At 46.6% G+C, this 72,089-nt stretch overlaps 1 protein-coding gene across 1 annotated transcript; it reads left to right on the forward strand.

Annotated features, from left to right (window-relative positions):
• Nucleotides 1–27,648: 27,648 nt before the first annotated feature.
• On the forward strand, nt 27,649–29,738 carry LOC109775311 (uncharacterized). Its single transcript, XM_020334060.3, has 3 exons — nt 27,649–27,807; nt 27,898–28,741; nt 28,823–29,738. The coding sequence occupies exons 2-3, from the start codon at nt 27,923–27,925 to the stop codon at nt 29,549–29,551; spliced, it is 1,548 nt and encodes a 515-aa protein (XP_020189649.1). The 5' UTR covers nt 27,649–27,807; nt 27,898–27,922; the 3' UTR covers nt 29,552–29,738.
• The last annotated feature ends 42,351 nt before the right edge of the window (nt 29,739–72,089 follow it).

A 72,089-nucleotide genomic window follows, 5' to 3' on the forward strand; every position in this document is an offset into this window, starting at 1 on the left:
GGGAGCTTAGCTAGGCATGCCCCTCACCGACAAAAAAGCAAGAGAGCCTGAGCGCCTTTCACGATCCCTGGCTCCACGTACGCCCAAAGTTTTCTAGATTTTATGGAGCAAATTGGTTGACGAGTTGAGAGGATAATTTGTTGGTGCTAATTTGCTGTTGTTGGTTTTAAGAGGATGTTGGCAAATTACAACCATCGAGCATTGCAAATATTAACAGGTGGTAGAACTTTGCTAGCCATTGGCAACAAAGCAAATCAGATAGGACAACATGCTTTCTACTTCTCATTAGATAAAATATCACAAATTGATTATTTCTTCAGTTTAGGAACTTCCTTTTTTTTAATGGGTGTCCTTCACCTATATCCACGAAAAAGAAGAGCATGTTGATTGCTTGCTATGTATGATTCCCAACCAGCCTCAGGTGCATAAGTTGGAAATAAATCTTCCTTACGAATATATGCTAGTTTTGTCTCTTCTTCATTTTGGCTTTCATCTCAACTCCTTTGATAGATCTTTTTAAACATGAAAAAGGGAAATTTAGACTATATGTTAGAAAAACATATTATGTTTTTTACAGAAACCTTTGCAATGATCTCAAATATTCATTGAGATGCACGAGTTGTGTAAGCTTGACGTGACAATGAAGGCACAAAGCTGGTTGTGGTGAAGGTCAGCTTGGTTGCAGTACGGATCTGATCTCAACACGGTTGTGGTTGCTGGGGTACTGTGGTTTGGCTGGCGTAAGAAGGTGGTTGCGGAGCGGGAGGAGGATGTAGGAGAGGAAGAAGACATGCATGGAAGTTGGTTGGCAAAAAAATTATTCTGGCGATCGATTCCATAGTATTCACTAAACAAATTGATAAAGGGCTAAGGGGGCATACGTTAGACATGCCCTTACATGACCTGATTAATTCATTTACCGTACCAATGCACGTTCAGTATCATTAGTACCAACATGTTTCTAAATTATTTTTCTTACTCAGTCCATGATATTAGATTCAGCACGAGATTAGCTGACATGGGATAGACAACATCTCATCGTACAATATGGCAAGGTATTTTGTCCTTTGATGTCATGGTTTATTGTTTCTAATAGCTACCACTCGTAGATTTATCTTTCATATGCATTCATAGGCCGCACACCGGGTATATATTTTGGACCCTATCCGAGGCATTTACTGAAATTGCAAATATGTGCGACGGAATTCAATGACGCACTTGAAATAAACCAACTCGACTGAAATTCCGATATATCTAGATGGCAATGTTTTTAGAAGTTTTCTCCAATTTCTCATTGACCATTCAATTGTTTTTCATGCATGAAACGGATAATATCTTGGTAAAGTGTGCTAGAATAGGTTAATTGCAATTAGCACACAACAGGGTGTGGGTGGCCGCGCAACCACCCGATAACCTCTCCTCCACTCCCCATTCTTCAATCTTTTAGGATTCATGCAATTTTGAGTGTCTGCATCTGCATGCTATTTTGGGTTCTCGGGTTTTTTTAATCTCAGTCTTTGGATAGGACTGCAAGTTCTTAAGTCTGGGAGCTGGGAAAAAAAGGAGAAGAGCATGCCTAATCCCTCCAAATGAAAATAAATATATCACATGATGCTTTGGAGACACATGACCAATGAAACAATTTACAAACTTACATGCTTAGGCAGATTCATAGGTTGATAGCAAGGATCATATGTGCTGTTTGGTTTAATTTGATACAAAAAACTATCTCTACAATTAGTTGATATTAAGGAATAATAACTAAAAACTTCTAGAGGTTTACATCTGTGAACTTGTCTAGAAAATGGACTTTAAAATGTTTTTTATGTGGAGGCATAAAGATTAATTCACTATTTTGTTTTCGTAAAACGGCTGTTTACTCGCTAATTTGTATAGTTAAATCCATCTATTAAGGATACATCATTGAAAAGTATTATTTTTTTACTTCCATTCACTTCCTTAGTCGGGTGTTGAAATGTTGGGAGATTACAAAGTTCCTGCTCTATTCACACATGGTGGAGGCAACCCAACAATTTGTTACCAGAGCCAACAGAGGAAGGAGTTGAGGAACCTGCATCATGGGAGAGTCATCGAGGGGCATCCAAATAAAGTGAGACACTGCATTGTATATATATGGTCAAAATATAGAACCATGTTGTACATACAATGCACAGTGAGCATTCTTTGTTGCACATTCTTAAATCTTTCACGTGAAAGCTCGTGCAGGTTGGTTATGAGCTGAAAATGAAATTTTTATTGTACTTGTTGAAGTACCGTGCGAACGAAGTTAAAGACAACATTCCTGACGTTGTACGGGAATATCTCAAGCGTATTAAGTATAATTTAGTTTGTAACAGATAATTATTTGGATCATTGCCTGTTTTGTATGTACATCGTCAAATTACATTGCAAGTGAAATTGATTTCAATTATTTTTCAATTGTTGTAGATTATCTTTCCTATACATGTAAATTTTGATATGCATTATATATTTATTATTTTGGCGGGGAACTACGACATATTTACTACTCCCGGCTGAACTATATATATATATATATATATATATATATATATATATATATATATATATATATATATATATATATATAATCAAAAAACAAAGGTCCGTGGCAACGCACGGGCTTTCTACTAGTATATAAAATAAGAAACAGGCTATTGCTTCTTACACCGTAATTTCGTCCGCCGTCATACTTCAAATTTCGTCCGTTGCACGTCCACCTAAGCCATCGAGACTATATTGGGCCTCCCCTAGCAGGCTAGCACCGCTGCATGGCCTGCCTCCCTGTGACGCCCCCGATTTGACCGTACACTAATCATGCACGCAAATGTGTACGATCAAGATCAGGGACTCACGGGAAGATATCACAACACAACTCTAAAACATAAATAAGTCATACAAGCATCATAATACAAGCCAGGGGCCTCGAGGGCTCGAATACAAGTGCTCGATCATAGACGAGTCAGCGGAAGCAACAATATCTGAGTACAGACATAAGTTATTATTATTATTATTATTATTATTATTATTATTATTATTATTATTATTATTATTTTAATTCGTTCTGTGGGCTGGGCCCCACATGTCATTGGCCCTATGGGCCTTAACGGGCACGGGCATTCGGGTGCGGGCGAAAGGAGCCCCAAGGGCGGCCGAACCCGGGCGTCGCCGCGGGGCAGCGGCTGGACGGTGGGGAGCGGCAGGGGCGAGCGCGCGCATGGCCGGCGAGGGCGGCGGCGGGGAGCGGCTAGGAGAGCGGCCACGGGATGGGCGCGGCCTGGCGCCGGAGCGGTCGGCGGAGGCGGAGGGGCGCGGGCGAGCGCGGCAGGGGCGAAGGCGAGGTGGTGTGGAGCGGGGGGGCACGGCGAGCATGGCCCAGTCGGGTGGCCGCGGACGCGCAGCGATGGGCATGGCGAGGACGGCGACGGTGGCGGACGGGCGCGGGCACGGCGCGGTGAGCGCGCATCGGACGCGGCCGGAGCGCGTCAACCGCGGGCGAGATCGGCGGGGACCGCGGCGACGAGCGCGAGCGCACGAGGGAGAGGGAGGGAGCGAGGCGGGGCTCACTGGGGCCGTAGGGGGATTGGCAGCGGGGCGCGAGGCGGTTGACGGCGACGAGGAGGCAGGCCGTTGAGGTGGGGGAAGCAGGCCGGCGGGGGAGGAGGAAGTAGGCCGGTGGGGAGGAGGAAGCAGGCCGGCGGAGGAGCTCCGGCGTGGCGGCGTGGTCTCCTGCGACGACGGGCGACGGCGAGGCACGGTGGTCTCCTCGATCCCGATCCAAATCGGGGGAGAGGGGGGGATATTTTCGTGGGGGGAGTGGGGAAGTGTCAGTGGGTACTGGGGGAGTGGGGGATAAGGGAGTGGGGGCGCGGGGTGGGCCGGCCCGAGGGTTGAGGCAGGGGTGGGCCGGTCGGGCGGCCTGGTGGCCAGCTGGGCTAGTCGGCCCAGTGGGGGAGGGTTTTCTCTTCTTTTTTTTCTTTTTTTTCTTTATTTTTCTTCTTTTTTTATTTGTAGTTTCTTTTATTTTTGTTTTACAAAAATTACCACTAGTGCCTAAATTTGTATTTATCAACAAACTACTGTGAGATTAATCCTTAACCCATAATAAAATAGTTTTAGCATTTTATAAATTCAATAGGCATTTGTTTAATTGTTTTCACTATTGTTTTAATTGTTTTAGAGCCTTTAAACATTTTGTCAAAGCTTGGTTTCTCCACCATAATTACTTACGATTTATTTGACACAACCCGAACATTTTAGTTTTAATATTCGAAAATATTTTATTGTTTGCTTGATTTTGAATTTTAATTTGAATCGTTTTTGAACTAACTCGAGTTTATCAACAGTAACCGAGGTGACGTGGCACCATTAGCAGAGGTTTACTATAGCTTGATTATCCGGGCGTCACAATTCTCCTCCACTACAAGAAATCTCGTCCCGAGATTTAGGAGGTAGAAGGAAAAAGTGTGGGGTATTCTTCGCGCAGACGATCCTCTCGTTCCCAAGTGGCTTCATCTTCAGAATGGTGCGACCACTGGACTTTGAGAAACTTGATCGCCTTCTGACGTGTGCGGCGTTCAGCTTGGTCGAGAATGCGGACCGGATGCTCCTTATAGGAGAGGTCCTGCTGCAATTCGAGTACTTCATGATCCACTGCTCGGATTGGGTCCTTGAAGCAACGGCGGAGCTGTGACACATGGAACACATCGTGAACCTGAGAAAGGTTCGGCGGAAGCTCCAGTTGGTATGCCACTTTTCCACGCCTTTCGAGAATAGTGAATGGGCCAATATAGCGAGGAGCTAGTTTGCCCTTGATTCCAAAGCGGTGAGCACCCTTCATTGGTGTGACTCGAAGATAAGCCTTTTCGCTAGGTTGATAGACCATGTCTTTATGATGACGGTCATACTGAATCTTCTGACGTGACTGAGCAGTCTTGAGATTCTCACGAATAATGCGGACTTGTTCTTCGGCATGTTGGATAATATCCGGACCGAAGAGTGGACGTTCCCCAGTTTTCGACCAGTTCAGAGGGGTTCGACACTTTCGTCCATATAACACTTCGAAGGGGGCCATCTTCAGACTAGCTTGATAGCTATTATTATAAGAGAACTCAGCATACGGGAGAGATTCCTCCCATTTCTTGCCGAAGGAAATAACACAAGCTCAAAGCATGTCTTCGAGAACTTGGTTGACGCGTTCAACCTGCCCTTGCGACTGAGGATGAAATGCAGTACTGAATGACAGATGAGTTCCCATAGCTTCTTGGAAACTTGCCCAGAATCTTGAAGTGAATAAGCTACCACGGTCTGAGCTGATAACCAATGGAATACCGTGGAGTGAAACAATCCTGGACATATAGAGCGTTGCCAACTGACTAGCAGTGATCGTTTCTTTGACCGCCAGAAAATGTGCAACTTTGGAAAGCCGGTCAATGACGACAAGAATAGCATCATTACCTTTCTGTGATTTGGGAAATCCAGTGACGAAGTCCATCTCAACATGGTCCCATTTCCATTCAGGAATAGAGATAGGTTGCAGAGTTCCAGCAGGCCTTTGATGTTCTGCTTTGATACGACGGCAAACGTCACACTCAGCGACATAACGAGCAATGTCTCGCTTCATATTAGACCACCAGAATCTCTGACGGATGTCTTGGTACATCTTTGTACTACCAGGGTGGATACATAGAGGCGTATCATGAGCTTCTTTCATAACCTCCTGTGTCATATCCAGGTTTTTCTCTGCACATGGCACCACTAGGCGGCCCTTGAAGTATAAGGTGCCATCTTCAGCAGTAGTGAAGAATGAGGGATTTCCTTCTGCGAGGTAGCGCTTAATCTTGTGGGCTTCAGAGTCATACTTCTGTAGCCTTTTGATGCTGTCCACGAGATCTGGTTTAGCAACTAGGGTATTGAGGGAACCCTAGTAACAACGTGGAGGTTCACCTTGCCAAACTCCTTAGGAGGGGGAGCGAGTGCACCCGGAGGAACAATATGGAGGTTCAGCTTCCTGAATTCTTCAACAAGCGAGGGCTGAACTTTGTGAACCTGGAGGTGGTTGCAGTAAGACTTGCGGCTCAAGGCATCAGCCATTACATTAGCCTTGCCTGGCGTATAGGAAATACCCAAGTCAAAGTCTGCAACAAGCTCCATCCATCTCTGCTGACGGAGGTTCAGGTCTGGCTGAGTAAACAGATACTTCAGACTTTGGTGGTCAGTGAAGATCTCGCAGCAATTACCGAGAAGGTAATGTCGCCACTGCTTCAGCGCATGAATGACAGCAGCAAGTTCGAGGTCGTGAACTGGGTAGTTCTCTTCGTGAGGGCGCAATTGCCGAGAGGCATAAGCAATCACTTTGCAGTCTTGCATTAGGACACAGCCTAATCCTTGACGGGAAACGTCGCAGTAAATGACGAAGTCCTTCTTAGTATCAGGTGGAGCTAGAACTGGGGCAGAAGTCAACTTGCCTTTGAGTGCCTGGAAACTTTCCTAACATTTTTCTGTCCATTGGAACTTGACGCCCTTATGCAACAGGTTAGTCAGAGGCCTGGCGATCTTGGAGAAGTTCTCGACGAATCGACGGCAATAGCTGGCGAGACCGAGAAAACTTCTGACTTGCTTAACGTTCTTGGGAGGAGTCCAATCAAGGATAGCCTAGACTCATTCAGGGTTGACGGCAATACCATCCTTAGAGATGACATGCCCAAGATAGGTTACTTCGGGTAGCCAGAATTCACATTTGGAGAACTTGGCATATAGTTGATGCTCTCGTAGCTTTTCCAGCACAAGTCGAAGATGTTCAGCATGTTCTTCTTCGTTCTTGGAAAATACCAGGATATCATCCAGATAAACCACGACGAACTTGTCAAGGTAATCCATGAATATATAGTTCATCAGACGAGAGAAGGTGGCTGGAGCATTGGTTAAACCGAAAGACATGACGGTGTACTCGTATGAACCATAGCGAGTCACGAAGGCGGTCTTTGGGATATCCTCTTCGCGAACACGGATCTGGTGGTAACCCAGCCTCAAGTCGAGCTTAGAGAACACTGATGAACCAGCCAGTTGATCATACAAATCATTGATCCGAGGAAGAGGATACTTATTCTGAATGGTAGCTTGGTTTATAGGACGGTAGTCTTGAACTAATCGGTTTGTCCCATCCTTCTTCTTGACAAAGAGAGAAGGTGCTCCCCAAGGAGAGCAACTTGGGCGAATGAATCCTTTGCGAAGAGAATTGTCGATTTCCTCCTTAAGCTCAAGGAGTTCATGCGGCGGCATCTTGTAGGGTCGCTTGGCTATAGGAGTGGTGCCTGGTTTCAAGTCGATGATGAATTCGACAGCTCTAGCAGGGGGAATCCCTGGAAGTTCTTCAGGAAAGACGTCGAGGAATTCACGCACGACGGGAATGTTTTCAATGCCCTCGAGTGGTGCAGCGTTCAATGCATTCAATGCATAGAGCCTGGCCTCGGCATTTTGCACCAGATGAGCTTGGTAAGCAACTATTTCATCGGAAGGGTGAAGTAGATGGACGGTCTTAGTGGCGCAAACTATAGAAGCAGTATGCGCTTTCAACCAATCCATACCCAAAATGAGGTCGATGTTAGACGACTTCAGGATAATGGGAGAGGCATAGAATTCCAGCCCTTCGATTTCCACGGGGACATCGATGCCAACCAGGGAGGTTTGACACTGTCCCACGGGGGTTTTGACCAATACCGAGGTGTTCATCTCCTCACATTTAACGTCGTGCTTGTATGCAAAATCTTCTGACATGAATGAATGCGATGCACCTGTATCAAATAAAACGGATGCTGGTACTGAATTTACGAGGAGTGTACCCATCACAGTAGCAGGCTGGTCTTGAGCTTCATTGAGATCAATGTGGTTGGCATGAGCACGACCATAAGACTTAGCATTGTTGTTGCGGGGCTGGTTGTTACCACGGCCAGTTGCTGGAAGGGCTAGTTGATTCTGGTTCTGGTTGCATTCTCTAGCACGGTGCCCTGGTTGACCACACCTGAAGCACAAGCCATTATTGGGAGTGGGAACAGGAGCTTGGGACGATGGAGCTGGAAGTCTTGACTGCCTAGATGGTGGTGGAGGCAGACGAGGTGCAGCATAGGTTTGCCTTGGGGCAGATGCATTTGGACGGTACATGCTGTTCGGGATCCATATCTTACGCTTCTGTGAGGGCGGGCCCGAAGAGGAGCCCGTGTCACGGTTGCGCCTGTGAGAGCTCTGGTATTCCTGCAGGCCAGTTTCGACATTGATGGCCTTGTTCACCAAGGTGGCGAAATCAGCAAAGTCATGCACTAGAAGTGCGAGCTTGATGTCAGCTTGAAGGCCATCACGAAACTTCTCCTGTATGCGTGCATCAGTTGCAATGTCCTCTTCAGCATAGCGAGACAAGTCCAGAAACTCCCGCTGATAAGCTTCAACAGTTTTGTTGCCTTGGGTGAGGTTGCGGAACTCACGCTTCTTCCGGTCCGTGATTCCCTGAGGAATGAAGCGGGCACGGAAAGCAGCTTGGAAGTCTGGCCAGGTGATGATTGTTCCAGCTGGCAGAGTACGCCTGTGGCTGTCCCACCATTGAGCTGCGGGTCCCTTCAGAAAGAAGGAAGCAAAGTTGACATAGCTGGCAGGGGCTACATTGGCAGACTCCATCTCATAGGTGATGTCACGGAGCCAGTCATCAGCATCCAGAGGCTGAGTTGAGCTGCGGTACACAGTTGGGTTCAGGCGCATGAAATCCTGCAGAGTTACTGGGGTTGGTTGCTGGTCCATATTGGGGCGAGGAAACTGAGCCATCATATTTTGCATGAATTGGTGGTTCACTTCAAACTGTTGGATCATACCAGCCATGTACTCAGGTGGTGGTGGGGCATTGCCACCACGACCACGACCACCTGGTCTAACCATCCTGCTAATATATAACAGGGGTAGTTCAGCATTGAGAAAATTTGCAAAGACAAGAATCATTCATGATGAAACATGCATAATGAAAGGAGCACGATAGCTACTACATAGTAGTCGGCATAACTTACAAAAGGGGTCATGCATAGAGTTCAGTACACAGACTAAGACAACATAGGCGGCACACAGGCTCGCGGCGAATGCATCTAACACTACAAGCAAGCCTACATCAGTCCCAAGAGGTACTGTGGAGGTAATCGTAGCCCGACAGCTGGTAGTGAGGCAACGGATAGCCCTCCACGTCAGCAGACTGGGGGCCGCGGATACTCAGGTGTAGAGCCCGACGTTCAGGTGGCAGAAGAGGACCAAGTGCGGGAGAGTAGCCTCCCACCTCTGGCCAACCAACACCGTGGGGCATCACGGTCCTGGCTGGGTAGATCGCAGTACGCGGTAGCTGTCCAGATCGGACAAAGGGGTGCAGCAGCGTCAGAGCACGGTAAAGGTGCTGACGGGTGGTGTACATCTCGTGGCGAAGAGCTCGGTTAGCTCGATCCAGCCCATCAGCATGCAGAACCAGGTTCTGATGGTAGAAGGGCTCTCGGGTGACAGTGGAGTAGGCAGCAGTATAGTATCCCTCCGCACCAACATCAGATGCGATAGCAATGTGCCTGAAAGGGGAGGTGTCCAACTCCTGATACTCTCCACGAAGACGTGTCAGAGCAGCATAGGCAGCATCGTGGACAGCCATATCGATGGTCACACCAACACCATGTGCGGTGTGCAGCACAGTAGTGGAGTCATACTCCCGCGAGTAGAGGTGGACGATGGCACGGTACTGCTCCTGGTTAAAGTCCTGGTACTCCTCGTAGACGGTGTACTCAGGGTGCCAGCGATAACCCAGATAGGTCATCATCTCAGCTAGCACAGCCGGTGATCCCGAGGCACCAATGGCCGTCGTGTGGTGCACGACCTGCCTCGTGGGTTCCATCTGAAAGCAAAGACGTTTCAAAGGAGTCAAATGACAGTGTGTGAATTGTTCAAAATACTATTCTAAGAAACAACTATGGCTTATCCAACTTTGGGGTGAATGCGGTCACGGGATCCTAGTGTTAGAGTTAGTAAATTCGTTTAACCTGAGTAGAAGAGAGTTCAGAGCCCCAGAGTAAAGGTCGAGGAGTAAAAGATCCTAGTACCACCCAATGGCGACGTGGGCCCGTAAGACACACAGCCATGTTAGTAAAAAGTTTTGTAATGTCTAGACTCGACTTCGGCCAAGGAGTGTGGAAAGGGGGATTCCTACAGGCAGTCGGCTCTGATACCAACTTGTGACGCCCCCGGTTTGACCGTACACTAATCATGCACGCAAATGTGTACGATCAAGATCAGGGACTCACGGGAAGATATCACAACACAACTCTAAAACATAAATAAGTTATACAAGCATCATAATACAAGCCAGGGACCTCGAGGGCTCGAATACAAGTGCTCGATCATAGACGAGTCAGCGGAAGCAACAATATCTGAGTACAGACATAAGTTAAACAAGTTTGCCTTAAGAAGGCTAGCACAAACTGGGATACAAATCGAAAGAGGCGCAGGCCACCTGCCTGGGATCCTCCTAACTACTCCTGGTCGTCGTCAGCGGGCTGCACGTAGTAGTAGGCACCTCCAGTGTCATAGGTGTCGTCGTCGACGGTGGCGCCTGGCTCCTGGACTCCAGCATCTGGTTGCGACAACCAGATAGAAAGGAAAAGGGGAAAAGAGGGAGAGAAGCAACCGTGAGTACTCATCCAAAGTACTCGCAAGCAAGGAGCTACACTACATATGCATGGGTATATGTGTAAAGGGGCATATCAGTGGACTGAACTGCAGAATGCCAGAATAAAAGGGGAATAGCTAGTCCTGTCGAAGACTACGCTTCTGGCCATCTCCATCTTGCAGCATGTAGAAGAGAGTAGATTGAAGTCCTCCAAGTAGCATCGCATAGCATAATCCTACCCGGCGATCCCCTCCTCGTCGCCCTGTTAGAGAGCGATCACCGGGTTGTATCTGGCACTTGGAAGGGTGTATTTTATTCAGTATCCGGTTCTAGTTGTCATAAGCTCAAGGTACAACTCCGGGTCGTCCTTTTACCGAGGGACACGGCTATTCGAATAGATAAACTTCCCTGCAGGGGTGCACCACATAACCCAACACGCTCGATCCCATTTGGCCGGACACACTTTTCTGGGTCATGCCCGGCCTCGAAAGATCAACACGTCGCAGCCCCACCTAAGCACAACAGAGAGGTCAGCACGCCGGTCTAACCCTATGCGCGCAGGGGTCTGGGCCCATCGCCCTATGCACACCTGCACGTTGCGTACGCGGCCGGAAGCAGACCTAGCCTAGTGGCGTTCCAGTCCAATCCGGCACGCGCCACTCAGTCACTGACGTCACGAAGGCTTCGGCTGATACCACGACGCCGGGATACCCATAACTACTCCCGCGTAGATGGTTAGTGCGTATAGACCAAATGGCCAGACTCAGATCAAATACCAAGAACTCGTTATGCGTGTTATGTCGAAGTAACCGCGGACGCCGTCCAGGGCCAGGCCCACCTCTCGCCTAGGTGGTCTCAACCTGCCCTGTCGCTCCGCCACAAAGATCCACTTGCGGGTACTCCTACGAGCCGACCCGACTGTAGTCATCACATGTGTCATGTATATAGTATATAAGTATATACCCGTGATCACCGCCCAGGTGATCACGGCCCGATAGTATAGCACAGCAGACGGACAAGAATGTAGGGCCACTGATGGAAAACTAGCATCCTATACTAAGCATGTAGGATTGCAGGTAAAGGTAACAACAGTAGTAGCAAGGATAGGCTATGCATCAGTATAGGATTAACGGAAAGCAGTAACATGCTACACTACTCTAATGCAAGCAGTATATAGGAGAATAGGCGATATCTAGTGATCAAGGGGGGGGCTTGCCTGGTTGCTCTGGCAAGTAGGAGGGGTCGTCAACTCCGTAGTCGAACTGGGCAGCAGCAGTGTCGGTCTCGTAGTCTACCGGAGAGAAGAGGGGGGAAGAAATAGTAAATACAATGCAAAGATAAGCATGACAATGCGTGACATGACAATGAGCGGTACTAGGTGTGTCCTAACGCGACAGTAGGTGGTACCGGCGAAGGGGGAAACATCCGGGAAAGTATCCCCGGTGTTTCGCGTTTTCGGACAGATGAACCGGAGGAGAAAAGTTTTAGGTTCGATAGGTTAGGGATGTGTGGTGGACGAACGGGCTACGTATCCGGATTCGTCTCGTCGTTCTGAGCAACTTTCATGTACAAAGTATTTCCATCCGAGTTACGGATTAAAAGATATGATTTTCTAAAGATTTTAATAATTTCTGGAATTTAATTAATTATTTAATTTAATTCGAAATTTGGATTTATGACATCAGCATGATGTCATGCTGACGTCAGCAGTCAACGTTGACCGTTGACCTGGTCAACCTGACAGGTGGGTCCCACCTGTCAGGGCTGTTAGCTAATTAACTACTGTTTAATTAAATTAACTAACTAATTAGATTAATTTAAACAGGATTAATTAACTTAATTAATTTAGTTAATTAATTAAATTTATTTTTATTTGTATTTTATTTATTTATTTTTATTAATTAATTTATTATTATTATTATTTTAATTCATTCTGTGGGCTGGGCCCCACATGTCATTGGCCCTATAGGCCTTAACGGGCACGGGCATTCGGGTGCGGGCGAAAGGAGCCCCGGGGGCGGCCGAACCCGGGCGTCGCCGCGGGGTAGCGCCTGGACGGCGGGGAGCGGCAGGGGCGAGCGCGCGCATGGCCGGCGAGGGCGGCGGCGGGGAGCGGCTAGGAGAGCGGCCACAGGGTGGGCGCGGCCTGGCGCCGGAGCGGTCGGCGAAGGCGGAGGAGCGCGGGCGAGCACGGCAAGGGCGAAGGCGAGGTGGTGTGGAGCGGGGGGGCACGGCGAGCGTGGCCCAGTCGGGTGGCCGCGGACGCGCAGCGATGGGCATGGCGAGGACGGCGACGGTGGCGGACGGGCGTGGTGCGGGCGCGGGCACGGCGCGGTGAGCGCGCATCGGACGCGGCCGGAGCGCGTCAACCGCAGGCGAGATCGGCGGGGACCGTGGCGACGAGCGCGAGCGCACGAGGGAGAAGGAGGGAGCGAGGCGGGGCTCACTGGGGCCGTAGGGGGATTGGCAGCGGGGCGCGAGGCGGTTGACGGCGACGACCGGGCGACGAGGAGGCAGGCCGTTGAGGTGGGGGAAGCAGGCCGGCGGGGGAGGAGGAAGTAGGCCGGTGGGGAGGAGGAAGCAGGCCGGCGGAGGAGCTACGGCGTGGCGGCGTGGTCTCCTGCGACGACGGGCGACGGCGAGGCACGGTGGTCTCCTCGATCCCGATCCAAATCGGGGGAGAGGGGGGGATATTTTCGTGGGGGGAGTGGGGAAGTGTCGGTGGGTACTGGGGGAGTGGGGGGATAAGGGAGTGGGGGCGCGGGGTGGGCCGGCCCGAGGGTTGAGGCAGGGGTGGGCCGGTCGGGCGGCCTGGTGGCCAGCTGGGCCAGTCGGCCCAGTGGGGGGAGGGTTTTTTCTTTTTTTTTCTTTTTTTTCTTTTTTTTCTTTTTTTTGTAGTTTCTTTTTTTTTGTTTTACAAAAATTACCACTAGTGCCTAAATTTGTATTTATCAACAAACTACCGTGAGATTAATCCTTAACCCATAATAAAATAGTTTTAGCATTTTATAAATTCAATAGGCATTTGTTTAATTGTTTTCACTATTGTTTTAATTGTTTTAGAGCCTTTAAAATTTTTGTCAAAACTTGATTTCTCCACCATAATTACTTACAATTTATTTGACACTACTCGAACATTTTAGTTTTAATATTCGAAAATATTTTATTGTTTGCTTGATTTTAAATTTTAATTTGAATCGTTTTTGAACTAACTCGAGTTTATCAACAGTAACCGAGGTGACGTGGCACCATTAGCAGAGGTTTACTGTAGCTTGATTATCCAGGCGTCACACTCCGAGTGCACCACTAGCCCAAAGAAAAAATAGTTGCTGGTGTGGGGGTTCGAACCAACGGACTCACCTCCCGCCACGAAGAGTGCAGCCACCTCAACCAGGTTTTAGTTGTGATAAAAAAATAGGTTTATTGCTTAATGAAATAGTCTCACCTTGCTTTTTACAATAACATCCACCAATTTATATACTTCCGCGAGTTGCCTAGAAATCAGCAAGCAACAAACAACAGAAATGGATGAAGCATGGGTCTCAATAAAAGAGGAAGTAGGGAATTTATCCTGGAGGAAGGAAGAAGAAATTAACTCCACAAATTATGGAGGTGGGACTATCTTGGCATGTTATGTTTGGCACAATTTTCAGTCCCCTACTAATTGTTTTAAGAAGTAGGCCTTGCTTTCTGTTTGATACTCCAGGTATGCTAACGTCTGTTGTTACTCCAGGTTCGTTAATAATGTTATTTCTTCCTATTCTACTTTTAACATTTTAAAATAAACTAACAATCTGAATTAATATTGTTCACCCACCAGATCAATTGAATCTGGATAATATATACATGGTTTTGTTCTCCGTGACGAACAACGGGTATTGCCAAAAAAAATCTCCCGTTTTGCTAGTTATTATATAGGTACAGGCTAGCAAAAGTGCTTGTGCGTTGCAATGGGAGAAAAAATTATAATCTTCAATGGCCATGACCATACTTTGCTGCATCAACAAGATACTTGATCACTCTCATTTTCATGAAAGCATGAACAATTTCTAAAATCATGAGCATTTTTTTAACTCGTGAATATATCTGAAATCATGAACATTTTTCAAATTCATGAACATTTTTACAGATTTTTGAACATTTTCCAAAATCATGAAAATTTTGAATTCATGAACATCTTATAATTTTGCAATGATTTTGTAAAAATTTAAAATCGTTAAAAAATTTAAAATATTTTTCTTGAATAGGGGAACATTTCTAGAATCGACGATAATTTTTTTCATAACAATTTTTTAAATTCACAAACATTTTTTTATCTAATGAACATTTTTGGAAATACATGATAATTTTTTGAATCCACGAACATTCTATGAAACAATAAACTGTTTTGTAAGTCATAAACAGTTTTTAAATTTTTAGGATATATTTTCATTCATGAACATTTTTTGAATTGGCAAAAAACATCATTTCATTAGCATTTTTTAATAAACAAACTTTTTAGAAAGTTAAAATTTTTTGATTTCCCGAACATTTGTTTTCGAAATTTCAAACAATGTTTAAATAAGCAAACATTGTTTTACAAAATCGCGCACATGGGAATCCCAGCATCGGCTGGCCCATGCAGTAGGAACCTTCTTCTATACTACACACTGCTGCGTTGGAAGAAGACGGAGCACGCCTGTTTGGGCCGGGCCATTTCAGTGCGGCCTGGTTTTTAATTTTTGTTTTTCCTTTTCCGTCTTCCTTTTTTCTACTTTAAATAATTTGGGATTTGAAAAAAGTTACGCCAATTAGAATGATGAGAATTTATAAATAAAATATTTAACAATTCATATATGTTTGTGGATTTATAAAATGTTCAATATTTTTACAAAAGAAATTGCGTATTCAAAAAAAATTCGCAATTTTAAAAAAAGGATTGGTAAATCAAAAAAAGTTCATTCAATCTGAAAAAATGCTCATTGAATCAAAAAAATGTTCATCGAGAAATCTTCACCGATTCGAGAAAATTGTTGAATAAAATGTGCACAATTTTATTTCATTTTGGAAATAGTATGAAATGTTCATGAATTCAAACAATGTTCTTGATTTCAGAATTTTTTTGAAAATTTCTAAAAAATGTTCAGAAATTTGAAAGATGTTCACGATTTCAAATATATCAATGAGTTTTAAAAAATGTTCATGATTTCACGAAATTGAGAGTTATATTGTATCTCAGTGATGCAACAAAATATGGTCATGGCCATTAAAGATTGTGTATTTTTTTCTCCCGTTGGAACGCACGGGCCCTTTTGCTAGTAATAATAAAGGGGCTATTGCTTCTGGCGGTATGTCAGCGAAATTGCTCCCGAAGTTGAAAAAGTTACCACGGAGGCCACCTATATGTGAAGAAAACGATCCAATTTTTTTATAAAGGTGCTATTGTTTCTGGAGGTATGTCACAAAAATTGCCCTCGAAGTTGCAAAATATTACCACCGATGCCACCTATAAGTGAAGAAAATGATTCGTTTTTTTAAGTCGCCGTGGGGTTTGATTCTTATTTGGTGGTACCCTTGCATAACTCAAGCAGAGAAGTATCGCAATGGTCAAGCCTTCGGTATTTCATGTGGGAGACCCGGGTTTGATCCCAGGTTCTACCCTTTTTCTCTTCTTTTCTCTCTTTATAGCAAGCCTCCTCCTCCTCCCGCACGCGTATGGGCCATCCCATGTACGGGCCTGACGCCCCCTGCTATTTTCATTTTTTTCCTTTTAGTTTCTTATTTCTTTTTTTCTTTTTCCTTTTTAAAATTAATTAGGGATCTCCAAAAGTTCCAAATTTCAGAAAGTTGGGAGTTGAAGTTTTTTCTGAGAAATCATAATATGTTCGTGAATTCAAAAAATGGCAGGGAAATCATAAAATTTTCAAGATTTTTAAAAGCTGTTTGCATATTATAAAAATCATGATATAAAAAGTTCTCATGATTTTTAAAAAAAGTGATCGTGAAGTCAAAACATATCTAGCAATTTGAAAATAATGTCCATGAAATTTTAGAAAATGTTCACAAAAATTCAAACAAATACGTAAATCACGAACAAGACGAATCATCGCTTACATAGAACTCTTTTAGGGGATATGTAGAGGTTATTTTATGATTTTATTTGGTCCATCGTGCATCAGTTAAAAGAGGGTTTTTGTGTTCTATACAACGGTTGACGCCAGAAAAATTGACAAAATTTCCTATGGCTTAGTATATGAAAATGACTAAATGCCTAATTTACCTCCATAGATAGCTATGTTTATTCCAGTACTATAGTTTTACTCGTCATGGAAAACACCGCGATGCTAGGTAAGGCGAGGCACATTATTCATCAGTGTAGCTCAGGCAGGGTTCATCAATGCAGCTTGCTTAGCCAAAAAATATTTCATTGTGGCGCCTTAGGAAATCAAGTTGTGATGAGACCATCACATTTTCAGTTTTTAAATGACTTCTTAAAAGTCTCTTGTCTCATCGTGACATGATTCAGACGTAGTTTATGAAATGACATTTTAATAGTCCTTACCCCATCCTGATATAATCTGCATAACTGATTGTTTTTGTCCTGTTACAACACACGCGCATATTTGCTAGTATGTATGACGATAATGCCAGCTCAGCTATCTCCGGCCGATTAGTGTTACCTACTTTTTTTGATTTAGGGGGTGTTACCCACTTTTATGTATACACTAGCAGGCGGAGGCGTGGCGGCACCTCTGCCTGTCAGAAGCCTGTCCTGATTACAAAGATTTAGTTTTAAAGTTCAATTTAGGAATCCGTTGGGCTAGCCTGGCTAATCCTTTGGGTAATTATTCTTTATAGTACAATATTGTTGTTGAATTGGAGCATGTTAAAAATATGGATTGCCAATTTTATATTTTTATTGATTGCAAAATAAACAGATATAATTAAGTCAAGAGTGGAAACTCCTAATATCTAATGCTGAAAAAGCAACAAACAAAGGTCAATATACATGAAAACTGACTATCCACAATTGTCAGGAAGAAAGAAAGTAAACATGCTACCTGGCTTGGCCCATTGGGCTGTACGAAATGTCTGATAGGCCACTTTTCTTTTTCTCTAGCATGTTGAAGAAGGGAGGGCAGAATAATCTTTTTTTATTTCGGTCCATTGGGTATAAAAAGAATGGGCCGCTTTTCCTTTCTTTTTCGTTTTGCAGTTGGTTTATGCAAAAAATTTGAGAAGATGAACCGGTAATTAATCTTTAAGTAATTGTTTCTATAGTAAGCTATCATAAAAAATCCGTCCATGGTTCTTATTCTTTTCCCTTTTTATTAACAAACGAATTTTCCATATTCAAAAATCCACTATTCCGTTAAAATAGGGGATGTATTTGTATTCCATTATTGTAGAGCAATTGATAAACAGAAAAGGAGGGCTATCGTACAGTAAAATTGTTGGACCTGGCTAGGGAGTGCCTGAGTGCCCGTTCGTACCATCAAGCGCTGTACTATTTATAGGAAGTTCAAGTGATTCATCTGCATACACTTCCAAAAAAGAAAGCAATTTTTTCCGCTGCCACCACCTTTTCCGTGCATACGTGATCCTGAAACCTCATCAGCCTAAATATTTTCTTCATGTGCATTTGTTTGGGGTTCAAAAAGTTTAAAACCCCGTAACTTTTGATTCAAGCGTCAAAATCCAGTTTAATTTTCACCGTTGGGTTTCTCGCGACGAGTTCTTCAAAACTAGATCTCATATTGGTAGGTTTTGTCGAACTTTTTTTAGGCAACTTTGGGTGCGAAGAAGACAACTTTAGTGCTATAGGGAAGCAACTTCATTTTTTCCTTAGTAGGACTGCCTATTAGTTGGTTTGTATAAAAATTATAAAATCACACAAATCATGAGGCACCTTGATCTCCCCCCTAGCAACTCAATGTCATACTGTGTGCAACTCCTACGCATCTTGCATGTAAAAAATTTAAGCAATTATACTAGCAAATCCAAGAAATTTTATTACCAAAACACAATGAAAAACTGTTTCTAGCAATACCAAACAAATGTATTACCAAACCACAATGCAAATCTGTTCTTGCAAAATTGAGCAACTATCCTACAAGACCAAGCAAATGTATTACCAAACCACAATGCAAAACTGTTCTAGCAAAACCGAGCAACTATCCTACAAAACCAAGCAATTGTACTATCCAATCCGAGTGACTACATTACTAAAAAACAACTATGAAAAAATGTCCTAGCAAAACCAAGCAACTGTACTATCCAATCTGAGCGACTACATTACTAAAAAACAACTACGAAAAAATTGTCCTAGCAAAAGCAAGCAACTGTCCCTAGCATTACTACTTAGATTGTCTACTTTAGGCAGAAAAAACGTATGAACAACTTGAATAGCCTTTGTGGAAAACTATCTGATCCTCCTCCCCATGCAACTTATTTGTTCTAGCAAAAATCCAAAACAACTCAATTACAAAAAAAACACAAAATGAAAAATTGTTCTAGCAAAAAGAATCCAAGCAACTGTCTAGCAAAACCGAGCAATTGCATTACAAAAAACACAATGCAAAAAATTGTTCAAAACAAATCCGAGCAACTGCCCTAACAAATCACGAGACCTTAAGAATGATAATTAATTGCCTAACAATGATGCCCGGTTGCATGTCAACGCTAAGTAGTTGGCTACGGTACTAGGAGAAGTTGTCTGCCGGTGTAGCTCATGTTGCCTATACTTTGAAACATAGTGTTAGCATACTCGATAGTTGGGTAGACAACTTATATGTGAATTTAGTGAACATGATAGTCATGGGAGGCAACTTATAAGGACTTCTTGTTGATTGGCAATCATAGTAGCCAAACTAAGAAGAGGTTGCCTTGCTATAACACTAAAGTTGCCTCTGCAGCACCCAAAGTTGCTCTAAAAAAAGTTCGTTGAAACATATTCATATTGGATCTCGTTTTAAAGAATTCGTTGCGAGTAATCCAACAGTGAAAACCAATCTAAATTCAGATGCTCAAATCAAAAGTTATGCCTTCTTAAATTTTATAAAACCCAAATAAATGCATGTACTTTTCCTTTTCTGGCTTGTGCAAAGGGAGCATTTGAAGGGACAAGGACCAGATAGTTTTCTATTTTTGTAGTGTAATCATGGCACGGGACGAAAACCAGCTAGTGTTTATGGCAGGTCTGCTCCGTTGCACCCCGTGCGGTGTAAATTTTTTGTCGCGTAACGCGTACGCTCGGGTAACCCGATTAGTGCAGCTGCACTAATAAGTATTTGAGAATTTTTTTTACGTTGGCACAAATTTACATTTGCTCGAGTTGAGTTGTCATTGTCGCACCAATGCCGGTCCTCCTATGTACAAAACCGCATAGCTAAACTGTCTGACACATTTCTTGATTTTGATGGTTGTAAACCAAAGCAACTGAACTTATCTTTTCATACTAACATGGCATGAAAGTCCAAACTTAACCCAAATATTCATGGCGGTAGAACTCCGTAACATGATACAACAAAAAGCAAGTAAACAAAGTTACTTCCCATGTGAGCACAGGAATACTATTACAGCTGACCTGATGACATTTTAAAATTTTACTAGCACAAACATCAGTGCGTTGCAACGGGAGACATTGTGACCCTTCTCATGTGTCCACTTATTTTCGTTTGTCCCGCCCTATTGTCCTCCTTCTCTTCCTTGGAGAGCTCCTCTAGTACCCCGGACATCAAGCTTCTTCGCATTCGTCAATGTAGTATTCCGTCCACCTCTGTTTAATTACGCACCACTTACTGAATCCAAATACGCAAATGTACAACCTCCTTTAATTATGCAGCAAGCCGTTTAAGCGTACCACTTAGTAGGACTCATTCTCTCCTTCTCATTCATCATCCGCATACTCCTCTTATTGATTACCAAGCCGACTTATTGAGTTGATCTATAACAGGTAACTCTAAGATGTATTTAAATAGGTGGTTTTGATTCTAAGGGAGTGAGGCAAGGTGGTACTGTTTAACGATAATAGGAAGAGCGACTTATTAAGTTGATGTTTTTTCCAGGCCCAGCAGAGGCCCAACACAACACGTGTTATGTAATTGCATTCGGCCTACTCGAAGCGTAGGTTACAAAGAAAATACTAATTTAATTTTGTGCATTTTTCCGTGAACAACCCAATCAAAGAAAAAGAAGATACAGAGCAGCCCCCTCCCTCCCAACCCCCCCCCCCTCAAACGCAGGCGGACGGCCCGGTGAGAGACCGATCAAAACAAACCGTCCCAGACACCTCAAACAGGCCTCAAACGCTTGGAATGACCGCCCCCCTCATATCTAGCCCAATTGTAGCCAGATATGGGAGGCCCTGACATGACCGGGCGCGTCCGCCACTTCGGACCCGACAGGCCTACCCCACCACAAATTGCGCCAAATCCATGAAACCCTTTGCCCTCCTCCCGCTTTCCTCCACCATTCCCTGCGTCTGAGCCCTCGTCATCCACCACGCTTGCTCTCCATCCTTTCCGCCAGTCCTGATCCGCCACCCTAGATGTCGTCCAGCTCATCCCTGACTGCCGCGACCGAGGTTGTGTCCTTGTAGTCCGTGTCTCGTCCTCGGTGACATCGTGCAAGCTGGAGAATACCGCCCGGAGGGACCAACGATAGAGGCAGCGGGAGAGGGAAGTGGTGGCATCATAGGGAGCGGATGCGGACCTCGACAAGCAGCTCCCCCCCGGCCATGCTCGAGACCCTGCACCCCATCCATCCAGCCGTTGACAAGGATCACGTCGCCGGACCAGGTTGGGACAGAGGAGGATTCGACGGCTGGTTGGGGCATTCTGGAAAGCTTTCCGCCAACGCAGATGCCTCTGGTGGACGTCTGTCACTCGCCACAACTCGTTTGGGTGCAGACAAGCACTGGCGACGCCCGGGCTGCCCACGACCTTTCGACGAAATGACACGACAAGACTTGGTATGTCCTTGTTGTTCCTCTCCGATCAACTTCGCATATGCCATTTTCAATATTTTGCATAGACCGCTAGTTCATTTCAAACATGATCAATGCTTAGAGACCACGATCATTTTAGGAGTTTATCATGTTGGAGATGATAAATGATAATCAAGATCCAACCCAAATGGACTACGAGTTTGGGGATTCAACTTGCCCTTATTTGGAGTTGGGACAATATCAAATCCCAATCCGAGCAAGAAGAAAAAGAATTCAAAGATGACAAAGGCAAGAGGTCGGACATTCTCAACTTTGAGGATATCTTGTTGGTTCAATCTTGGTTGGCCACAACAATGGATCTCATATGCGGCACAGAGCAACAGTGGAACAAGTATTTGGAGAAGATTTGGAAGGAATATTATGAACAAAAGCAATATGTGGAGCTGCATCCTATCGCCACGAACCGCAATGTGGCATCTGTCCAACATCGATGGGAGATCATTCAAGGGGAAGTGAACAAGTACGTTGGCTACTATTCACATGTGCTTGGCTGCCATCAAAGTGGGATGGGAGTGGCAACTCACGTAAGCTAAATTACTTCATCTTGTCATCATTTCTATATGCTTGTGTTTTATTGGATTCTCATTGACATACATATTTTGTTTGCTAGACAGTGGTGGCGGCCACTATGTATCAAGAAACGGAGAAGAAGCCATTTAGTTTTAGCCATTTGTTGGGTGATATTGAATGGCAAACCAAAGTAGACACAACTTGTGGCCGGTCTCAAGGCCAGAAAGAAGAGTAATGATGGTTTAAGCTCCCACCAACCAATTAGGTTGGACTAAGAAGAGGAAGATGTTGCAGTGGAGAATGAAAGATCCACTGTGCCAAAGAATAAGCGGCAAGTGATGGGAAACAAGTGGGAGAAGGTGAGGGCCTCCTGTGACGGCTACAAAAATGTCCTTCACATGGACGTGCATTTTTTCTGTTAGGGCGAACAAGAAAGAGGAGAGGTACAAGCTCATTATGGATGCACAAAAGGAGATGAATTAGGACCTGGAGAGGGCAAACAAGAAGTTGCAAATTCAACGGAGAAGATCGAGTTGGAGAAGAAAGAGGCGATGATCAAATGGGAGCTCGAGAAGGTCAAGACATTCGAAGAGATTGAGCTTGAGAAGGAGGGGTTGCAAATCGCACCAGACAAGAAGGATGCGAAGATAATGTTGACGGACGAAAGCCTCTTGGATGAGTATGCAAACAAGTGGCTTGTCAGGATGAACAAAGAGATCAACGAGAGTAGTATGAGGCGACTAGGATGGTTATGGCAGCAGCGGGGCATGCGGCAAGGATGCAGACGGAGCAGGGGGCAAGGAAGGAAACATGGTATAGGTGGCATGGATGGCGTCCGGCGAGTAATTCGTCTAGCCAGCGGGTGATCCGTTATGCTCGGATTTTGATTTCATTTTGACATGTCCAAAATGTCGAGCTATATTTATTTTGATTTGTCGTATTTGTTTTGAAATATGATTTGTAACGTATGATCTACGTGTATGGATTGTATTGATTTGACAATCCACATTTAAGATGTGTGGATGTAAGACAACCCAAATAAGAGGTTGTTCCGTGCTGTTTGCGGATGCACCCGGATACACCCGCGAACTTTATAGAGGGTCGGACTTGTCCAGATGTAGATGCTCTAAATATAGATATGTATTCCTTGCTAGGTGAAAGAATAATACTAGTGTGAAGATCGGCAAAGTGTTCTTTATACTACCTTGACAATTGATGAATAGAGTGAAAGTTTTTTCGTAAAAGATAAATAAATCTCCAGAGGATGTACAATGTACAGATCCAGGCTTCTACTATTTGCATAGACAAACCTTTGCGAGCTGAAGCTCCGACCCTTCTCTTGCGGCTCAAGTGGCTAAGCGCCTGAATATTGTTCAGCCCACTTTCCTCACAAGTTGCCTTTCGTTGGCATTATAAACATTTCTAATGCTACTATCCCTTGAACTATCAGAAAGGTGTTAGTTAAGTTTTTCTTATTCTCATGTGTTCTTCATTTTCAAATTTTAGGTGTTTCATATTTTTAGGGGGATCAATGATATTGCCCACAATGTAGCTCATCGGGTTCTTAGATATCATGCAGAACCTGGCATATGTTGTTTTGCTTGAGCTCACAGGAATATGACTTGCTCCGTAGCTTCTGTTCTTTTAAATTTTCAGTTCCAGGGCTTTGTAATCCACGTTGTACCCTGTTATTGAGCTGAAATGATATGTTTGTGTGGCAAATTTGACCTGTGGATGAAATCGTTTCACAAAATGAACTGCCTCTACTTTTTTTCACTCAACTGACCTTTTTGAGTGGCGCCTGACACGGAGGCGCCACGCCCTACAGTGCAGCGCCTAGCTCGCGGGCATTGCACTTCTGTCTAGCGTTGCAATGTTATGAGAATCACTTATGCAATGTCAAGTCACCAGCTCAGCCGTAATCGTGTCCATCTCGCTCGTGCACAACTTGTACATGACCGAGGGATCATCCGTCGTCTCTTAACACATCCTGCTTGTAAGCCCAAGTGGGGAACCGTAATGGGTCGTCTTTGTCGTCCCAATCCTCGTACTTCACGATCTTTGGTCGTCTAACCGGCAATCACTCACAGCTCCATACAGAAAGTGCGAGTATACAACCACCAATACCTCCGTCCTTTGAGGTCCTACAACAGGCTTCATCTAACTGCATATAAAAGAGAACATGGTTGAATTAACAGGAAGATCGCATTGATAATGTAGCAATGAAGTGAAAAAGAAACAATTGTCTACCTGTCTATATAAGTAAGCCAGTGTGGCCGAACCCCAACTCCATTTGCTATCGAATACGGTCAACACCTTCAGCCACATCCATGAAGCATTCTTGCATGTGCCATCATCAAACATAGTCCTGGATATAACGTACCACATGTAGACACGAGCATATGCCTTGACCTCATCCTTATTAGCATCCTCAGCGCAAGAACCAAAGTTCCATGCAATCCAGGTGAAAGGAGCATCGACTGCGACTCTTTCCTTCTTCTTGTCTTCTGCTTCTGGTTCCCGAGGCTCCGGAGGAACCATACCGATAAGGGCATGCATCTGCTCACGCCATCCATCAGAATCGGTGCTCATACAAAGATGATTCCCCTCGATAGGAAGATCGGCGATCATAGCAATATCCTGGAGCGTCACGGTCATCTCCCCGGTCCGAAGATGGAAACTGTGTGTCTTCGGCCTCGAACAATCAACAAGCGCGGTGATTGCTACAGCATTGAGGGGTGGCGTTGACCGGCTGACCAACTGAATGAAAGGGAGGAGTCCTGTCTTCCTTACATACGGTATGTACTGCTCATCATAGCGCATCCCCCCAAGGTTGACCCCGTGAGACCGAATCATTAGAGGTTGAAGCTCCTACGAACAAGCAAATCAGCAAATTACATATGGGGCATTTATGTTTGAAATAAACACGAAATTCATCATACCGGCCACTTTCATTATTACCGCTGCTGCACCGACATAAAGTACGCCCAGTGTTGATGGTCCCAGTGATCATCGAGAAGCCAAACCATCCTACAAATTTCGAACAAGTAACATACGTTAGCTTACTCCCTATACTTCCTAATATATGTATCCAAAACAATATAATGTTCTATAATGGTTTCATGTAAATAACATCTCAACATATGTATCCAAATCATTCTTGTCAATACAAATATCTTTTCAATAGAAATAAACTAAACTAGGCCTACTTTATGCAAGATTCAATACGAATATCTTTTCAATACAAGTAACATCTCAACATATATATATCCAAAGCATCCTAGCTATGTGCATCCTGTCAATACGAATATCTTTGGTCTTATATGACTTTGCAACTTGTCGGCGTGTTTATGCGTATGTGTGTTGGTGTCGGCTGTGTGCATCCTAGCTATGCAGAGGTCGGATGTGCGCTCATTGTGTTTGTATCTTCTTAATGCTTCATTCCGAGTCAATAAAATCCATCCTTTATCAAAAAATATCCAAAGCATATCTTTTCAATACAAATAAACTAAACTAGGGTTACAAAATAATTACATGTCATCTACAAATCTTGAAGTCCCACAAATTTATATGCATGCAACATTCTAATCTAATCAAACAAGGGTTCCACAAATCTATATACATGCAACATTTTAATCTAATCAAACAAAGGTTCCATAAATCTTCAAAATAAGATACATTATATGGTTAGATAGAAGGGGATCGAAGGAGAGTACCTTCTAAGATGGATTGGTGAAGAAATCCATGGATCAAATCGTCAGATTTGAAGGGTTTGGGAGAGAGGATTGAGAGGGGGAGAGGAGGCAGCCACAACCACCGCTGCTTCTGTAACTAAACGGATGGGGTGGGGTGGGGGAGGGCGAGCGGGCTGCATCTAAGTCACAGTGCAACACCTACGAGCACACCTGCGAGCTAGGCGCTCCACCGTTGGGTGTGTCGCCTGCATGTCAAGCGCCACTCAAACGGTCAGCTAAGTGAATTTTTTTCAAGGTAGTTCATTTTGTAAAATGATTTTGTTCACAAGTTAAAATTGTCAAATTTGCCGTTTGGCGTGCGCTTCTGTTGTTAAAAAAAGAAAGATCGGCAGAGCGTGTGAAGAAGGGGGATGTTCCTTACTCACGAAGCCAAACTAGACGAGACGAGACGATCGAGCTAGTACTACTAGCTAGCTGCGCAGGCAGTGTGTGATGACGTCCGACTGGACCGGTGTAAGATGAAGTGACGGGTCTGCTCTCGCCCTTGACCAGACCAGACCAGAGTAGCGCTCATGGTCTCACTCTCTCACCTCACACCCGAATCAACGCGTGCGCGTTCTCCACTGCAAGCATGCATTAGTGCACACGTTCCAAAGCACGCCAGCAGCACCCAGCACGTCCCTCCAAAACACTAGCCTAGCTACTCACTCGGTCTCACTCCACGAGAGCATATCGGGTGATACGGCCTATATGGTGATACGATGCACCGGTGCATTCTGGACCACTAGATGACGTTCAGTGGGACAGGATGCATGCACATGAGTTGGCCAGCAATCCCACTTTAAAATATGCAAAATACACCCCGAAGTATGTTCTTAATTAAACGTGAGGCCTTTTCCCATACTAGTCTACCAGCTGCACTTTCGTTGACCGTTCGAACAATGCATCAGTTTCAATGTGCAAACACACATTGACAGAATTTATTTTGTTGAACTTTATCGATAATTGAAAAACGGTACTTTTATAGATTATCATAATAGAAAGTAATATAAAAGGTAAAAAATACAAGAGAATTAGTATGAAAATTGGCAGCCTTAACATACCAAACTAGTCTGTTATTGTTCATGGACAGACTTTTTTATTTTTTTATTACTTTCAATTATGAAAATCTATAAAAGTACTATTTTAAATTTTTGTGGCTGGTCTTCACAAATTCCATGTTTTTAAAATGTGTTTTAAGCGTATTTTAAAATGTCATAAAATTCGGATAAAACGTTTCGCACGCACATCTCAACATTCTACGTTCTCGCAAAGTTGTTTCGCGAAAAACCGACAACTTTTGTGTCGCGTGTGAAAAAGACAAATTTAAGTGTTTTAAAAAGGCTTTTCACAAGTCATCTTTTTATATTTTTCACACAAGCAACACAAATTGCTGGTTTTCCGTGAAACTTGGCATGCCCACGTAGAATATAGAGATGTATGGGTCAAATTTTTCTTTGGAAATTTTTTTGTCACCTTTTTTTAGGAAAACTTTTTCCCATGGCAGGAGCATATATATGCTCCCATGTGCCAAAGTGGATCTCCTCATCTCACATATGCTGTTAAATATGGACAAGTCCGAGGAAATCGACATCTTTATATTCTGATTGTTTCAAGCCTCACACTCAGTTAAGAGTATATCAAGGGTGTTATTTGAATATTTCCCGATGGAGGAGCTGGGCATCACATGCATATTCATCCCGTCCTTCCGACCATGATCTAATGGTTCATGATAGACTGGAGCACCGTATCACCTGACTGGCCGTATCACTAGATACTTTCTCCTCACTCCACAGTCCACTGCTCAGAGTGAAGAAGGACCGTCTCTTCCGTAGAAACGTCGCCCCCTCTCCTCCATAGCTTGCAGCTTCCTCTTGCCAAATGTAAGTCAGTCTCTCTCTCTTTCTCTACATTTTCTCGCATGTACCATCTATGAATCGCACGTTGGATCCTCACTCCGGTCAATCGTTCAGCCGGGCGCAAACCCGCCGGAGATCTATGGCGGACCACAAGAAACCGGCAGACCAGCAGAACAAGAGGCAGCGGGTTTCCGAGAACGCCGAGAGCAGCAGCAAGAAGTTCAGCATCAAGGAGGTAGTTGGCTCGGGGGTCACGGGGACGCGGCCGTTTGCATCGCCCAGTCCAGTTGCCAAGGCAAAGCCAATCGCGGTGGTGAAGCCAACGGCCGCTATGGTGGCAGTAACCGGTCCAGTGGCCACCATGGCACCGGCATCGGCGGAGCCCAGTCCGGTTGCCAAGGCGAAGCCAACGGCCGCTACGGTGACAGTGACCGGTCCAGTGGCCACCATGGCACCGGCACCGCCCAGTCCGGTTGCCATGAAGATGCCTACGCCGGCGGCGCCCAGTCCCGTGGTCACCATGGCACCGGCAACGGCACCGCCCAGTCCAATGGCCACCATGACACCGGCGCAGGTGGCGCCCAGTCCGGTGGCTACGAAGACGCCGGCGCCGGCGGAGCCCAGTGCAGTGGCCACCATGGCACCGGCACAGGTGGTGCCCAGTCAGGTGGACACGAAGACGCCGGCGCCAGCGGAGCCCAGTGCAGTGGCCACGAAGACCCCGGCGCCGGCGGCTCCCAGCCCAGTTGCTACGGCGATGCCGGCCGCCGTGGTGAACCCGCCGGCCACGGTGAAGCATGAGCCGGAAGACGGAGGGGTGCTCGAACTCGACGAACAAGTAACAGCAGCCATGGTAGCCGTGGCACCAGCGGAAGAGGAGGCCGCCATCTTAGAGGTGAAGAAGAAGTGGCTTCACTGCGCCGCGTGCCCTGCTCCCCTCAAGCGTCCCATATTCATGGTAATACATAGTCGAACTAACCGAAATGTCCGTAAAAAAGCAAGGTTGATTCATAGACATGCATGGATTTGTGGATTGCAGTGCGGGAATGGACACGTCGTGTGCTGCGCCTGCGGCGGCGGCGGCAATGGCAATGGCGACGGCGGAGCGAACAAGCACTGTGATTTGTGCGGCCGCGCCACCGCCTACACCCACATCCCCTACATGGACGGCCTGGTCGACGCGTACCAGGTGCCGTGCCCCTACAGGAATTTCGGCTGCGCGAGGTCCATCGCCTACCACTCGGCCGCGGAGCACCTGGACAAGTGCGCGCACGCGCCCTGCTACTGCTTCGAGTGCGCGTTCCAGGGCTCGCCGGCAAGCCTCCTGCGCCACCTCACGGAGGAGTCCGGCCGGCATTGTTGGCCCATGGAGAAGATCAAGTACCAGATCTGCCGCCCGCTCGTCGTGCCGGCGTCGGAGCACCGCCTTCTGCTTGTGGCGGAGGAGGACGGCCGCGTGTTCCTCCTGGCCGTGGGCGCGGGGAGGGGCGCCGCCGGCGTCCGCCCCGTCAACGTCGTGTGCGTCAGGGGCAATGTCGACGCCGACGCGAGGCCGGTGTACACAGGCGTGCTCTGGGTGGATGGCCCTCCGGCCGCCGCAGGCCACCTCAGGAGCAGCTTCCAGCTGAAAGGCGACGTGGCGAACTGCGGAGTCCCCGGCGAGGTGGACATGGAGCACGGGCGCCTCCATGCGCATGTCAATCCGGAGATGCTGCACGGGGAGTCCAAAGAGATTCATCTGCGCATTTGCATTACCAAGTTCTGGTGAATTAGCTAGCCCCCGAGTTAAGGTGAACGAATCACTGCAGACCGTATTGTCAGTAGTACGTTAGTTGCTGCGTGCTGTTCTATTTTGGTTGGGTCCGTGTGTGCTATAGCTGTCCATTCCCAGTGGCTTTATACATGAACCATGGTTATGGGCCTTCACTAATTATCATCCGATGATTCGCCCTTGAGTGAAATGCGTTGAAGAACCCAATTTTTGAGTAAGACCTGTGAGAGAGGATTTGGGGCACACGGGTCTGGGCACGCGGATTCTTTGCCGTTGAAGTTGGTCTCTGTATTTCGTGTATTCGTCGGTGCATATCAGTACACATTCGCATCGTAAAGTTAAAGTATTAAACTTGTTTCTGTTGACTCGTTTACAAAGGTCCGTATATTTCGATAAACAGTTCCTGTAAAAATGGTACTAAAACGCTAGACTTTTGCTGAAAGAGTTCAATGTGTTCTTCTCTCCATATATGTTCTATAAGTATCCACTGCTTCTCCTCTTCTTTTTATTTTGAAAGGTCCAGCATCGTTGGCATTCCATTGATAATAGCAAGAGAGCAACTCCATTGATAATAGCAAGAGAGCAACGGAAATCGATATGATGGTGAAGGTCCTAGGAGCAAAACAACAAGGTGGTAAAAGGTCCTAAGACCAGAAGACCCGAAGGTCAAAGAAAAAGAAAAAACATCAGCCCCAATAGCTGTAGCACAACACCCCAAAGAAAACCACACAAGACAACACAGCTCCGATTCCGGTGGTGAACTGCGAAGAGAGTAGGCAAGGTTAGCGTCACATAGGATCGCCGAACGAACCACCTATCACACGTCATTGTATACCATCGGTGCCCTGCCACCGCGGCTTCGATTTCACAGCAACAAACAGTCAAGGCAACCCCACGGACAAGACGGAGAAGAAGAGCCGACTACCACGACCAATGCCACGCCTTCGACATGCTCACTACCGTCATTGTTGCCACATAAGTCACCGTGCACGTCCAGTCGTAGGAAGCACCAATGGGAACAATGTTCAAGACGACGCCGCCGCCCGACCCTGCAGCAGGATCCGGGCTTTCACCCGAAGAAATTGATCTGCGAGTAGAGGCTATGAAATTCCCTATGACGCCTCCAAGGATGATAACGACGCCCACGGGCGCCGTCGCTGCCGGCCGGCCTGCACCAGCCAGGCTTTCACCCAGGGCGGCCACTCCCAGGCAGCAGGCCGAGGTCGACCCGTGCCTCCACTGGACCGCGCACCCCCCACACAGCAAGCGCACCACCGTTGTGTAGGGCCACCAGCTAGCCTCCCGATGACGGGCCTCCAGAGACCAGATCGGGTCCTACACCCCGCATCCAACTGCGGCCGGAGCCTCCCTGCTCCAGCACCGCCCCCGTTCGCGAATCGGCCGCGGTCACCACGCGCGGCTACACCTAGATCCGCGTGTTGGGTAACGTAGTAATTTCAAAAAAATTCCTACGCACACGCAAGATCATGGTGATGCATAGCAACGAGAGGGGAGAGTGTTGTCTACGTACCCTCGTAGACCGAAAGCGGAAGCGTTTAACACAACGCGGGTGATGTAGTCGTACGTCTTCACGATGCGACCGATCAAGTGCCGAACGCACGGCACCTCCGAGTTCAGCACACGTTCAGCTCGATGACGTCCCTCGAACTCCGATCCAGCCGAGTGTTGAGGGAGAGTTTCGTCAGCACGACGGCGTGGTGACAATGTTGATGTTCTACCGACGCAGGGCTTCGCCTAAGCACCGCTACGATATTATCGAGGTATAATATGGTGGAGGGGGGCACCGCACACGGCTAAGAGATCAATGATCAATTGTGTGTCTAGAGGTGCCCCCTGCCCCCGTATATAAAGGTGCAAGGGGGGGGGGGGTTCGGCCGGCCTAAGGGAGAGGCGCGCCAGGAGGAGTCCTACTCCTACCGGGAGTAGGACTCCCCCCTTTTCCATGTTGGACTAGGAGAGAGAGGGGGAAGAGGTGGAGGGGAGGAAGGAAAGCGGGGGGGGGGGGGGGCGCCGCCCCCCCTCTCCTTGTCCTATTCGGATTGGGGGGGGGAGGGGCGTGCGGCCCTGCCCTGGCCTCCTCTCCTCTCTTCCACCTAGGCCCACTAAGGCCCATTAAGTTACCGGGGGGGTTCCGGTAACCTCCCGGTACTCCGAAAAAATCCCGATTTCACCCGGAACACTTCCGATGTCCAAACATAGGCTTCCAATATATCAATCTTTATGTCTCGACCATTTTGAGACTCCTCGTCATGTCTGTGATCACATCCGGGACTCCGAACAACCTTCGGTACATCAAAACATATAAACTCATAATATAATTGTCATCGTAACGTTAAGCGTGCGGACCCTACGGGTTCGAGAACTATGTAGACATGACCGAGACACCTCTCCGGTCAATAACCAATAGCGGAACCTGGATGCTCATATTGGTTCCTACATATTCTACAAAGATCTTTATCGGTCAGACCGCATAACAACATACGTTGTCCCCTTTGTCATCGGTATGTTACTTGCCCGAGATTCGATCGTCGGTATCTCGATACCTAGTTCAATCTCGTTACCGGCAAGTCTCTTTACTCGTTCCGTAATACATCATCCCGCAACTAACTCATTAGTCACAATGCTTGCAAGGCTTATAGTGATTTGTATTACAGAGTGGGCCCAGAGATACCTCTCCGACAATCGGAGTGACAAATCCTAATCTCGAAATACGCCAACCCAACAAGTACCTTTGGAGACACCTGTAGAGCACCTTTATAATCACCCAGTTACTTGTGACGTTTGGTAGCACACAAAGTGTTCCTCCGGTAAACGGGAGTTGCATAATCTCATAGTCATAGGAACATGTATAAGTCATGAAGAAAGCAATAGCAACATACTAAACGATCGAGTGCTAAGCTAACGGAATGGGTCAAGTCAATCACATCATTCTCCTAATGATGTGATCCCGTTAATCAAATAACAACTCATGTCTATGGCTAGGAAACATAACCATCTTTGATCAACGAGCTAGTCAAGTAGAGGCATACTAGTGACACTCTGTTTGTCTATGTATTCACACATGTATCATGTTTTCGGTTAATACAATTCTAGCATGAATAATAAACATTTATCATGATATAAGGAAATAAATAATAACTTTATTATTGCCTCTAGGGCATATTTCCTTCAGTCTCCCACTTGCACTAGAGTCAATAATCTAGATTACACAGTAACGATTCTTACACCCATGGAGTCTTTGTGCTGATCATGTTTTGCTCGTGGAAGAGGCTTAGTCAACGGGTCTGCAACATTCAGATCCGTATGTATCTTGCAAATTTCTATGTCTCCCACCTGGACTAAATCCCGGATGGAATTGAAGCGTCTTTTGATGTGCTTGGCTCTCTTGTGAAATCTGGATTCCTTTGCTAAGGCAATTGCACCAGTATTGTCACAAAAGATTTTCATTGGTCCCGATGCACTAGGTATGACACCTAGATCGGATATGAACTCCTTCATCCAGACTCCTTCATTTGCTGCTTCCGAAGCAGCTATGTACTCCGCTTCACACGTGGATCCCGCCACGACACTTTGCTTAGAAATGCACCAACTGACAGCTCCACCGTTCAATGTAAACACGTATCCGGTTTGCGATTTAGAATCGTCCGGATCAGTGTCAAAGCTTGCATCAACGTAACCATTTACGATGAGCTCTTTGTCACCTCCATAAACGAGAAACATATCCTTAGTCCTTTTCAGGTATTTCAGGATGTTCTTGACCGCTGTCCAGTGATCCACTCCTGGATTACTTTGGTACCTCCCTGCTAAACTTATAGCAAGGCACACATCAGGTCTGGTACACAGCATTGCATACATGATAGAGCCTATGGCTGAAGCATAGGGAACATCTTTCATCTTCTCTCTATCTTCTGTAGTGGTCGGTCATTGAGTCTTACTCAATCTCACACCTTGTAATACAGGCAAGAACCCTTTCTTTGCTTGATCCATTTTGAACTTCTTCAAAACTTTGTCAAGGTATGTGCTTTGTGAAAGTCCAATTAAGCGTCTTGATCTATCTCTATAGATCTTGATGCCCAATATATATGCAGCTTCACCGAGGTCTTTCATTGAAAAACTCTTATTCAAGTATCCCTTTATGCTATCCAGAAATTCTATATCATTTCCAATTAGCAATACGTCATCCACATATAATATCAGAAATGCTACTGAGCTCCCACTCACTTTCTTGTAAATACAGGCTTCTCCAAAAGTCTGTATAAAACCAAATGCTTTGATCACACTATCAAAGCGTTTATTCCAACTCCGAGAGGCTTGCACCAGTCCATAAATGGATAGCTGGAGCTTGCACACTTTGTTAGCTCCCTTTGGATCGACAAAACCTTCCGGTTGCATCATATACAACTCTTCTTCCAGAAATCCATTCAGGAATGCAGTTTTGACATCCATTTGCCAAATTTCATAATCATAAAATGCGGCAATTGCTAACATGATTCGGACAGACTTAAGCATCGCTACGGGTGAGAAGGTCTCATCGTAGTCAATCCCTTGAACTTGTCGAAAACCTTTCGCAACAAGTCAAGCTTTATAGACAGTAACATTACCGTCAGCGTCAGTCTTCTTCTTGAAGATCCATTTATTTTCAATGGCTTGCCGATCATCGGGCAAGTCAACCAAAGTCCATACTTTGTTCTCATACATGGATCCCATCTCGGATTTCATGGCCTCAAGCCATTTTGCGGAATCTGGGCTCACCATCGCTTCTTCATAGTTCGTAGGTTCATCATGGTCTAGTAACATAACCTCCAGAACAGGATTACCGTACCACTCTGGTGCGGATCTTAATCTGGTTGACCTAGAGGTTCAGTAATAACTTGATCTGAAGTTTCATGATCATTATCATTAACTTCCTCACTAATTGGTGTAGGTGTCGCAGAAACTGATTTCTGTGATGATCTACTTTCCAATAAGGGAGCAGGTACAGTTACCTCATCAAGTTCTACTTTCCTCCCACTCACTTCTTTCGAGAGAAACTCCTTCTCTAGAAAGGATCCATTCTTAGCAACGAATGTCTTGCCTTTCGGATCTGTGATAGAAGGTGTACCCAACAGTCTCCTTTGGGTATCCTATGAAGACACATTTCTCCGATTTAGGTTCGAGCTTATCAGGTTGAAGTTTCTTCACATAAGCATTGCAACCCCAAACTTTAAGATACGACAACTTTGGTTTCTTGCCAAACCATAGTTCATAAGGCGTCGTTTCAACGGATTTTGATGGTGCCCTATTTAGAGTGAATGCAGCCGTCTCTAAAGCATAACCCCAAAATGATAGCGGTAAATCAGTAAGAGACATCATAGATCACACCATATCTAGTAAAGTACGATTACGACGTTCGGACACACCATTACGTTGCGGTGTTCCGGGTGGCGTGAGTTGCGAAACTATTCCGCATTGTTTCAAATGTAGGCCAAACTCGTAACTCAAATATTCTCCTCCACGATCTGATCGTAGAAACTTTATTTTCTTGTTACGATGATTTTCAACTTCGCTCTGAAATTCTTTGAACTTTTCAAATGTTTCAGACTTATGTTTCATTAAGTAGATATACCCATATCTGCTCAAATCATCTGTGAAGGTGAGAAAATAACGATATCCGCCACGAGCCTCAATATTCATCGGACCACATACATCTGTATGTATGATTTCCAACAAATTAGTTGCTCTCTCCATAGTACCGGAGAACGGTGTTTTAGTCATCTTGCCCATGAGACACGGTTCGCAAGTACCAAGTGATTCATAATCAAGTGATTCCAAAAGTCCATCATTATGGAGTTTCTTCATGCGCTTTACACCGATATGACCTAAACGGCAGTGCCACAAATAAGTTGCACTTTCATTATCAACTCTGCATCTTTTGGCTTCGACATTATGAATATGTGTGTCACTACTACCGAGATTCATTAAAAATAGACCACTCTTCAAGGGTGCATGACCATAAAAGATATTATACTCATATAAATAGAACAACCATTATTCTCTGATTTAAATGAATAACCGTCTCGCATCAAACAAGATCCAGATATAATGTTCATGCTCAACGCTGGCACCAAATAACAATTATTTAGGTCTAATACTAATCCCGAAGGTAGATGTAGAGGTAGCGTGCCGACGCGATCACATCGACTTTGGAACCATTTCCCACGCGCATCGTCACCTCGTCCTTAACCAATCTTCGCTTAATCCGTAGCCCCTGTTTCGAGTTGCAAATATTAGCAACAGAACCAGTATCAAATACCCAGGTGCTACTGCGAGCATTAGTAAGGTACACATCAATAACATGTATATCACATATACCTTTGTTCACCTTGCCATCCTTCTTATCCGCCAAATACTTGGGGCAGTTTCGCTTCCAGTGACCAGTCTGCTTGCAGTAGAAGCACTCAGTCTCAGGCTTAGGTCCAGACTTGGGTTTCTTCTCCTGAACAGCAACTTGCTTGCTGTTCTTCTTGAAGTTCCCCTTCTTCTTCCCTTTGCCCTTTTTCTTGAAACTAGTGGTCTTATTGACCATCAACACTTGATGCTCCTTTTTGATTTCTACCTCCGCTGCCTTTAGCATTGCGAAGAGCTTGGGAATTGTCTTATTCATCCCTTGCATGTTATAGTTCATCACAAAGCTCTTGTAGCTTGGTGGCAGTGATTGAAGAATTCTGTCAATGACGCTATCATCCGGAAGATTAACTCCCAGTTGAATCAAGTGATTATTATACCCAGACATTTTGAGTATATGCTCACTGACAGAACTATTCTCTTCCATCTTGCAGCTGTAGAACTTATTGGAGACTTCATATCTCTCAGTCCGGGCATTTGCTTGAAATATTAACTTCAACTCCTGGAACATCTCATATGCTCCATGACGTTCAAAACGTCGTTGAAGACCCGGTTCTAAGCCGTAAAGCATGGCACACTGAACTATCGAGTAGTCATCAGCTTTGCTCTGCCAGACGTTCATAACTTCTGGTGTTGCTCTTGCAGCAGGCCTGGCACCCAGCAGTGCTTCCAGGACGTAATTCTTCTATGCAGCAATGAGGATAATCCTCAAGTTACGGACCCAGTCCGTGTAATTGCTACCATCATCTTTCAACTTTGCTTTCTCAAGGAACGCATTAAAATTCAACGGAACAACTGCACGGGCCATCTATCTACAATTAACATAGACAAGCAAGATACTATCAGGTACTAAGTTCATGATAAATTTAAGTTCTATTAATCATATTACTTAAGAACTCCCACTTAGATAGACATCTCTCTAATCATCTAAGTGATTACGTGATCCAAATCAACTAAACCATAACCGATCATCACGTGAAATGGAGTAGTTTTCAATGGTGAACATCACTATGTTGATCGTATCTACTATATGATTCACGCTCGACCTTTCGGTCTCAGTGTTCCGAGGCCATATCTGCATATGCTAGGCTCGTCAAGTTTAACCTGAGTATTCCGCGTGTGCAACTGTTTTGCACCCGTTGTATTTGAACGTAGAGCCTATCACACCCGATCATCACGTGGTGTCTCAGCACGAAGAACTTTCGCAACGGTGCATACTCAGGGAGAACACTTTTATCTTGAAATTTTAGTGAGAGATCATCTTATAATGCTACCGTCAATCAAAGCAAGATAAGATGCATAAAAGATAAACATCACATGCAATCAATATAAGTGATATGGCCATCATCATCTTGTGCTTGTGATCTCCATCTCCGAAGCACCGTCATGATCACCATCGTCACCGACGCAACACCTTGATCTCCATCGTAGCATCGTTGTCGTCTCGCCAACTATTGCTTTTACGACTATCGCAACCGCTTAGTGATAAAGTAAAACAATTACATGGCGATTGCATTGCATACAATAAAGCGAGAACCATATGGCTCCTGCTAGTTGCCGATAACTTGGTTACAAAACATGATCATCTCATACAATAAAATATAGCATCATGTCTTGACCATATCACATCACAACATGCCCTGCAAAAACAAGTTAGACGTCCTCTACTTTGTTGTTGCAAGTTTTACGTGGCTGCTACAGGCTTAGCAAGAACCGTTCTTACCTACGCATCAAAACCACAACGATAGTTTGTCAAGTTGGTGCTGTTTTAACCTTCGCAAGGACCGGGCGTAGCCACACTCGGTTCAACTAAAGTGAGAGAGACAGACACCCGCCAGTCACCTTTAAGCAACGAGTGCTCGCAACGGTGAAACCAGTCTCGCGTAAGCGTACACGTAATGTCGGTCCGGGCCGCTTCATCTCACAATACCGCTGAACCAAAATATGACATGCTGGTAAGCAGTATGACTTATATCGCCCACAACTCACTTGTGTTCTACTCGTGCATATAACATCAACGCATAAAACCTGGCTCGGATGCCACTGTTGGGTAACGTAGTAATTTCAAATTTTTTCCTACGCACACGCAAGATCATGGTGATGCATAGCAACGAGAGGGGAGAGTGTTGTCTACGTACCCTCGTAGACTGAAAGCGGAAGCGTTTAACACAACGCGGTTGATGTAGTCGTACGTCTTCACGATGCGACCGATCAAGTACCGAACGCACGACACCTCCGAGTTCAGCACACGTTCAGCTCGATGACGCCCCTCGAACTCCGATCCAGCCGAGTGTTGAGGGAGAGTTTCGTCAGCACGACGGCGTGGTGACAATGTTGATGTTCTACCAACGCAGGGCTTCGCCTAAGCACCGCTACGATATTATCGAGGTGTAATATGGTGGAGGGGGGCACCGCACACGGCTAAGAGATCAATGATCAATTGTGTGTCTAGAGGTGCCCCCTGCCCCCGTATATAAAGGTGCAAGGGGGGGGGGGGGTTCAGCCGGCCTAAGGGAGAGGCGCGCCAGGAGGAGTCCTACTCCTACCGGGAGTAGGACTCCCCCCTTTTCCATGTTGGACTAGGAGAGAGAGGGGGAAGAGGTGGAGGGGAGGAAGGAAAGGGGGGCGCCGCCCCCCTCTCCTTGTCCTATTCGGATTGGGGGGGGGGGGGGGAGGGGCGTGCGGCCCTGCCCTGGCCTCCTATCCTCTCTTCCACCTAGGCCCACTAAGGCCCATTAAGTTACCGGGGGGGGGGGGGGGGTGGTTCCGGTAACCTCCCGGTACTCCGGAAAAATCCCGATTTCACCCGGAACACTTCCGATGTCCAAACATAGGCTTCCAATATATCAATCTTTATGTCTCGACCATTTCGAGACTCCTAGTCATGTCTGTGATCACATCCGGGACTCCGAACAACCTTCGGTACATCAAAACATATAAACTCATAATATAATTGTCATCGTAACGTTAAGCGTGCGGACCCTACGGGTTCGAGAACTATGTAGACATGACCGAGACACCTCTGCGGTCAATAACCAATAGCGGAACCTGGATGCTCATATTGGTTCCTACATATTCTACGAAGATCTTTATCGGTCAGACCGCATAACAACATACGTTGTTCCCTTTGTCATCGGTATGTTACTGTTGGAAATATGCCCTAGAGGCAATAATAAATGGTTATTATTATATTTCTTTGTTCATGGTAATTGTCTATTATTCATGCTATAATTGTATTGTCCGGAAATCGTAATACATGTGTGAATACATAGACCACAACGTGTCCCTAGTAAGCCTCTAGTTGACTAGCTCGTTGATCAGCAAATAGTCATGGTTTCCTGACTATGGACATTGGATGTCATTGATAACGGGATCACATCATTAGGAGAATGATGTGATGGACAAGACCCAATCCTAAGCATAGCATAAAAGATCGTGTAGTTTCGTTTGCTAGAGCTTTTCCAATGTCAAGTATATTTTCCTTAGACCATGAGATCGTGCAACTCCCGGATACCGTAGGAGTGCTTTGGGTGTGCCAAACGTCACAACGTAACTGGGTGACTATAAAGGTGCACTACGGGTATCTCCGAAAGTGTCTGTTGGGTTGGCACGGATCGAGACTGGGATTTGTCACTCCGTGTGACGGAGAGGTATCTCTGGGCCCACTCGGTAATACATCATCATAATGAGCTCAATGTGACTAAGGCGTTAGTCACGGGATCATGCATTGCGGCACGAGTAAAGAGACTTGCCGGTAACGAGATTGAACAAGGTATTGGGATACCGACGATCGAATCTCGGGCAAGTAACATACCGATTGACAAAGGGAATTGTATACCGGATTGATTGAATCCTCGACACCGTGGTTCATCCGATGAGATCATCGTGGAACATGTGGGAGCCAACATGGGTATCCAGATCCCGCTGTTGGTTATTGACCGGAGAGGCATCTCGGTCATGTCTGCATGTCTCCCGAACCCGTAGGGTCTACACACTTAAGGTTCGGTGACGCTAGGGTTGTAGAGATAGATGTATGCGGAAACCCGAAAGTTGTTCGGAGTCCCGGATGAGATCCCGGACGTCACGAGAGGTTCCGGAATGGTCCGGAGGTGAAGAATTATATATAGGAAGTGAAGTTTCGGCCACCGGGAAAGTTTCGGGGGTTACCGGTATTGTACCAGGACCACCGGAAGGGTCCCGGGGGTCCACCGGGTGGGGCCACCTATCCCGGAGGGCCCCATGGGCTGAAAGTGGAAGGGAACCAGCCCCTAGTGGGCTGGGCGCCCCCCATGGGCCTCCCCCCATGCGCCTAGGGTTGGGAACCCTAGGGTGGGGGGACTTCCCCCTTGCCTTGGGGGGCAAGGCAACCCCTTGGCCGCCGCCCCCAACCCTAGATGGGTTTTGGCCGGCCCCCCTCCCATCGGGGCCTATATAAAGGGGGGGGGAAGGGAGGGCAGCAACCCCACAGCCTTGGGCGCCTCCCTCCTCCCCTGCAACACCTCTCTCTCTCTCTCGCAGAAGCTCGGCAAAGCCCTGCCGGAGACCCGCTACATCCACCACCACGCCGTCGTGCTGTTGGATCTCCATCAACCTCTCCTTCCCCCTTGCTGGATCAAGAAGGAGGAGACGTCGCTGCACCGTACGTGTGTTGAACGCGGAGGTGCCGTCCGTTCGGCACTCGGTCATCGGTGATTTGGATCACGGCGAGTACGACTCCGTCATCCACGTTCATTGGAACGCTTCCGCTCGCGATCTACAAGGGTATGTAGATGCACTCCCTTCCCCTCGTTGCTAGTATACTCCATAGATGCATCTTGGTGAACGTAGGAAAATTTTAAAATTATGCTACGATTCCCAACAGTGGCATCATGAGCCAGGCCTATGCGTAGTTACTATGCACGAGTAGAACACAAAGCAGTTGTGGGCGTTGAGTTTGCCAATTCTTCTTGCCGCTACTAGTCGTTTCTTGTTTCGGCGGCATTGTAGGATGAAGCGGCCCGGACCGACCTTACACGTACGCTTACGTGAGACAGGTTCCACCGACTGACATGCACTAGATGCATAAGGTGGCTAGCGGGTGTCTGTCTCTCCTACTTTAGTCGGAACGGATTCGATGAAAAGGGTCCTTATGAAGGGTAAATAGAAATTGGCAAATCACGTTGTGGTCATACGTAGGTAAGAAAACGTTCTTGCTAGAAACCTACAAACCACGTAAAAACTTGCAACAACAATTAGAGGACGTCTAACTTGTTTTTGCAGCAAGTGCTATGTGATGTGATATGGCCAGAAGATGTGATGAATGATATATGTGATGTATGAGATTGATCATATTCTTGTAATAGGAATCACGACTTGCATGTCGATGAGTATGACAACCGGCAGGAGCCATAGGAGTTGTCTTTATTATTTTGCATGACCTGCGTGTCATTGAATAACGCCATGTAATTTACTTTACTTTGTTGCTAAACGCGTTAGCCATAGAAGTAGAAGTAATCGTTGGCGTGACGACTTCATGAAGACACAATGATGGAGATCATGGTGTCATGCCGGTGACGAAGATGATCATGGTGCCCCGAAGATGGAGATCAAAGGAGCATGATGATATTGGCCATATCATGTCACTATTTGATTGCATGTGATGTTTATCATGTTTTTGCATCTTATTTGCTTAGAACGATGGTAGTAAGTAAGATGATCCCTTATAATAATTTCAAGAAAGTGTTCACCCTAACTGTGCACCGTTGCGAAGGTTCGTTGTTTCGAAGCACCACGTGATGATCGGGTGTGATAGATTCTAACGTTCGAATACAACGAGTGTTGACGAGCCTAGCATGTACAGACATGGCCTCGGAACACACGCAATACACTTAGGTTGACTTGACGAGCCTAGCATGTACAAACATGGCCTCGGAACACGGAGGACCGAAAGGTCGAGCATGAGTTGTATAGAAGATACGATCAACATGGAGATGTTCACCGATCTTGACTCCGTCTCACGTGATTCGGACACGGCCTAGTTAACTCGGATCATGTTTCACTTAGATGACTAGAGGGATGTCTATCTGAGTGGGAGTTGATTAAATAATTTGATTAGATGAACTTAATTATCATGAACTTAGTCTAAAATCTTTACACTATGTATTGTAGATCAAATGGCCAACGTTGTCCTCAATTTCAACGCGTTCCTAGAGAAAACCAAGCTGAAAGATGATGGCAGCAACTATACGGACTGGGTCCGGAACCTGAGACTCATCCTCATAGTAGCCAAGAAAGATTATGTCTTAGAAGCACCGCTAGGTGATGCACCAATCCCACAGAACCAAGACGTTATGAACGCTTGGCAATCACGTGCTGATGATTACTCCCTCGTTCAGTGCGGCATGCTTTACAGCTTAGAACCGGGTCTCCAAAAGCGTTTTGAGAAACATGGAGCATATGAGATGTTCGAGGAGCTGAAACTGGTTTTTCAAGCTCATGCCCGGGTCGAGAGATATGATGTCTCCGACAAGTTCTTCAGCTGTAAAATGGAGGAGAACAGTTCTGTTAGTGAGCACATACTCAGAATGTCTGGGTTGCACAACCGCTTGTCTCAGCTGGGAGTTAATCTCCCGGATGACGCGGTCATTGACAGAATCCTCCAGTCGCTTCCACCAAGCTACAAGAGCTTTGTGATGAACTACAATATGCAGGGGATGGAAAAGACCATTCCCGAGGTATATTCAATGCTGAAATCAGCGGAAGGGGAGATCAGAAAAGAACATCAAGTGTTGATGGTGAATAAAACCACTAAGTTCAAGAAGGGTAAGGGTAAGAAGAATTTCAAGAAGGACGGCAAGGGAGTTGCCGCGCCCGGTAAACCAGTTACTGGGAAGAAGTCAAAGAATGGACCCAAGCCCGAGACTGAGTGCTTTTATTGCAAGGGAAGTGGTCACTGGAAGCGGAACTGCCCCAAATACTTAGCGGACAAGAAGAAGGCCGGCAACACCAAAGGTATATATGATATACATGTAATTGATGTGTACCTTACCAGTACTCGTAGTAGCTCCTGGGTATTTGATACCAGTGCGGTTGCTCATATTTGTAACTCAAAACAGGAACTACGGAATAAACGGAGACTGGCGAAGGACGAGGTGACGATGCGCGTCGGGAATGGTTCCAAGGTTGATGTGATCGCCGTCGGCACGCTACCTCTGCATCTACCCACAGGATTAGTTTTGAACCTCAATAATTGTTATTTAGTGCCAGCTTTGAGCATGAACATTGTATTTGGATCTCGTTTAATTCGAGATGGCTACTCATTTAAATCCGAGAATAATGGTTGTTCTATTTATTTGAGAGATATGTTTTATGGTCATGCCCCGCTGGTCAATGGTTTATTTTTGATGAATCTCGAACGTGATGTTACACATGTTCATAGTGTGAATACCAAAAGATGTAAAGTTGATAACGATAGTCCCACATACTTGTGGCACTGCCGCCTTGGTCACATTGGTGTCAAGCGCATGAAGAAGCTCCATGCAGATGGACTTTTGGAGTCTCTTGATTACGAATCATTTGACACGTGCGAACCATGCCTCATGGGTAAGATGACCAAGACTCCGTTCTCCGAAACAATGGAGCGAGCAACCAACTTATTGGAAATCATACATACCGATGTGTGTGGTCCAATGAGTGTTGAGGCTCGCGGAGGATATCGTTATGTTCTCACTCTCACTAATGATTTAAGTAGATATGGGTATGTCTACCTAATGAAACACAAGTCTGAAACCTTTGAAAAGTTCAAGGAATTTCAGAGTGAAGTTGAGAATCAACGTGACAGGAAAATAAAATTCTTACGATCAGATCGTGGTGGAGAATATTTAAGTCACGAGTTTGGTGCACACTTAAGGAAATGTGGAATAGTTTCACAACTCACGCCGCCTGGAACACCTCAGAGAAATGGTGTGTCCGAACGTCGTAATCGCACTCTATTGGATATGGTGCGATCTATGATGTCTCTTACCGATTTACCGCTCTCATTTTGGGGCTATGCTTTAGAGACTGCCGCATTCACTTTAAATAGGGCTCCGTCGAAATCCGTCGAGACGACACCGTATGAATTATGGTTTGGGAAGAAACCTAAGCTGTCGTTTCTATAAGTTTGGGGATGCGATGCTTATGTCAAGAAACTTCAACCTGAAAAGCTCGAACCCAAATCGGAAAAATGCGTCTTCATAGGATACCCTAAGGAAACTATTGGGTATACCTTCTAACTCAGATCCGAAGGCAAGATCTTCGTTGCAAAGAACGGGTCCTTTCTGGAGAAGGAGTTTCTCTCGAAAGAATTGAGTGGGAGGAAAGTGGAACTTGATGAGGTGATAGTCACCCCTTCCGAACCGGAAAGTAGCGCAGCGCGGGAAAATGTTCCTGTGGTGCCTACACCGACTGGGGAGGAAGTTAATGATGATGATCATGAAGCTACAGATCAAGTCACTGAACTTCGTAGGTCCACAAGGACACGTTCCGCACCAGAGTGGTACGGCAACCCTGTCCTGGAAATCATGTTGTTAGACAACGGTGAACCTTCGAACTATGAAGAAGCGATGGCGGGCTCGGATTCCGACAAATGGCTAGAAGCCATGAAATCCGAGATAGAATCCATGTATGAAAACAAAGTATGGACTTTGACTGACTTGCCCGATGAGCGGCGAGCCATAGAAAACAAATGGATCTTTAAGAAGAAGACGGACGCGGATGGTAATGTGACCATCTACAAAGCTCGACTTGTCGCTAAGCGTTATCGACAAGTTCAAGGGGTTGACTACGATGAGACTTTCTCACCCGTAGCGAAGCTGAAGTCTGTCCGAATCATGTTAGCAATTGCCGCATACTATGATTATGAGATATGGCAGATGGACGTCAAAACGGCATTCCTTAATGGCTTCCTTAAGGAAGAGTTGTATATGATGCAGCCGGAAGGTTTTGTTGATCCTAAGAATGCTAACAAAGTATGCAAGCTCCAGCGCTCAATCTATGGGCTGGTGCAAGCATCTCGGAGTTGGAACATTCGCTTTGATGAGATGATCAAAGCGTTTGGGTTTACACAGACTTATGGAGAAGCCTGTGTTTACAAGAAAGTGAGTGGGAGCTCTGTAGCATTTCTCATATTATATGTGGATGACATACTATTGATGGGAAATGATATAGAATTATTGGAAAGTATAAAGGCCTATTTGAATAAGTGTTTTTCAATGAAGGACCTTGGAGAAGCTGCTTATATATTAGGCATCAAGATCTATAGAGATAGATCGAGACGCCTCATTGGTCTTTCACAGAGTACATACCTTGACAAGATATTGAAGAAGTTCAATATGGATCAGTCCAAGAAGGGGTTCTTGCCTGTATTGCAAGGTGTGCAATTGAGCAAGGCTCAATGCCCGACCACGACAGAAGATATAGAAAAGATGAGTGTCATCCCCTATGCCTTGGCCATAGGGTCTATTATGTATGCCATGCTGTGTACCAGACCTGATGTAAACCTTGCCGTAAGTTTGGTAGGAAGGTACCAAAGTAATCCCGGCATGGAACACTGGACAGCGGTCAAGAATATCCTGAAGTACCTGAAGAGGACTAAGGATATGTTTCTCGTTTATGGAGGTGACGAAGAGCTCGTCGTAAAGGGTTACGTCGACGCTAGCTACGACACAGATCTGGATGACTCGAAGTCACAGACCGGATACGTGTATATATTGAATGGAGGAGCAGTAAGCTGGTGCAGTTGCAAGCAAAGCGTCGTGGCGGGATCTACATGTGAAGCGGAGTACATGGCAGCCTCGGAGGCAGCACAGGAAGCAGTCTGGATGAAGGAGTTCATTACCGACCTAGGGGTGATTCCCAATGCGTCGGGCCCGATGACTCTCTTCTATGACAACACTGGAGCTATTGCCCTTGCGAAGGAGCCCAGGTTTCACAGGAAGACCAGGCATATCAAGCGTCGCTTCAACTCCATTCGTGAAAGTGTTCAAAATGGAGACATAGATATTTGTAAAGTACATACGGACCTGAATGTAGCAGATCCGTTGACTAAACCTCTCCCTAGGGCAAAACATGATCAACACCAGGACGCAATGTGTGTTCGATTCATCACAATGTAACTAGATTATTGACTCTAGTGCAAGTGGGAGACTGTTGGAAATATGCCCTAGAGGCAATAATAAATGGTTATTATTATATTTCTTTGTTCATGGTAATTGTCTATTATTCATGCTATAATTGTATTGTCCGGAAATCGTAATACATGTGTGAATACATAGACCACAACGTGTCCCTAGTAAGCCTCTAGTTGACTAGCTCGTTGATCAACAGATAGTCATGGTTTCCTGACTATGGACATTGGATGTCATTGATAACGGGATCACATCATTAGGAGAATGATGTGATGGACAAGACCCAATCCTAAGCATAGCATAAAAGATCGTGTAGTTTCGTTTGCTAGAGCTTTTCCAATGTCAAGTATCTTTTCCTTAGACCATGAGATCGTGCAACTCCCGGATACCGTAGGAGTGCTTTGGGTGTGCCAAACGTCACAACGTAACTGGGTGACTATAAAGGTGCACTACGGGTATCTCCGAAAGTGTCTGTTGGGTTGGCACGGATCGAGACTGGGATTTGTCACTCCGTGTGACGGAGAGGTATCTCTGGGCCCACTCGGTAATGCATCATCATAATGAGCTCAATGTGACTAAGGCGTTAGTCATGGGATCATGCATTGCGGCACGAGTAAAGAGACTTGCCGGTAACGAGATTGAACAAGGTATTGGGATACCGACGATTGAATCTCGGGCAAGTAACATACCGATTGACAAAGGGAATTGTATACCGGATTGATTGAATCCTCGACACCGTGGTTCATCCGATGAGATCATCGTGGAACATGTGGGAGCCAACATGGGTATCCAGATCACGCTGTTGGTTATTGACCGGAGAGGCGTCTCGGTCATGTCTGCATGTCTCCCGAACCCGTAGGGTCTACACACTTAAGGTTCGGTGACGCTAGGGTTGTAGAGATAGATGTATGCGGAAACCCAAAAGTTGTTCGGAGTCCCGGATGAGATCCCGGACGTCACGAGAGGTTCCGGAATGGTCTGGAGGTGAAGAATTATATATAGGAAGTCAAGTTTCGGCCACCAGGAAAGTTTCGGGGGTTACCGGTATTGTACCGGGACCACCGGAAGGGTCCCGGGGGTCCACCGGGTGGGGCCACCTATCCCGGAGGGCCCCATGGGCTGAAAGTGGAAGGGAACCAGCCCCTAGTGGGCTGGGCGCCCCCCATGGGCCTCCCCCATGCGCCTAGGGTTGGGAACCCTAGGGTGGGGGGACTTCCCCCTTGCCTTGGGGGGCAAGGCAACCCCTTCCACCCCTTGGCCGCCGCCCCCCCAACCCTAGATGGGTTTTGGCCGGCCCCCCCTCCCAAGGGGGGCCTATATAAAGGGGGGGGGAGGGAGGGCAGCAACCCCACAGCCTTGGGCGCCTCCCTCCTCCCCTGCAACACCTCTCTCTCTCTCTCTCGCAGAAGCTCGGCAAAGCCCTGCCGGAGACCCGCTACATCCACCACCACGCCGTCGTGCTGTTGGATCTCCATCAACATCTCCTTCCCCCTTGCTGGATCAAGAAGGAGGAGACTTCGCTGCACCGTACGTGTGTTGAGCGTGGAGGTGCCGTCCGTTCGGCACTCGGTCATCGGTGATTTGGATCACGGCGAGTACGACTCCGTCATCCACGTTCATTGGAACGCTTCCGCTCGCGATCTACAAGGGTATGTAGATGCACTCCCTTCCCCTTGTTGCTAGTATACTCCATAGATGCATCTTGGTGAACGTAGGAAAATTTTAAAATTATGCTACGATTCCCAACAGTTACTTGCCCAAGATTCGATCGTCGGTATCTCGATACCTAGTTCAATCTCGTTACCGGCAAGTCTCTTTACTCGTTCCGTAATACATCATCCCGCAACTAACTCATTAGTCACAATGCTTGCAAGGCTTATAGTGATGTGTATTACTGAGTGGGCCCAGAGATACCTCTCCGACAATCGGAGTGACAAATCCTAATCTCGAAATACGCCAACCCAGCAAGTACCTTTGGAGACACCTGTAGAGCACCTTTATAATCACCCAGTTACGTTGTGACGTTTGGTAGCTCACAAAGTGTTCCTCCGGTAAACGGGAGTTGCATAATCTCATAGTCATAGGAACATGTATAAGTCATAAAGAAAGGAATAGCAACATACTAAACGATCGAGTGCTAAGCTAACGGATTGGGTCAAGTCAATCACATCATTCTCCTAATGATGTGATCCCGTTAATCAAATAACAACTCATGTCTATGGCTAGGAAACATAACCATCTTTGATCAATGAGCTAGTCAAGTAGAGGCATACTAGTGACACTCTGTTTGTCTATGTATTCACACATGTATTATGTTTCCGGTTAATACAATTCTAGCATGAATAATAAACATTTATCATGATATAAGGAAATGAATAATAACTTTATTATTGCCTCTAGGGCATATTTCCTTCACCGTGCTGCCTAGAGGCCTCCAGCCCAGCACGCCTCCTACATTCTAGATCAGCGCATCCTGGAGCCCCATGCGCGACCCTCGTGACCGGCACGCCGCATATCGGCGCGGAAGCGACGCCTAAGCACCATGTGCATGCGGCTACCCGGATCTGGCCGTCGCGCCATGTTGCAACCACCGCACGCCGCGCTCCCCTGCAAACGAGCGCTCCTGCGAGCCCGCGGGCGCCCATCGCCTCCGCCGGCTCCAGCTTACCTCATGCCTCCGCGAGCCATGCGCTCCCGCGCGCCTCCGCCAGCTCGCCACACCGTCCCAACACCCCCTGCAGACGAGCGCCCTGCACCGCCCGAGCTGCACGAGAGGGCGAAACCGAGAGGCCCACCACCGACGACCCCATGCGTGATTTTCCTGGCTGCGGAGGGGGATGGAGGCGGGGGGAGGGGGAAGTTCGGGGGCGGCTAGGGTTAGCGCCCGAGTCGACCGCGGGAGGGCGACGCAGGGCTCCACAACACGATAAGCATGTATTCTCTTTTTAGAACTCTTGTGCTTCTCTTTTTAGAACTCTTGTGTTCTAATAGTACAGCTGGTGGCACAATGAAAGGCATAATCTGGAACTTGCGGGGGTTCGGGCAGAGGGAATGCCGGCGGCTACTTATAGAATATATTCGAGAACAGCGTCTGGACTTTGTGGGGTTACAGGAAACAATACGATCCGCCTTCTCGCAGACAAAGGTAGATTCGCTTGGGGGCGCCACGGCCTTCCAGTGCGAGTGGGTGCCGGCCGTGGGTCGATCAGGGGGAATTCTTTTGGGAGTAAATAAAGAGACTTTCGATGGTATATCCTTCTCTAGGGGCGAATTCTTCTTGGGTGCTGAGATGGTACAGAGGAACAACAACTTCAAATGGGAGCTCCTCGTAGTCTACGGCCCGGCTGACCACTCTAAATCATTGGAGTTTCTGAGCGAAATTCATAGTAAAATCTTAGCCTCGCCAAACCCTATGGTGATGGGGGGTGGGGATTTTAATCTTATTAGATCAAGCGAGGATAAGAGTAACAAGAGGGTTAATAATCAAGGCAAGGCTTGGTTGACACCTTCAGTAATTGGGTGGCGGACCTTCACTTGATCGAGCTGCAGCGCGCGGGAGCTCGTTTTACGTGGACAAATAACCAAGACAACCCAGTCAGGTGTGTCTTGGATCGGGTTTTTGTTTCCACGGAATGGGAAGCTAAGCTCCCTGCCTGTTCACTAGTAGCTGAGACCCGCCTTGGCTCGGACCACTGTCTGCTCATCTTGCACTCCGGGGAGGAGTTTCGTAGGCCGGCGAAGTGGTTCTTTTTTGAACGACAATGGCTCTTACGGGCGGGCTTTGCGGAGGGGATGACTAGGATTTGGGTAGCGGCGAGGGTGAATCGACCACACCGCTATGGACCTCTCTGTGATGCACTCGATGAGTGGAAACGCTGTATTTGTAGATCCTGGCATTACCTTAGAGGATTGGGGGCTAATGTGGGAGGTCAGACGCAGGTTTGTAAGGAGGCTTTGCTCTCGGATATCAAAGCCCTTGATGTTAAGGCGGACACGGTGGGATTGTCGTAGGATGAATGGGCGCGAAGATATGCGGCTGAGGACGAAATGGTTTTTATACTCACATGCGAGGACATATATTGGCAACAAAGAGGGCAATAAAGATGAGTGTTTAAAGGGGACGCGAGTACGGAATTTTCCCATGCCGTCGCAAATGGCCGGCATCGGAGATGTGCGATCAGAATCTTGAAGGAGGGGGATACCATCTTATCCGAAATGGGTGAGCTGTGAGTGCATATATATGAGAGCTAATGATATCCACATCCGTGGAGCGGCATCTCTTGGGCCGCAGATGTGGGAGGGTACCCATGTGGTGTTGGAGATCGACAATCTAGAGCTCATCCGTCCCTTCACATATGTGGAGGTCACGAATAACTTAAAGGCGATGAGAGGGAACACGGCTCCTGGTCCAAGCGGCTTCCCCGTCACTTTCTACAAGAAATTCAGGCATTTAGTGGGGTCCCAATTCGTGAATCTGGTCTAGGAGTTTACGCTCGGTAGAATTGACGTGAAATGTTTGAACTACAGGGTTTTGGCCCTTCTTCCCAAAGTCCAGGGTGCAGACAATATCTGGCAATTCCGCCCCATTACTCTCATCAATGTGAGCTTTAGGCTCCTCGCAAAAGGGTTTGCGACGCGCCTTGCTCCGGTTGCCAATAAAGTGGTGGACCCCTGCCAAACCGCCTTTATCCAGCGATGAAGTATTTTGGATGGTGTTGCAGTCCTCCATGAGGTTCTTCATGAGATTTGGCGAACCAATGAAGAAGTGTTCATTCTTAAGATAGACTTTGAGAAAGCATACGATCGGGTGAGGTGGGAGTTCTTGGAAGAGGTGCTAAGGGAGAAAGGCTTTGATCCACTTTGGATTAGTTGGATGCGTCAGTTGGTTAGAGGGGGACAAATGGCCGTCAATATCAATGGGCACATTGGTTCGTATTTCAGGAACAAGCGAGGGGTGAGGCAAGGAGATCCTATCTCCCTGCTACTATTTAACATCCTTGTCGATGCCCTGGTTGGCATCCTGAACCAGGCAAAGGAGGCGGGTCACATTTCTGGGGTTTTGTCCACCATCATCCCAGGGGGGATTTCACACTTACAATATGCAGACGACACCCTCATCTTTATAAAGAATTCTGAGAGGGAGATTGTTAACCTTAAATTTTTTGTCATGTGCTTCGAGGAGATGTCGGGTCTTAAAATTAGCTTTGAAAAGAGTGATGCCTTCGTCACTAGAGGAGACCTGGAATCCCAATTCCGGCCGGCCCACATGATGAATTGCGAATTGGGATCTATTCCGATGAAATAATTGGGGTTACCGATCTCTTCTAGGGCTCTTTCTATGGGGGATTTTCAACTAGTGGTGGACAATACTGCGGTTAGGGTGGAACCTTGGCAGGGTAAGCTACTGGCCTCTGCCGGGCGGCTGGTCCTTGTCAATGATTGCCTAACAAACATACCTCTGTTTGTCATGGGCTTTTATCTCCTGAGGGACGGAATCCATGATAAGCTGAATAGGATCCGATCCTGTTTCTTTTGGGCGAAGGAAAACGACAAACAAAAATATCACATGGTTAGTTGGGACAACATTTGTCAGCCCAAGGAAGTGGGTGGCTTGGGGGGTCATTAATACCAAGATAATGAATTGGTGCCTTATGAAAAAATGGGCTTGGAAAATCCTAACCGGCAAGGGGGGCTATGGTTAGATATATTCCATACAAAATACTTACAACCGGGGAGTGTCGAGTTTCGCACTAATGTCAAGTTATCTTAGTTTGCTCGGGATATTAAAAAGGTCCAGCCGTTGCTTCACCTAGGGACAAAATTTGGCGTCCACAATGGCAAAACGGGATGCTTTTGGACGGACCTATAGTGGGGGACGCAAATCTTCAGAGACACATTTCCGCTCCTGTTTACTATCTCAGATAATCCAGATGCAAAGGTCGCGGATATGTGGCGTCAGGGTAGATGGGAACCACGGTTCCGGCGATCTCTAGGACCCTTGGAGGTCTCGGAACAGGAACAGATGCGTGATAACTTACAAGGTTTTCAACTTTTGCCTGGCTAGGACGAGGTGAGCTGGCGCCTTGAACCTTCGGGGTGTTTTTCTACGGGCCCTTTATATAAGGAGACCTTCAAAAAATACGACTCCATGTGACTTATCGGGGATATGGAAGGCACGGATGCCAGCGAAGATTAAAATCTTCTTGTGGCAGGCGGCGCATAATAGAATCACTAGTGGGGATCAGGTGCAAAAAAGAAGGGGCCTGGGTGATGGTAAATGCATTTGGTGTGGAGAGTGTGAGGACCGCGATCACATCCTATTCAGGTGTATTATGGCTAGATTTGTGTGGAGTGCCGTCCGAGAAGCAACGGGATGCGCTTGGAACCCGAGTGGCTTCTCGGACTTCTAACGTCTAGCGAGTTCCTCAGTAGGAAGGGATGGAAGGATGGCGTGGCTGGGATTTGGGGCCATCGCCTGGGCTCTATGGACTACTAAAAACAAAGCATTGATAGAGGGGCAATTCATTCGTCACCCGACTGACCTTCTATACAAACTGGTGTCTTTCTTGCAGTTGTGGAAATTTCTGGCAAGAACTACGGACAGAGGGCGTGTGGAGGAGCTCGCAAACAAGGTGCGAGCAAAGTGCACTGATCTACGACGGGCATTGTAGGGAGAATACCGGCCGGTGGCCGCCCAAGCTACCCCGACAGCTGCATCCGCCATCTGTGGTGTCTAGTCTAGGTTGCGCGCTGCGCCGCGTCTTGGGGTCGTGGCCTTGTATCCCAGTACCATTTAACTTCTTGTTGTTCTAGTACTTGTTGGACTTCTTAGTTTTAAGGGCTTCATTTTAAGGCCGGACATATGCCTCCGCTCTAAAAAAAATAGTGCAACTGTAGATGATAGCGATTCAAGCTATTCTGATGTGAATCGCTCACAGACGGCAACGACTGAAGATAGTAGGAGACGTATTCCACCCTATGTTAGTTGATGTATGTTTGATGTTCTCTGAATGTTTTTGTAAGCACAAGTTGTACATATGATTCCTGGGTATCGGATTTTATTATTTTAGGTGTTTCTACTAGTTTGTCCTATTTCAAGAAGTCAGATCTTTGGCTCAGGCGATCTTCTTGGTAAGGAAAGATTTAGGTCTAGACCTTAGAACACAAACAATCACGTGCATATGTAGTTGATGAATCTAAGGCGTGATTGTAAGTACAGGAAATTAAAACTCAAAAACTTAGGAAGTAGCTTAGTTACGGACGATGGAACGTAGGGCACTGTGTTAGTTAGGGAAACTTAAACTTACATCACATGTAGTGTCTTGTACCGTTAGAAGAAATTGTATTTACACAACTATTACATATTTTTAGAACGGAATTTACAATATGGATTATTATATCGATAATAAAAATACATGTACTCGGTTATGTATATAATAAGTTAGTTTAGTTCATGAAAAATAGTTAGTGAACTTAACATGAAGGTTATATACAGAAAGAGAATTACATTATGAACTTGACTTCTGAAACTTTAATTTATTTATAAATGCACTATATAAATTTTGACAGACTTCAATGACTGATAGCTCGATCCGAAATAAAATGTATGCATTAGTTACAAAAATTTCAAGTTATCTTATGCAGTGGCATAGTAGCGGATGATTGTATTTGCTAAGTTACTTGGATGTGTAAATAATTGGTTTATTTAATGTTATTGCCATAGTGTATAATCTTGATTTGCGCGTTAATAATCTTTATATTAACAATGAGTTGATCGAATTAACAAATGTTATTGAATTAGGTATTGTGTTAAATTATTTATTAATGTTATATGCTCTGATTATGCAACATTAATGGTATACTTACTTCTTTTATGATCTAGTGATAAAATATGTCGTCTAAGTTAAGTTATTTAGCAAGTGGCACATCGAAATGTAATAGAGATTTAAGATCTTATTACACTGAAGGATATGGGTCAAGCGGAGAAAACGGTAATGAAAAGTGTAACTCTGAATCTAGATTGAAGGTAGACCATGTTCTTGTTGTCTTGAATCGATTTACGTTATACAAGAAATTTATGCTCTGGGAAATCAAATTTTGATGTAGGGTGGAACCCTATACGGCCGATCTTTCACGAAAGGAGCAGATCCCAAACTAAGAACACGAGGGGAAATACGAGGGAAAACACAAGAGAAACACTCAAACCAACGAGATTAGGTCACACATGTGCTAGATCCTCGGAACAGAGAGGAGATATATACAAGATCCACGATCAACAAAGGACGATACAAAGGTAACCGGTTCTTCTCCTAGAGGAGGTCTTGATGGGGCCACCCAAGAGGGGGTCTTGAATCCAAGGGGGATCTTCTCCGTAGAGGGGCCGCGGTCTCTCTCAAGGAGTAGATCCGTATGGATGAGCGAGGCTCTATCTCACAAATGAGCTATCTCAACGCTAACACTAGAAAGAGGGAGGAGGAGGAGTATTTATAGTCTAGGTGGGCGAAGGGGTACATGGGCCTCGGCCCTTTACTGAGCGCAGACAGACGGGGCCGGATGTCCGGGCCTTCAGGAGGAGCCGGATGTCCGGGCTGAGGGGCCGGATGTCCAGGCTGGCGTGGTCGGCCTCGGTGCTCTCTGGATAGACGGGGTCCGGATGTCTGGGCGGAGGCGGGCCGGATGTCCGGAGGCTCGAGACGGGCCGGATGTCCGGGCTAGAGCGCCATTTCTTCTGTCCTCTGGATAGGCTTGTCCAGATGTTCGGGGAGAAGGCCGGATGTCCGGGCTGGTCGTCGGATGTTCGGGCCCTGTAGACTTGGCCGCTGGCTCCTTGACGCTGGTGACGCTTCCAGGGGCCGGATGTTCGGGGTCCTGGCCGGATGTCTGGGTCCTGGGAGTTGTACTTGACTCCTTCCATTGGTTCTCCTCATCCATGAACTTGGCAGCTTGTCCATCTTCACGAGCATCTTTGGGAGGGTCCTCTTGACACCTAATCATGCACAACATATCGGACTTAGGTAGTAGCCATGTCTCGAGTGGATCATATGTGATATCACTAAGCAAGGAAGTCACCTCGTTCTCGATAGCTCTAGCTCGTGCTCGTGTCATAGGTCCTCTTGGCTCTTGATGAGACGATGGTAGGTCCATGGGGATGACCATAGGATGCTCCGCATCATCTCCCCTCCCTTGGGAAAGATCCGATCTCGGATCGAAATCCTCATCACCATGGTATGGGGAGAGATCTTTGACGTTGAAGATGACGCTCACGGAGTACTTGTCGCGTGGGATGTCGATCTTGTAGGCGTTGTTGTTGTAGCGTGCAAGCACCTTGAAGGGTCCATCAGCTCGTGGTAGGAGTTTGGACTTGCATTCGTTGGGGAAGCGGTCCTTGCGAAGGTGTAGCCACACAAGATCTTCAATGTTGAATATCATGGGTTGCTTGTTGACGTTGAGCTTGGTCGCGAGTCGTTGTACTTGGCGCTCGATGGTGTGCCTTGTATCTTCATGCATCTTCTTGAGGTAGTTGACTCGGGCACTCGTGTCCATATTTGTGCGCTCTTGTAGTGGTAGAGGAAGAATGTCCAATGGGGACAACAGTTTGAAGCCGTAGACGACCTCGAAGGGGGACTTGCCGGTAGTCGAATGTCTTGCATGGTTGTAGGCGTACTCGGCGATAGGTAGACACTCCTCCCACTCCTTGATGTTCTTCTTTATCAACACACGTAGTAGAGTGGGGAGCATACATTTCATCACCTCCGTTTGGCCGTCGGTTTGTGGATGGTATGCCGTGGAGAATAGTAGTTTGATTCCGAGCTTGGAGCATAAGGTCCGTGTAGGCGCAAAATTTCCCTACAAAATAAATTTGTAACATGTTAAGCATCGTCTATCTTGTTGCATGGTATGAAATGTGCCATTTTAGGAATCGGTCCACAACAACAAACACATAATCCTTTCCATTTCTAGTCCTAGGCAAACCAAGCACAAAATCCATGCTAATATCTTCCCATGGTTGGTACGGAATTGGAAAAGGCATATAGAGTCCATGAGATTGAGCTTTAGACTTAGCTTTGCGACATGTAGAGCATCGGTTGGTGAAGCGGTTGACGTCGCGAAACATCTTTGGCCAAAAATAGTTCTTGGAGAGCGTAGCAAATGTCTTGTCGCATCCAAAGTGTCCCATGAGGCCTCCTCCATGAGATTCTTGCAAAAGTAACAAACGAAGAGAAGACTCGGGGATGCAATGTTTGTTAGCTCTCATAAGATAATCTTCTTTGATGTAATAGCGTTCCCAAGATGTATGCGTCAAACACTTGGCATAAGGAATATCAAAAGTAGGATCATTCGCATACAAGTCTGTTATGTGCTCAAAACCAATGACATTCAATTCAAGTTGAGTAAAAAGCATGCATATACGGGAAAGTGCATCCGCTACAACATTTTCCTTTCCTTTGATATACTTGATGACATAAGGAAATGACTCAATGAACTCACTCCACTTAGCATGGCGCTTGTTCAACTTAGTTTGACCCTTAAGATATTTAAGCGTTTCATGGTTGATATGGATGATAAATTCGTGAGGGCGAAGGTAATGTTCCCATTCATGCAAAACTCGCACTAAAGCATATAGCTCTTTGTCATAGATGGGGTAATTGAGCTGCGCTCCGGAGAGTTTCTCACTAAAGTATGCTATGGGGCGCTTCTCTTGCGTTAACACACCTCCTATGCCATTACCACTAGCATCGCAATGAATTTCAAAAGGTTTGTCAAAGTTGGGTAATGCAAGCACGGGGGCATGAGTAAGCAAATTCTTAAGCTCATTGAATGCACTATCTTGCGATGGTCCCCAAACAAAGGGTGCATTCTTCTTGCTCAAAGCATGTAAAGGAGACGCAATAGTGCTAAAATCTTTCACAAATCTACGGTAGAAACCGGCTAAACCAAGGAAACTACGCACTTGTTGCAGATTGGTTGGTTGGGGCCAAGTTTTAATAGCATTGATCTTAGATTCATCGACATGAACACCCTTAGAAGATACTACAAAACCCAAGAAAACAAGCTTATCAACACCAAAAAGGCATTTGTCCATATTAGCATAGAGGCGCTCTTTTCGAAGAGTTTGCAACACGGTTCTAAGGTGGGTGACATGCTCTTTGAGAGATTTGCTAAAAACAAGGATATCGTCGAAGTAGACCACAACAAACTCACCAATGTAAGGGCGAAACACATAATGCATAAGACGCATGAAAGTACCGTGTGCTTCCGATAAACCCATAGGCATAACTAACCACTCATACAAACCAAATTTTGTTTTGAAAGCGGTTTTCCATTCATCACCCTCTTGTATGCGTATTTGATAGTAACCACTTTTGAGATCAATTTTGGAAAAAATAGTTGCACTGCTAAGTTCATGAAGCATATCATCAAGGCATGGAATAGGGTACCTATAGCGAATGGTGATAGCATTGATAGGTCTACAATCGGAACACATGCGAAAGCTACCGTCTCGTTTTGGCACAAGAATGACCGGCACGGCACAAGGACTCAAACTTTCACGCACATGTCCATGATCTATGAGATGCTTTACTTGCCTTTGTATTTCTTTGGTTTCTTTGGGGTTGACTCGGTATGGAGCCTTGTTTGGAAGTGGTGCTCCAGGTATGAGGTCGATGTGGTGCTCGATGCCTCGTAGTGGAGGTAGACCCGGAGGTAGCTCGTCGGGGAAAACATCTTGGAACTCCTGCAATAGAGAAGATAACACTAAAGGTAGATTGTGAGAGGTGTTAGTTTTTGGTGCCTCGTCCTTGCATAATAGGACATAGTGCATAACACTTGATGGGTTCTCACACACATCTCTCATCTCACGTTTGGTGGCAAATAGGACTAAGTTCTTCTTGTCGCTCATCGTGGAGGCACTCAATTTTGGCTTGTGGTGCTCACTCTCTTTTTGGTGGTTCGCTCTCTCACTATTCTCTCCATGATGGGTGGCTTGCTTGTCGGCGATCACTTGGCTTGGAGACATAGGTCGTAGCACATACTCCTTTCCTTTCATCTTGAAGCTATAATGATTTGTACGCCTATTGTGGATGACACCTCGGTCGAATTGCCATGGCCGTCCAAGAAGGAGGTGGCAAACGGTCATAGGAATGACATCACACTCCAAAGTGTCTTCATAAGCTCCGATCTTGAAGGAGACTTGTACCCTATGCTCGACTTGCATAGTGCCGGAGCCGCTTAGCCCTTGAACCTTGTAGGGGTGCGGGTGCTTCATCTTAACCAATTGGAGCTTGGAGCATAGTTCTTCACTTGCTAGGTTATGGCAACTCCCTCCATCGATGATGACCTTGACAGATCGTCCATTGATGCCGGCCTTGGTGTGGAAGATATGGCATCTTTGGTCTTCGTCTTGTTGATGTTGAAGAGTCAAGACCTTGGAGACAACAAGAGCGGGGCTCGAATCTTCGTCACAAAAGACTTGATCATCTTCATCTTCGTTCACGCGCCGGTGCATGGCCACTTGCTCAAGGGCTTCCATCTCCTCTTCACTCATGGAGTCATAGGTTCCGTCATCGTTGAGGATCATGGTGCACTTGTTTGTACACTCAAAGGACTTGTGGCCTCGGCCGCCGCATGTGAAGCATTTGAAGGAACTTGTCTTGATGGTCTAATTGTTTGGGGTAGATGATGATGAAGCTTTCGGCTTGAAGTTGCTTGTAGTAGGAGGACGACTTGAGGTTGTCGAAGTTTTCTTGTAAGTTGACTTGTCGCCATTGCTTGTAGATGGCTTGGTTGAGGTAGAAGGTGTTGGAGTCGTTGAAGCTTGATTGTTGGAGAAACCATAGGACTTGGAGGAGAACTTGGCATATTTGAAGTCATCTTGCACTTGACGTTCCGCTTTGGTAGCTTGATGCAGTAGCTCGATGAGGTTCAAGTATGGTTGGAAGTCGGCGATCTTCTTGAAAGGATGATTAAGTCCATTCAAGAAACGTGCCATAGTTTGCTCATCATCTTCCATGACATTGGCTCGTATCATGGCAATCTCCATTTCCTTGTAGTACTCTTCAACGCTTTTGGTTCCTTGCTTGAGGAGTTGGAGTTTCTTGAAGAGGTCACGGTTGTAGTAGGTAGGCACGAAGCGTGCTCTCATGACATCCTTCATTTGCGCCCAAGTAGTGATGGGTGGTTCACCTCTTGCTTCTCATCGCTCAATGACTTGTTCCCACCAAATGAGGACGTAGTCTTGAAATTCAAGGGATGCCATCGCTATCTTCTTCTCTTCTTCATAGTTGTGCAAGCGGAAGATTTTGTCAACCTTCAATGCCCATGATATGTACTCTTCGGGGTCATTGCTTCCGGTGAACTTGGGCATGGTGAACTTTAGCTTGCCGTATCGTTGCTCTTCATTGTGTTGGGGTCGAGGATGATGACGCCCATGTCGTTGAGGATTGACAATCTCATGTTGCTCTTTGCGAGGAGGGTTGTCGACCTCATGTTGCTCTTGTCGTGGAGGATTTCCATTGTTATCTTGTTCTTGGCGAACTTGAGGTTCTTGTCGAGCTTGAGGAGGCGCTTGTTGATCTTGACGAGGAGCTTGACGATGCACACGTGATTGGTAAATCCTCTCTTGATCTTCATCACGAAGCGCTTCTTGATGCTCACGAGCTTGTCGGCCTCGGTTGGCTACTGTTCGACTTGAATCACGAAGGGCACGTTGCGCCTCAAGTGCTTGAGCTTCACGTAGTTATTGGTCTTGTCGTTGTGCCTCGGCATCTTGTGAATCTTGATGTTGTCGCGCTCGCTCCTCTTGTTCTTGTTGTCGTTGGCGTTGCCGTTCTTGTGCTTGCGCGAATGTAGCTTGGTTTTGACGGTGTCCATGCTCTTGAGAGTCAGTGTCGTGTAGAGGATTGCGGTTTGCTTGACGATCTTGACGCGCGGCACGACAAAGAGTGTTTGATGTTGGTGTACTTGAGCCGGAGATAGTGTCGTCGGAGTGTCGACTCGAGCGGCTCCGTCTTGAGTAGGACGAAGTGGTAGAAGAGCGGTTGACCAACAAGGCATGAATCTCGTCCATTCTTGCATCATTCTCGTGCTTGTGTTCGTCGAGCTTGTTGTCGAAGTAGTCTCTTGTACGTTGCTCGGAGAGTCGCAAGTCGGTGGTGAGGTTGTCGATGCGGTCGCTCATTGCTAGTTGCTCTTCATGCAAAGCTCGTTGTGTACCAAATAGGTGTAACTTGGTGACGTAGTTGTTTGGGTCGTCGTCTTGCTCAAGGAAGAGTGGGTTGGTAGAAGTACTTGGCCTATCCATCATTCCAAACAAAAATATGTGAGTGGGAGAAAGAGAAGAACCTATACCAAATGTACCTTGACCGATGTTGAAGATGGATCAATGATCACTCCAATGTGTAACAAGGAAATATCACAATTGGTACCAATTCTTGTCGGTTTCTCACACCTACACAAGTAAAATCTTATGGTGGAGCTCGGTTAGGATGGTGGCACAAAATTTGATGCAATTGTAAGTGAGACTCAATAATGTTGGAAAATATTCACAAATTTGCAAATGCAACAAGTAGACCAATAGCAAGACATGGTACACGGAAACACACACGCAAATAGATAAGTGGGGTCGTGCAACCAAGGAATGAGCCAAAATGTGGATTCCACGAAAATGCTCTTGTTGCACAACACTAGAGAGACGCTAGCACGATTGCACAATAGGCGGATACGAACTTGTGCACAACCTACTAATAAAAAATGCAACGACTTCTATCCCAAGTATGCTATGTGTATGGTATTCCGATGATAGGATCCAAGATGATCGAGTATGACAATCTTAATGTTGTATGATGCTATGGTTCTTGCTTATATGCTCTTTGCTTATCTTTCCCTTTTGCTTAAAAGCTTGTTTTGGCTCTTTTCTCATGCAATGCTTCACGAACCAAGATAGCAATTGTGTATGCGATGACAACTTTGTGACACAAGAGATGATACCAAGATATGCAACACGATGATGTGGTATGTATGCTATGGGAAGTATGATCACTAATGTGCACAAGTCACGTTGCCGGCAATACTCAAAGGCTAGTCTCGATGGGTAAGCTACGCAAAATGGTCTATGGTGGTTATCAATGCAATTGCAAGAAAGTATGATGATATCATGATACCAAGATGAGGTTACCGTCATTGATGACGAATCCGTGGTGAAGATGAGCAGCGGTGGTGCGATGTTGAATGTACCTAAATAGCCGAAACACAATAGGACACGGGAACCGCAACTCAAATTCTCAAAGCAAAAACATGACAAAATTGTCGGAGGTGGTTGCGGGAAAGCTATGGTGGTGAAGCGGAAGTGGGCACCGGGTCAAAATTTGACGAAAGTTAGGCAGAAAGGAAGCGGTGGATGGAAATGCTGCTGTCAGGGGCCGGATGTCCGGGCTGGATGAACGGATGTCCGGGGTGGCCGGATGTCCGGGCTATCGGGTCGGATGTTCGGGCTCTGGATCCGTGGATGAACTCGATGAACTTCGCGTAGGGAGGTCAAATCTGGGGCAAAATTCGGGAGATTTTGAGGATGGAAATTGGGGAAAAGATGGGGGAAAGCTAGATCTACTTCCAAACACGAAATCCGCAGATCTAATCCAACAAAACTTCATCACACCAACAAATCACAAAAAAAATTGGGGCTATTTTTGTGGGGCAATTTTTGAATTAGGGACAAAATCAACAAAACTAGGCTAGAAAACAAAGAGAGGGGGCTCTGAAATCGTGATCAACGTGGCTCATGATACCAAGATGATGTAGGGTGGAACCCTATAAGGCCGATCTTTCACGAAAGGAGCGGATCCCAAACTAAGAACACGAAGAACACGAGGGGAAACACGAGGGAAAACACAAGAGAAACACTCAAACCAACGAGATTAGGTCACACATGTGCTAGATCCTCGAAACACGAGAGGAGATACAAGATCTACGATAAAAAAAGGACGATACAAAGGTAACCGGTTCTTCTCCTAGAGGAGGTCTTGATGGGGCCACCCAAGAGGGGGTCTTGAATCCAAGGGGGATCTTCTCCGTAGAGGGGGCGCAGTCTCTCTCAAGGAGTATATCCGTATGGATGAGCGAGGCTCTATCTCACAAATGAGCTATCACAACGCTAATCCTAGAAAGAGGGAGGAGGAGGAGTATTTATAGTCTAGGTGGGCGAAGGGGTACATGGGCCTCGGCCCTTTACTGTGTGCAGACAGACGGGGCCAGATGTCTGGGCCTTCAGGAGGAGCCGGATGTCCGGGCTGGCGTGGTCGCACTACAAAAAAAAGACACATCCGTGACATTTTGGGCCGAACGAATTTTTTTCCTGTCATACTTATGACACTTCTATGACGATAATTGTGACAAAACCCGGTATCCTACTTCTATGACAGAAAATGGGCTTTTCGTCCTGGACGGGCCGGAGACGCAGCTGCATGACATTCTTTGGGCCTTCCATGAAGGAAAAAGCCATGGTAGAAGCGAGGGCGAGAAAAATATCAGGGAGTTCCCAGTTACGGTGGGTGGCCGGGGCCGAGCGATGCGCGTTTCTCTCGTACGTACGCGCGTGTGTGCGAGGCGTTGCGCTCTAGCTGAACCCGAGTGAAGCATTGGGCTCTGACTGAACCCGAGCGATTGCACTGCAGGGTACACGTTACTGAACCCGAGCGATCGATCGATGGCTGTTAACTGAACCCGATCGAGCGATTCCTTCGCTACTGCTGCTAACTGAAGCCGATCGATGCTGCCTCTGGATGAACAGTGAGCGTTGTTGGGGGGTTTGGATGAACAGTTCCCGGTGGGGGTTGGATGAACAGGAACCCGTGGTAGTAGAGGCCGTTGCCGCTGGATGAATAGTACCCCGATCGATCGAGCCGGTGGATGAATAGGACCCCGTGGAGGGCTGGATGAACAGGACCCCGTGGAGGGCTGGATGAACAGGACCCCATGGAGGGCTGGTTGAACAGTAGCCGGTGGAGGGCTGGATGAACAGTAGCCCATGGAGGGGTGGTTGAACAGGACCCGCGTGGAGAGGGCTGGTTGAACAATAGCCGGTGGAGGAGCGCGCGGTGGAGGCTGGATGAACAGGAGCCCGTGGAGTCTCGTTTTGTGGTACGCCACACCCCTCCCGATGAACAGGACCCCCGTTTCGACCATAGCGCTCCAACACAAGTCCGTTTCCTTCGTTTTGCGGTAGGCCACACCCCTCCTGATCAACAGGACCCCGTTTCGACCGTAGGAGGTCCGTTTCCTCCGTTTTGCGGTACGCCAGACCCCTCCAGATGAACAGGATCCCGTTTCCATCGTGCCTGGTCGAACACAAGACCATTTCCTCCGTTCTGCGGTATGCCAGGCCTCGTTTCCATCGGCTGTTCCGTCCAAGCCGGTTGGCTCCCGATGAACAACATGCGTTTCGTTGCCTCCCGATGAACACGGCGCATTCCGTTGCCTCCCCATGAACACGACGACGACGCAGTTTCTCCGTTCCGACCCAGCCACAGCCATGTACACGAGCCCTAGCCTGCGCGAGTAGGCGTTCGAGACCCCACCCGTATGTACGTACGTGGCCGTATTTACTTTCTTGCACCCGGGCCGTTGTACGTACGTGTACATGCTACGTGCGCGCCTCTACTACCACACGTGCGCGCCTCTGCATCGACCAGTATGTACGTATATGTTCGCGACCAGAATGACATCGCTACGTACGCTTCGACCAGGTGGGTCCCGACTGTCAGGCACTTCCTTGCGTGCGAAGATGTAGCTGGTGGGTCCCAGCAGTCAGGGGGGAAACGTTTTTTTCGCGAAATACGGTGGCCCGTCCGGTGGGTCCCTACTGTCAGGTGGAGGAATGATTAGTTTGCGCGTAATAAGGAAGCACTTCCTTGCTGCGGCCGTGGACCTAGCTGTCAGCCTCTCCACATACAGTACTCTTCCGATGGAAGTCATTCCTTGACCACGTTGAGCACGCCGCGCTGAGAGCACCAGGGCGGTGGACGACGGCGAGGACTAGGAAGGGGACGACGCGGAGCCGGGGAAGACGCAACAGTGGATGCCCACGCGGAGAGGAGTACGAGGGTTCACTGGTTCGGCTGCGGTGTGAGGCTGCCATCGCCGCAGGGCCTGGCCAGCGGTGGGAGTAGTAGGGGGCAGTGAGGTTTCCGCTGCAGCACAGCCAGCCACAAGAGGCAGGAGCAGGCGGTCTCGCCGGCGCTGGTTTGGGTGGCTGGTGCAAGAAGATCAGCGATTGAAGAAGTAGCAGGACCGTTTGATTCAAATCCAACGGTTACTGCTGCTAGAATCGTTTGTTGACTAAGTTGACAAGCCCTGCGTACACGTCAACTTAGTAGGCCCACAGGTCAGCCTCCCAACCGGTGCGCCCCAAATGTCAGTGGGAGGAATCATTTTTTTCGCGTAATAAGGAGGCAGTTGATTACGTGTGGCCAGGCCAGCGGAGGTAGTAGGGTGGGCCGGTGAAGCCTGCGCGGCATCACAACGGACCACAAGAGGTGGGAGCAGGCAGTCCCGCCGGCGCTAGTTTAGGCGGCTGGAGTAGGAAGATTAGAGATTGAAGAAGCACGTCGGCCATTGGATGGACATCCAACAGTCACTGCTGCTAGAATCGTGTGTTGACTGACAAAGCCTTGCGTAAACAAGTCAGCCTCGAAATCTGTGGCGTGTACAACCCATTTGCTATTATTTTTATAAATTTTACTCATTTTCAAATTCATATGGAATTTATTACAGCCCATTTTCCATTTTTAGAATTGCTGCCCATTTTCTCGTCAGTACCAGGGTTAAAAAATTAAACTAAATACGTGCGAAATTTTGAAAATTCGCAAATTTTTGCTAGGTAACAAAATATTCTTAATCCCAAAATTAGTAGCCATACTAAAACAAATTTAAAAATAAATTAGTACTATGTCATGTTAAATCCAATGGAATATAAAATATCAGTGAAGAACAAAAACAAAAAAAGAAACTGATTTCCCATTTGCTACAATGTTTTTGGAATTTTCAACCCCTTTGATATTACTTTTAACAGACACTGACCATACTCTTTGGCCAGGCCGAAATGCATCCCTCCTCATCTTGAAAGATTTGCAGCCCAGTAAGTCGGAGAAAACAAATGGGCCTAGCTTGGGTATTCTTCAAAAAGAAATACTGGGCTACCTATTTTCCCAAAGAAAAAACTGCTGGGCTGGTCATGTTGTTAGACGGGCCGCAGAGACCGCACAACCCATTTTATAGCATGCTCCTCCGAATTACTACTAAAAAAAGTTGTGCAATTCTGTCGTTAATTGACTATACGTTGAAAATGATGTGGGTCCCAGATATCAGCAGGGTGGATTAGAGTAAAAAACGACGGGTGCATCTGAGTAGTAAAAGAGGCACTTGCTTGTGTTCGGGAGTGGACCTGGTGGGTCCGTACTGTCTCACAACTACAGTCCTCTCCCGATTCACTATGTTGACAGGGCCGGACGGCGGTGCCGCGGCGAGCGCACCAAGGCTATCGTGGTTTTGTCACGGCAGATGTCCTAGAGAAAGGACTTAGTCATGGAGCCATCGCTACGGGTTAGCTTAAAGGGGTTAAAGCGTACAAGGGACGCAAGAGAGTTTTATACTAGTTTGGCCCCTTACGATGAAGGTAAAAGCCTACGTCTAGTTGTGATGGAATTGATGGGGTTTCGATTACCAGGGAGCGAATACGCTTTGCCTGAGTCCCGAGGTGTTGTCTGTTGTCCCTGAACCGCCGCCGGGTCGTCCCCTTATATACATGGGTTGACGCCCGTCGGTTTACAGACTCCGAGGCCGGCTCATAATCGTGTCCGGCTCGGTCTCTGCTACCTCTATCTTACAACACAAATTTACATATCAATGCCGGTTTGTGTCTACGGGTCTTAAACCAGCTTTGGGCCTTGGGCCTTCATGAAGCGTCACCGTCTGTCTTCATAGGCTTCAGATACAGATGAACTACTTATGGGGTTAACCCGGCCTCTCCTGGCCGGTTTACGCCCAGTGGTAATATCCCCAACATTAGGCCCCAGATTGATTTGAACTGGTTCATGTTAATCCTCAATACTTAAGAAATTTGCTTCTTCAACATCTTCATATAATCTTGTAAACCGTCGTGATGTCATCTTTTAGGATCATGGTAAACCGCCGTGACGTCACCTGCTATTTAAAACTCCGTATAATCCACCTTCATTAATGAGCCTCCGACAATTGAGGCGACAGCTCCGCCTCATATCCAAAAAAAATATTTGGCTCCTCGATTTTCGCGCCTGTCATTTATCTCCCTTATAAATAGGGCCTGGGGGTCTTTCCATTTTCCCCCTCGTACCTCTTCGCATCATCGTCATCCTCGCGACGCCCGAGCCTTCGACCTCAGCCGCCGCCGTCGACCTTCGACTGCTGCACCAACCTTGGCCGCTGCATCGACCTGAACGTACCAGAGCTCCTCCGCGCGCCGCCGCTGCTCGACAGCCTCCGTAAGTCTCCCCTTCTCTTACCATAGATCTGCACTTAGGGTTTTTGTCGTTCATCAGTGTTCTTCGCCCGAACCTTCTTTATCCTTACTTATATCCATGGATTAGATCCAAGAACCGCATAGATCTCGCGTGGTGGTAGTTTTAGCACCTGTTTGATATCCAACTCATCTCGTTTAAGTAGAAAATCCCATCTGAATCTTCATCAACTGCTTCGGTACCAATATTTAGGTCTGAATATATTTTCATTTTCTGACATGCGGTAGATCCAAAATTACAATGCCAACTTGTGAAACCTGTTTTTCTCTTCACTTATACATCCTTAACACCAGATTGGGCAGTTTTAACTTTATATACAAAATGATGACCCAGTAGATACCATTAGTCCCGTGTTGAACCGCCAATGCATTACACTGTTTCCATTGTCAGACTTCGGTTTACGAATAACCAAATCCGGTTTGTCAATATGCTTGTATCCTCATACCGCTGTATAGTTGTCCACTGTAATTCTTAAACCGGCAATAATCATGTTTCAGATTTCCCTTGTCATGGCCAAGCAAGTCTATGAATGCAATTGGGCTCCCTCTCGAGTAACCGAGGAGCAGTTAAGCAACCTTGTAAAAATGGGTGCTTTAGCTAAAAAATATGTCATCCACTGGAGGGTCCCTGGCCCGGAAAATCCTCCTACACCCAAGGATGGAGAGGTAGTCGTATTCGCTGATCATCTCGGACGAGGTTTTAGCCCTCCCGGTTCAAAAAATTTCCGGGATGTACTGGCCAATTTTCAGCCGCGCCCTCAAGACATCGGTCCCAATTCTATGACCAACATCTGCCACTTCCAAGTATTTTGTGAGGTTTATCTGCAAGAGGAACCTTCAGTCGAACTGTTTAGGGATTTCTTTCACTTAAACCGTCGCACATAATTCTCAGATGGACCCAATACGGAATTGGGCGGAATGGCGGTTCAAAAAAGGAAGGAAGTCACCTTCCCTCATCCCAAACTCCACAGTCACCCCAAAGAGTGGAACTAGACTCGGTTTTACTGCATGGATACATCTCCATCTGATGAGAACCCCCTACCGGGTTACTGCCCTGAACGCCTTAGCAACACACATCCTTTTCCTCAAAGGTTGATAGCAAGAGAAAGGGCCAACTATGCTCCCCAGTTATCAAAGCTCAGAGCCTTCATGGCGAATGGTCTGACAGGAGTGGATGTTGCTCGTTGCTGGATAAGCTGGTGTATTCTGCCCTTAAGCCGGCGCCCCGGTTTGATGTGTGAGTACACGGGGAGTTTGAAGGATGCTCAGCGGCACATTGACATTCAGCTCACAGATGCAGAAGTCACTGAAGCTGTAAAAAAGATACTGAATGAACCGGAGGCTGTCTGTGCCCAAACCGGACTACTCCCTTTCTACACCTTCAACAAACCGCCAGCTGTAAGAATCATATAAACTTTTTATCTGACGTTGCTTCTGTCCAAATATTCTCTGACAGTGTGATTATTTTCTGACAGGGTGACGACCCGTTCTGGAACAAGAAACCGTCACAAGACAAACCGGCGAAGCTGCAAGACAAACCGGTCAAGCCAGTTCGTCCGAAGACCAAGGTTATTAAAAAACCTGCCAAGAGAAGGACTACTGCATCCTCCGATCCACCAGCCGATGATGATGTGGGTAATCCGGAACCATAGGTAGAACTTGACTCTCTTGGTTCATTTTTCATACGTCTCATTGACAATGATTATTATCAGGACGGCGCTGAAGGCAGTCATGCTGAGGACGTAGAGGTAACCATTCTTTCCTCCGATTCACATCCTCTGCCAACATAAAAAATCCGTCAAGCAAACCGGAAAGTAAAATTTTCTCACCCTCTTGCTTATTTGGACCCAAACTTTCTTTTGAAGACGCAGCAGCACGAGGCTCGCCGTACAACCCGGCACAGCGGCCAGGTAGTTACCTCCGCCGGTTTACCGAATAGTCTGGTTCGGAAACGCCGACCAGAGGTCTCTTATCCCATTGATACTTCATGCCCAAAAGCAGGTTGTTTTCGCCATCGTCTTAACCCGTCTGATTCAAATTATCAGGGTACTTCTCATTCATCCTCTGGCGAGTCATCGGCCACACAGCTTCCACCCCTCAAAACAGTTCCTGGGTGAGCTATGCACATGTCTTTATTCTTGATGTGTGATCTTTACATACTGTACTGATCCTTATGTCTATCTTTTCTCAGCGCCAAGCCAAGACCCAGCAAGAAGGCTCGGTTAAACAAACCGGCTGATGATAATGTAGCTGCTGAACCGGAAGCAACTCCAGATCCGGAAGAAACCGAAGCTGACGATATGCTTAATGATCCGCCGCCTCAAGACCATGACTTCCTTGCCGAACAAGTGCAAGTTGACACTACCAGCCATGCAGAACGGCCAACCAGCCCTGTCCGAATTGATGAATAACCGGCCAGCCCGGTTAAAGGTACTGATAAACCGCCAACTCCAGCAAAGGCTGCTGATGACCAAGATGATGATGTTATGATTACTGGCACTGGCCACACCACTCCTGGCAACCCTGTCGCTTTGTCAAAGCATACCGCCAAGGAGGAGCTTTCTGCTATCGGCAAAGGCAAGTGGAATGCCGATTTATCAAGCTACGCCAATCTCAATGCTCAAGACATTCACTCTGGCTTCTTGAACCGTCTGTATACCAGCCGTGATTATGAAGCTAGTTTGGTAAACTTGATGAAGGAGCGATATGAGGTAACTACTATTTTTCTCTTTTGTCCAATTGCAGTTTATCAACTCCTAGTAGCTCCCAAGTGACGGTTTATGACACCAAGCTAAACCGGGACTTTTGTCATAACTTAACTTTGCATGTTTAGCCTCCAGGGACCGGATTACCTTTTTAAGATGAACCGGTTCCTTAAAATTTGCCATACTGCTCTTTCACCGGTATAGCCCCCAAGGGCCGGTTTAATTTTATAAAGATGAACCGGGACTGTAGAAGAATTCCCATACCAACAGTTTTTGAGTAAACACACATTAGCCCCCAAGTGCCAAGATTAATACTTGTATTGTGCTTGGGACTTGTAGAAATGTCTAATAAGGAGCAAATATGCATTAGCCCCCAAGTATCAAGGGGATAACTTGTTATGTGCTTGGTACTTCAAATATGTACTGTCAACTCATTATGTATCTGTCTCTTTATAGGCTGAGATGAGCAAGAAGGAAAGCCAAACCGCTAATCTGCAAGAGAACATCAAGTCCCAACAGGCCGAAACTTCCAAAGCAAAAAATGAACTGACAAGCGCCTTAGCCGCTATGGAAAAGCTAAAGGAGAGCTTTGCCAAGGAACGGGCGGATTGGAACACAGAGAAATCCGCTTTGCTGAAAAGAGCCGAGGACGCAGAAGCAGCTCTCAAACCGGTGGTAGACGGGCTGACTGGTGTAAAGCGGCAAGTACATGCGATGACCGCTGCTGTGTTTGGTAAGCATCTTTTCCTTAATACTTTCAACATATCTTCCCATGCGCTGCCGGTTTACTGATGTTTGCAATGATGCAGGAACTCGCATTAGTCATCTGGGCTCTGATGTTCAGAAGAAGCTGAAGGCTGCCTAAACACGCTGATAGAACAACTGTATACCGGTGCTCAACGAATTATCTGCACCGCTTCTCACAATAAACCGCCCCCGACTTTAATCAAGGATACCTTAGACAGGCTATCTATGCTGCCTGCCCGGGTAGAAGAGCTAAAGAGGTCTGCTGCAAGGGCTGGCGCTCTGACCGCTCTAACCCGGGCAAAGGCGTGGGTGCCTGATCTTGATCCGGTGGACGTGGCTAAAGGCTTCCCAAGCTTAAAAGAAGATGGATCAGAATTTGGCCAGGAGGATCTCCTCGCCATAAACCGGGAAGTACATCCACTGGCCTGTCAACTGGCTGAAGAAGTTGATCTCTTACACTATCACGCAAGCTATGATGAAAAGAATAGACGGGTTGCAGCGCCAATTCCAGAAGCGCAAAGTCTGATCCCTCCAATCCGTAAGCACACTTATGCCCCTGATATTGAACCGTCAACCCTTATAAGCGACGAAGCTGTGTTCCAAGCTTTAACTGGGATCGACTGGACAACTGTTGACTTCTAGCCGCTGGGTAGAGACGAAGAAGATGAACCGGTGCAAGATGATCCGCAGCCGTCAGGTCAAGCTGACAAGCAATCGTAATCCGGGGGCCGGTTTAATCTTTCACTTGCTGCAATGCTTACCGAGAAACAATTATTCTTTTGGGCACTGAAACGCCTTGTAATAGGCTAGTTAAAACACTTTGTCTATTATGCCTTCGTGCATATTTATCTGCAACTGATGCGTGTTAATCCGCCATGCTTAAGATATGATGTTCATAATCCATAGCTATTTATTCAAGTCGTTCCTGCAGATAAGAAGCTTAAAGCACCCTGGCGGTTTACCACCGGGCGGGTCACGATACCCAAATATATATATGACCAAGGTTTATAACCAAGGTTGTAAAAGATAATCAAATATGGAAATATATGATACATGTGACCTTTAGACATAGTGTTGGCTGACCAACCTTGTAATGAGGGTAATAACCCTAATCCGGAGTAAAAGTAACTCCTGTTATATGATGCCGGTTTACAATAAAACCGTTCCGGGTTGTGATAAACACCAGTTTATTCCATACTGGTGACTATGAGTCAAAACCAGGCCGGGCTGATAGTCTCCGGATTATAACTTGATCATGTACTGCCAACTTGTAGTTGATAGCCTAACCGGGTTGATAAACACCGGTTTGAAAATGTCACAAATGTTATGAAAACGAAGAAAATTCAGCAAAAGGCAAATAAAAACCGTTGTAGTCGAGGCTTTTCACGGGCTGCCAGGCCCCAAATTTGATCAAGAGGTGTAGCTATGGTTCGGGTTCGACCAAGCCCCCAAGTGATGCGGTGGCATTACGCCGATCAAGAGGTGTAGCTATGGTTCGGGTTCGACCAAGCCCCCAAGTGATGCTGTGGCATTACGCCGATCAAGAGGTGTAGCTATGGTTCGGGTTCGACCAAGCCCCCAAGTGATGCTGTGGCATTACGCCGATCTAGAGGTGTAGCTATGGTTCGGATACGGCCAAGCCCCCAAGTGATGCTGTGGCATTACGCCGATCAAGAGGTGTAGCTATGGTTCGGATACGACCAAGCCCCCAAGTGATGCTGTGGCATTACGCCGATCAAGAGGTGTAGCTATGGTTCGGATACGACCAAGCCCCCAAGTGACCTAATATTAAGCTTTGAAAAGCTAAATAAAGGGGTAAACCGGACGCCGCTTTGTAAGCTCCATGTAACCACACATGATATAAGAAAACAACACATACCCCGCTTTAGCTGAGGTTCCGGTTTATTATATTGATCATAATATATACAATGTCATAATATGTACATAAGCAGAGCCTGTAGCTCAAGTATAGTAGGGCCAAAGATGAG

Source organism: Aegilops tauschii, chromosome 4 (assembly GCF_002575655.3).
Source record: "Aegilops tauschii subsp. strangulata cultivar AL8/78 chromosome 4, Aet v6.0, whole genome shotgun sequence".
In the NCBI taxonomy this organism is placed as follows: domain Eukaryota; kingdom Viridiplantae; phylum Streptophyta; class Magnoliopsida; order Poales; family Poaceae; genus Aegilops; species Aegilops tauschii.

Bases quoted from the DNA above. Each gene is read 5' to 3' on its own strand.
- LOC109775311 (XM_020334060.3), top strand. From the start codon at position 27,923: ATGGCGGACCACAAGAAACCGGCAGACCAGCAGAACAAGAGGCAGCGG. The intron at 28,742-28,822 runs GTAATACATAGT...TGTGGATTGCAG, and splicing joins TCAAGCGTCCCATATTCATG to TGCGGGAATGGACACGTCGT.